This window comes from Oncorhynchus mykiss, chromosome 27 (genome assembly GCF_013265735.2).
Source record: "Oncorhynchus mykiss isolate Arlee chromosome 27, USDA_OmykA_1.1, whole genome shotgun sequence".
Classification (NCBI taxonomy): Eukaryota; Metazoa; Chordata; class Actinopteri; order Salmoniformes; family Salmonidae; genus Oncorhynchus; species Oncorhynchus mykiss.
Window position 1 is genome coordinate 8,247,951 of NC_048591.1, and position 72,089 is coordinate 8,320,039.

General features: G+C 42.7%; 4 protein-coding genes across 6 annotated transcripts; 1 reads left to right on the forward strand and 3 right to left on the reverse strand.

Moving 5' to 3' along the window:
* Window positions 1-12,549: 12,549 nt before the first annotated feature.
* On the reverse strand, window positions 12,550-16,180 carry LOC110507453 (mRNA decay activator protein ZFP36). Of its 2 annotated transcripts, none has more exons than XM_021587457.2 (2): window positions 16,049-16,180; window positions 12,550-14,801 (listed from the first exon to the last, which is right to left on the reverse strand). In XM_021587457.2, the coding sequence occupies exon 2, from the start codon at window positions 14,655-14,657 to the stop codon at window positions 13,674-13,676; it is 984 nt and encodes a 327-aa protein (XP_021443132.1). In that variant the 5' UTR covers window positions 14,658-14,801; window positions 16,049-16,180; the 3' UTR covers window positions 12,550-13,673. The 2 variants fall into 2 exon arrangements, with proteins under 2 accessions (XP_021443132.1, XP_021443131.1); XM_021587456.2 differs by lacking the exon at window positions 16,049-16,180 and adding an exon at window positions 15,902-16,040.
* A 13,114-nt stretch (window positions 16,181-29,294) lies between these two features.
* trappc6bl (trafficking protein particle complex 6b-like) lies at window positions 29,295-34,436 on the reverse strand. The gene is made up of 7 exons (XM_021587458.2): window positions 34,279-34,436; window positions 33,946-34,037; window positions 33,743-33,810; window positions 33,484-33,601; window positions 33,290-33,373; window positions 32,883-32,976; window positions 29,295-31,976 (listed from the first exon to the last, which is right to left on the reverse strand). The coding sequence occupies exons 2-7, from the start codon at window positions 34,033-34,035 to the stop codon at window positions 31,945-31,947; spliced, it is 486 nt and encodes a 161-aa protein (XP_021443133.1). The 5' UTR covers window positions 34,036-34,037; window positions 34,279-34,436; the 3' UTR covers window positions 29,295-31,944.
* A 283-nt stretch (window positions 34,437-34,719) lies between these two features.
* On the reverse strand, window positions 34,720-39,375 carry LOC110507456. Of its 2 annotated transcripts, none has more exons than XM_036964864.1 (4): window positions 39,147-39,375; window positions 37,769-38,237; window positions 37,394-37,660; window positions 34,720-37,198 (listed from the first exon to the last, which is right to left on the reverse strand). In XM_036964864.1, exons 2-4 carry the CDS (start codon window positions 38,178-38,180, stop codon window positions 36,750-36,752), a joined length of 1,128 nt encoding a protein of 375 aa, XP_036820759.1. In that variant the 5' UTR covers window positions 38,181-38,237; window positions 39,147-39,375; the 3' UTR covers window positions 34,720-36,749. The 2 variants fall into 2 exon arrangements, with proteins under 2 accessions (XP_036820759.1, XP_021443134.1); XM_021587459.2 differs by having other exon boundaries at window positions 39,119-39,374.
* A 122-nt stretch (window positions 39,376-39,497) lies between these two features.
* On the forward strand, window positions 39,498-44,236 carry LOC110507457 (biogenesis of lysosome-related organelles complex 1 subunit 3-like). Its single transcript, XM_036965591.1, has 2 exons — window positions 39,498-39,674; window positions 40,041-44,236. The coding sequence occupies exon 2, from the start codon at window positions 40,053-40,055 to the stop codon at window positions 40,650-40,652; it is 600 nt and encodes a 199-aa protein (XP_036821486.1). The 5' UTR covers window positions 39,498-39,674; window positions 40,041-40,052; the 3' UTR covers window positions 40,653-44,236.
* The last annotated feature ends 27,853 nt before the right edge of the window (window positions 44,237-72,089 follow it).

A 72,089-nucleotide genomic window follows, 5' to 3' on the forward strand; every position in this document is an offset into this window, starting at 1 on the left:
GTTCTGTTGGATGGATCTGAGAGTTCTGGTTCACCTCATCTGCATCTTACAGTAAATACCCTCCTCTACCCCCTTAGGCGAAACACATAATTAAAAAAATAGAACACTACACTGAGTGTACAAAACATTAGGAACACCAACTCTTTCCTTGACATAGACTGACCAGGTGAATCAAGGTGAAAGCTATCATCCGTTATTGATGTTGCTTGTTAAATCCACTTCAATCAGTGTAGATGAAGTGGAGGAGACAAGTTATAGAAGGATTTTTATACCTTGACACAATTGAGACGTATGCCATTCAGAGGGTGAATGTACAAGACCAAACATGTAAGCACCTTTGAACGGGGTATGGTAGCAGGTGCCATGCGCACCGCTTTGTGTTTTCATGTTCAACAGTTTCCCGTGTGTATCAAGAACGGTCCACCACCCAAAGGACATCCAGCCAACTTGACACAACTGTGGGAAGCATTGGAGTCAACACGTATCCCCGTGGAACACTTGACACCTTGTACAGTCCATGCCCCGCCGAATTGAATCTGTTATGAGGACAAAAGTGGATGCAACTCAATATTAGGAAGGTTTTTCTAATGTTTTGTACACAGTGTATATCCTGTATGTAGGCTACTGTACGTGTACCTCTGACGTGAGGAAACCATGAATAGCTAAATATTTGTGGTTTCCAAAGTATAAAGTGGGTACACTGTACTATGAATGTGTGAATGAACTTCAGTTGGGTTGCAAAATAAGTCAATATTATCCACCCGCTGTGAGTTTGCTCCCATTTTCTACCATGCGCTTGCAAACACTGGCTAAAGTGGCTGTATAGAATAATTGGGGAGTGACATGAGTGACTAACACCACATGGACAAGTTAACTCAAACAAACATTCTATGGTTCATCTCAATTCACTATGACCCCCCCCCCCCCCCCCCCCTTCTTCCCATGAAGTTCTCAAACTGCAAATGTTTGCAAAAAAAGGTTTGAGTCATCCAGGAAACGTCACTCACTTATCTATTCAAGCGGAATATCGTAGAGTTCTGTGGAAAATAAGCTTTCCATTTTCTCTCAACAGGCCCTTTTCCCTAGCAATACCCACCAGATCATTTAGCTGATCTGAGGAATTTATAAGTTTGAGGAATTTATAAGTGAACAAACAGGCCAACCGGATAACTGTGAATACTGACAAGATTTTTCTTGGAAATTATATTCACATGGAAATGAAGTAGTTGTTTTCTTTCTACTTGGTTAAAGTGAAAGCACTCGTTGTAATAATATTAGTCTTGGCAATCATTTAGCTGTATGGATTTGCTATGAAAGATTCAACATAACATTTTGTCAGGCCTCTGGACATTGCAAAACTTTTATGCACACCTTCATTGAGAAAATATTCACATTATTGTACTTTCACTGCATAGAACTGACACCTAAAGTGGTAGAGGGCTTTCACACGACTAGAAATGGTTGATGAACGAGTTACAAAACAATTGACCGAAAGCGTACTTATTAATCCTCTTTGTTCCTACATAGAACATAAGGCTTTCACGAGAAAGCGCCACTGTTGCCCATCTTTTGACTTTTTTAAAAATGATTTTCCATAACAGGCCACTTCATCTCCTTGTCCACGGTTCTTCACCAGGTTTCCTTTGGGTTGCCAAAAACAGTGAGAAACAAAAGTTCTGATGAAAGAAGAGAGTTAGTCACTCCAATTTAAACATAAACCGTAAATAATATAGTAATAACAATATAAATACACAACATGATGATGTAGCCATTGACACTTTGCTTCTTGAAAGTCCAATATCGTGAAAACTTGAACGCAAAACATTTTAGGACTGCATCAAGAGTGGGACTAATGAAATGATATATATATATATATATATATATATGGAGTGAAGTTTGTCTTTCACTTCTTATGGCTGGGGGCAGTATTGAGTAGCTTGGATGAATAAGTTTCCCAGAGTAAACTGCCTACTACTCAGGCCCAGTTGCTAATATATGTATATAATTGAGCAATTTAGAAAGAAGATAGAAAACACTCTGACGTTTCTAAAACTGTTTGAATGATGTCTGTGAGTATAACAGAACTCATATGGCAGGAAAAAACCTGAGAAAGAATTCAACCAGGAAGTGGGAAATCTGAGGTTTGTAGTTTTCCAACTCATCGCCGATCGAATATACAGTGGGATATTGGTCATATTGCACTTCCTAAGGCTTCCACTAGATGTCAACAGTCTTTAGAACCGTGTTTGATGTTTCTACTGTGAAGGTGGGGGAATGGGAGCTAAATGAGTAAGGGCAGAGTGGCGCAAGCTGGTCACGCGCGCTCATGTGAGAGTTAGACAAAGAAATTCTCCAGTTGGAACATTATTGAAGATTTATGTTAAAAACATCCTAAAGATTGATTCTATACTTCGTTTGACATGTTTCTACGAACTGTAATATGACTTTTTGTCGGAACTTTCGCATGGACTTGCCCGCGCGTCGTGAATTTGGATTGTGCACTAAACGCGTGAACAAAAAGGAGGTATTTGGATATAAATTATGGACTTTATGGAACAAAACAAACATGTATTGTGGAACTGGGTTCCTGGGAGTGCATTCTGATGAAGATCATCGAAGGTAAGTGAATATTTATAATGCTATTCTGACTTCTGTTGACTGCACAACATGGCGGATATCTATATGGTTGTTTTGGTCTCTGAGCACTGTACTCAGATTATAGCATGGTGTGCTTTTTCCATAAAGTTTTTTTGAAATTTGACACAGCGGTTGCATTAAGGCGAGGTTTATCTAAAGTTCCATGTATAATAGTTGTATCTTTTATCAATGTTTATTATGAGTATTTCTGTAAATTAATGTGGCTCTCTGCAAAATCACCGGATGTTTTGGAGGTAAAACATATCAACGAGCCTATGTAAACTGAGATTTTTGGATATAAATATGAACTTTATCGAACAAAACATACATGTATTGTGTAACATGATGTCCTATGAGTGTCATCTGATGAAGATCATCAAAGGTTAGTGATTAAGTTGATCTCTATTTCTGCTTTTTGTGACTCCTCTCTGGCTGGAAAAATGGCTGTGTTTTTCTGTGACTAGGTGCAGACCTAACATAATCGTTTGGTGTGCTTTCGTCAAAAAGCATTTTTGAAGTCAGACACTGTGGTGGGATTAACAACAAGTTTATCTTTAAAATGGTGTAAAACACTTCTATGTTTGAGGAATTTTAACTATGAGATTTCTGTTGCTTGAATTTGGCGCCCTGCACTTTCACTGGCTTGTTGTCAAATCGATCCCATTAAAGGGATCTTAGCCCGTCTCAGCCAAAATAGGTTTTTAAAGGCCCAGCATAGTCAAATCAAGGGATGGAGTTTTTGCATGCAGGGCTAAATCACCAGAGTAAATTAGTTAAATTAGTTATGTTTCACTATATTTGATCACTCCAATATTGGTATAACTCCGCGGCGAGGTGTAGATTTACAGATTTACTCCCGTGTACACCTGTGTCACGGCTGGGGTTCGCCCCTATATACAGACCCCATGGCCGCGACACACGTTCTCTTTAATTTCTCGCCGGACGTCCGTATGGTTTGAGGTACAAACTTCTAAAGTTAACTTGGTAAGTCACATGTAAGTGTAATATCTTGCGTGGAAATATACTCACTGGCTGTTTGCAGCCTGGAGCAGCTGGCCACATGGCCACTCAATGCGTGGTTGATCTGTATCTTCTGCCCGTGGTTTGTCGTACTTGTGTTTTGTTAACATTACCCTACGACTCTGTGTGCGTCCATTAGTATGGTGGCTCTTGCTGCCACAAACTGTAATTTACCTTACACAACTTGCCGTCTGGCTTGTTCTATCTGTGTGTTGTGTATTGTTTTAACATGCTGCTCCCCGTGCTATGGGTGTCGATTGATATGTGTCTTCTGCCCGTGGTTTGTAGTACCTGGTTTGTTAGCATTACACTACGACTCCATGGGCATCCATTAGTATGGTGGCTCTTGCTGCCACAAACTGTAATTTACACAAACCGTAAACTACCTTACACAACTTGCCAACTGGCTTGTTTTATAAGTGTGTTTTGAATTGCTGGTTCTCTGCAGGTTTTTTCTTACACTTTCCCCTGCAGAGTGGAAGAGTATCGTGGGGTTCTTCCACTACATTGAGACATAAAATTGGAGTTACTCCATCATATGGTGCTGTTCTTACTGCTAGGTAATATTGCAGTTGGTGAAAAAAAGAAATGCCTGTTGTTGCCACACGGTGCTTCCCTGTTTTTTTGCAGAGGTACTGGGTAATTTATCCCTTACCAGGTTCCTATTCTTCCAAGCAGGTCACGACATAAGCTCTCCCAGGGCATCGTCCAGGTCTTCGCAGAGGTACTGGGTGATTTATCCCTCACCGGGTTCCCACTCAAATCAAATCAAATTTTATTTGTCACATACACATGGTTAGCAGATGTTAATGCAAGCGTAGCGGAATGCTTCTAGTTCCGACAATGCAGTAATAACCAACGAGTGATCTAGCCTAACAATTTCACAACAGCTACCTTATACACACAAGTGTAAAGGGACGAAGAATATGCAGATGCAGTAGATGGTATCGAGTACAGTATATACAGTGGGGAGAACAAGTATTTGATACACTGCGGATTTTGCAGGTTTTCCTACTTACAAAGCATGTAGAAGTCTGTCATTTTTATCATAGGTACACTTCAACTGTGAGAGACGGAATCTAAAACAAAAATCCAGAAAATCACATTGTATGATTTTTAAGTAATTAATTTGCACTTTATTGCATGACATAAGTATTTGATACATCAGAAAAGCAGAACTTAATATTTGGTACAGAAACCTTTGCAATTACAGAGATCATACGTTTCCTGTAGTTCTTGACCAGGTTTGCACACACTGCAGCAGGGATTTTGGCCCACTCCTCCATACAGACCTTCTCCAGATCCTTCAGGTTTCGGGGCTGACGCTGGGCAATACGGACTTTCAGCTCCCTCCAAAGATTTTCTATTGGTTTCAGTTCTGGAGACAGGCTAGGCCACTCCAGGACCTTGAGATGCTTCTTACGGAGCCACTCCTTAGTTGCCCTGGCTGTGTGTTTCGGGTCGTTGTCATGCTGGAAGACCCAGCCACAACCCATCTTCAATGCTCTTACTGAGGGAAGGAGGTTGTTGGTCAAGATCTCACGATACATGACCCCATCCATCCTCCCCTCAATATGGTGCAGTCATCCTGTCCCCTTTGCAGAAAAGCATCCCCAAATAATTATGTTTCCACCTCCATGTTTCACGGTTGGGATGGTGTTCTTGGGGTTGTACTCATCCTTCTTCTTAAAGAAAAACTAACAGGTCTGTGAGAGCCGGACTTCTTATTGGTTGGTAGGTGATCAAATACTTATGTCATGCAATTTAATGCAAATGAATTACTTAAAAATCATACAATGTGATTTTCTGGTTTTTTGTTTTAGATTCCGTCTCTCACAATTGAAGTGTACCTATGATAAAAAATACAGACCTCTGCATGCTTTGTAAGTAGGAAAACCTGCAAAATCGGCAGAGTACCAAATACTTGTTCTCCCCACTGTACCTCTTGTGTCTGAGCCGTTGAATTGCGACTCTACTTTGTCTCAATACTGATGCTTAGCTTGTTTGATTGCCTTGTGGAGGGAATAGCTACACTGTTTGTATTCGTTCATGTTTCCGGTCACCTTGCCCTGGTTAAAGGCAGTGGTTCGCGCTTTCAGTTTCGCGCAAATTCTGCCATCAATCCATGGTGTCTGGTTGGGGAATGTGTGTGATTGAAGGCCATGCGTGAGTGGGTCGGCCAGGCTCGGGCTCAGGCTGAGGACGGCATGGAGTCCCCTTGGGTGTCGTCTACAATGCTTGAGGGGTACCAACCCCAATTCCGGTGCCAGCCCACGTCCTTCAGGGGCCTTCGTGTCACCACGGTGGCCGACCCCCTGAAGAAAACCCTGTGGCTGGATCAAGACATCAGAACAGCTAGGTGGGTTCTACTCCACTTATTTTGTGGTCCCAAAAAGAGACGGAGGGTTTCGACCGAATCCGGACCTCCGCAATGGGTTCTTGAAGGTACTGAGGTTCCACATGCTGTCCCCAGCCCGCGTGTTGCAGGCTGTGTCCAGGGACCAGGGGTTAGTGACGCTGGACCTGAACAATGCATACTTCCATGTTCCTGTTCACCCAGCTCATTGACATGACCTCCGATTCACTTTCGAAGGGACAGCTAACAAATTCATGGTTCATCCCGTCGGCCTCTCCTTGGCACCCTGCACTTTCACAAAGTGCATGGACACTGTCCTGGCACCTCTCACGTCCAGAGAATTGTTGATCCTCAAATACCTGGCTGATTTGTGCCCCGACCAGGACCCAGGACCTGTCAGACAGAGATATGCTCCTGACCCATATTGGTGGGCTGGGCATTACTGTAATCGACAAGAAGAGTGTGGCCTTCATTGGCATGGAACTGGACTCAGTCCTCATGAGAGCACGCCTGCCCACCAGAAGGGTTCAGGCGATCTTATCTTGCCTCAACCATTTTCGGCAGGGTCAGGTGGTATCGGCCCTGACCTGCCAACGCCTGTTGCTGATTCACTTACCAAAAAGCTCCATGCTTTTTGGTAAATTCTGAGTACTACCGGATGGACCCCGGTGGGAGGATATCTTTCTGCCCGAACCCTTTATTCCTCCCCAAGGTTCTGTCAGATAGGCATGTGAACATCCCTTTCATCCTGTCTGCTTACAACCCCCCGGCAGCAGTGGGGGAGTCTGGGCCTCCCTCCGGCATGCTGTGCCCTGTGCGGGCACTGGTTGCCTATGTGGAGCGGACACGGTCAGTGAGAACAACAGCTCTTTGTCTGCTATGGTGAGAGAGTCCTGGGGGCTGGGCTATCAAAGCAGAGGCTCTCTCACTAGATCGTGGACACGATTACGACAGCATACGACCTGGCAGGCCAGTGGTGGGGTCTGTGGTGGGACAGTCAACACAAGGTGTTGCTGCGTCTTGGGCTCTACTGAGAGGAGTGCCCCTCGCTGATATCTGTGCTGTGGCCAGATGAGCTTCCTCTTGCACTTTTGCTAGGTACTATCAGGTAAATGTGAAACCTCCCTCTGCGGTTGGTTCAGCGGTCCCGGGCGTCACCTCCTCCTCCGGGGACTGTGCCGAGACACACCTTCCACATTTACAGCACCTGCGTCGGTACCGCACTGGAACTTCGCAGCTGGCTGGCCAGGTCCCGCTAGCACCGACCTATCTGGTACAGGTATAACAATATATTGGAGTGATCCAATATAGCGAAACATAATGAAGGTTACGTATTTAACCACGGTTATGTGAGCTATATGGATCACTCCAATCCTCTACGGTGATAGAGGTGCCTCAAAAATTATGTAGAGAACATGTGTCGCAGCCATGGGGTCTATACAGTGGGGCAAAAAAGTATTTAGTCAGCCACCAATTGTGTAAGTTCTCCCACATAAAAAGATGAGAGAGGCCTGTAATTTTCATCATAGGTACACTTCAACTATGACAGACAAAATGAGGGAAAAAAAATCCAGAAAATCGCATTGTAGGATTTTTAATGAATTTATTTGCAAATTATGGTGGAAAATAAGGATTTGATCACCTACAAACAAGCAAGATTTCTGGCTCTCACAGACCTGTAACTTCTTCTTTAAGAGGCTCCTCTGTCCTCCACTCGTTACCTGTATTAATGGAACCTGTTTGAACTTGTTATCAGTATAAAAGACACCTGTCCACAACAGTCACACTCCAAACTCCACTATGGCCAAGACCAAAGAGCTGTCAAAGGACACCAGAAACAAAATTGTAGAACTGCACCAGGCTGGGAAGACTGAATCTGCAATAGGTAAGCAGCTTGGTTTGAAGAAATCAACTGTGGGAGCAATTATTAGGAAATGGGAGACATACAAGACCACTGATAATCTCCCTCGATCTGGGGCTCCACGCAAGATATCACCCCGTGGGGTCAAAATGATCACAAGAACAGTGAGCAAATATCCCAGAACCACACGGGGGGACCTAGTGAATGACCTGCAGAGAGCTGGGACCAAAGTAACAAAGCCTACCATCAGTAACACACTACGCCGCCAGGGACTCAAATCCTGCAGTGCCAGACGTGTCCCCCTGCTTAAGCCAGTACATGTCCAGGCCCGTCTGAAGTTTGCTAGAGAGCACTTGGATGATCCAGAAGAAGATTGGGAGAATGTCATATGGTCAGATGAAACCAAACTAGAACTTTTTGGTAAAAACTAAACTCGTCGTGTTTGGAGGACAAAGAATGCTGAGTTGCATCCAAAGAACACCATACCTACTGTGAAGCATGGGGGTGGAAACATCATGCTTTGGGGCTGTTTTTCTGCAGAGACCAGGATGACTGATCCGTGTAAAGGAAAGAATGAATGGGGCCATGTATCGTGAGATTTGGAGTGAAAACCTCCTTCCATCAGCAAGGGCATTAAAGATGAAACGTGGCTGGTTCTTTCAGCATGACAATGACCCCAAACACACCGCCCGGGCAACGAAGGAGTGGCTTCGTAAGAAGCATTTCAAGGACCTGGAGTGGCCTAGCCACTCTCCAGATCTCAACCCCATAGAACATCTTTGGAGGGAGTTGAAAGTCCGTGTTGCCCAGCAACAGCCCCAAAACATCACTGCTCTAGAGGAGATCTGCATGTAGGAATGGGCCAAAATACCAGCAACAGTGTGTGAAAAGGTTGTGAAGACTTACAGAAAACATTTGACCTCTGTCATTGCCAACAAAGGGTATATAACAAAGTATTGAGATAAACTTTTATTATTGACCAAATACTTATTTTCCACCATCATTTGCAAATAAATTCATTAAAATCCTACAATGTGATTTTATGGATTATTTTTTTTTTCATTTTGTCTGTCATAGTTCAAGTGTACCTATGATGAAAATTACAGGCCTCTCTCATCTTTTTAAGTGGGAGAACTTGCACAATTGGTGGCTGACTAAATACTTTTTTGCTCCACTGTATACAGGGGCGGACCCCAGCCGTGACATGTAAACGGGAGTAGATCTTTAAATCCTCACCTCGGATGTCGCAGAGTGATACCAATATATCAGTGATCCATATAGCTCACATAACCGTGGTTACATATGTAACCTTAATTATTAGACCAATAACAGAGAGAGTTCCAAGCCGCTATGTCAATAACAGCTAGTTTTCAGTTTTCCCTCTCCATGCAGACCTCTCCCAGACATTCCTATCAAAATTCTTGCTTGAGAAACTGCTCTTTGCTAAGAAGCTATTTTCTAACACTTTCATTGAAAACAATCACAGTAAGGTACTTAATTGATACCCAGAAATGATTTGATATTGAGTCTGAATTCAAAACCCTGCTGGGACCCCCATCTGACTCTCTCCAAAGACGTGTAATAAATTGCATTACTGCACTGGCATAGGTTTTTAAATGAACATCTGTGAATTTGTCAAACTTAAATAAACAAACACTGATTACCAAATTCAACGCATACTAAGAAGTAGTACAATTGACCAAAACCCAAACATTTCCTCTCTTAAATGGTCGCTCTCACACATATAGTGGACTTCAACAACACAACACTAAACTACACTAATCTACACTGGTCATTCAGGTCAAAGCTCTCACCTTCAGTGGTCTAAGATGTAGTTTGTTTACCGGTTCAGCACTAATTAGGGTCCCAGGAGAAACACTGACCAAACTTTGGTACCTACCATGTTATATTATTTTCAAGGTGCAGAAAAAGGGCCAAACTTATTGACATTCAGCACACAAATGAACCTGGAAGCTGCCTCTGGTATTTTGTTGGGCAGCACCATCCTCTGTCAAGGCATTAAGGAAATAAAGAAATAACACAAAAGTCGACTCAGAAAAAGATGACTCTAACCTCGAGCCATGACTACAGTGTGTTGACTGATGGTCAAAAACAGCATTTCGCTGCAAAGCCTGTTTATCCCAATGGTCTATAAAACCAGGCCATTGCGATTGGCTGAGCCAGAGACGGAAGCGAGACATCCCTCTCCCACATTTTTTCTGTTTCATTGGAAGTCAATGAACTAAGTAGACCAGACCCAGCTGCTATCATGTCTATGGAAAAGCCAATCCCTTTGGTAGACAGGAATGGACCATTTTTTGCAATGGTAAACAGCCTGAGTAAACAATCTTCATTTATCCACCATCTTTGGCTGAGCTATGGCGATGACCTAGGCCACTTCCTGTTTTGTGAGCCTGCAGTGGGAGCAGGAAGTGAAACCAAGGCGATGGGGTCCTGTGAACGCCAACTGGACAGGGCTCAGAGGACCGTCGACCACCGCCATACTGACCAATCAGGTGATGGGAAGTGACAGGACAGGAAGTAGCAAAAAGACATATATGGCTAAAGGTCAGAGGCCGGGTGTTGCTTTAATACCAGTCATGACAACGCTGTTTTACCCTTTCGTGAATTCCATTGGTGGAACGTATGTACAGTTATAAAGAGGAAGTGTGAGACTCGAGAGCACCTACAAAAGTGTTCTAAAAAAGTTTGTTGGGTTGTGAGTAATTTCAAAATGATATATTCTTTAAACATGCTTTACTAAAATAGTTCCCTTTTAGATATTTAAATAATTTTGTAATGTGCCATAAACAGATCAAGAGCAAGCAGTAATACTATCCATTATGCAAAATATCCCCCAGAAATCAGAAACATACTATTGTGGACATGTAAAGTTCACTGAACCATGACCGGCAGTATGCAAATTATCATATCTCAATTATATACACAACAGTAAGTGTATGCTTTGCATTGGTGACAGGTAAATGCTGACCCTTAGATGCAGTTGATTTTCTCCTGAAGGCCTAAGGCACAGCAGAATCTGTAGCAGTGCAGATTAGATTAAACATGCATTTACTGACCTCTGGTGGCGAACAACATTACTGCTATTTTATGTGCAAAAAAATAATTTAATTGAAAATAATTGGATCTGTCTCAAGTTTTAATGTCACTTGCACAAGTACAGTGAAATGCCTTTCTTTCAAGCTCCAGAACCAACAATGCAGTATTTCAATGTAGCTCAAAACATGAGTTTGAACAGAAACACGAGTTGGGTTACAACTGAGGGAACAGCTTTAGATAAACTTTTTGTGGAAATCGTTGTTCTGATCAAACATCAGTAAATAACAGCGTTTGTTTTTAGCGCCTCCGCGGCTTGTAAATATGCAGACCTTTCGGAGCATGTCAACATGCGCCGAGGACACTTTCTCAATGAAAACACAAAAAAAAGGTAGAAAGTAGGCATAAACTGAAAATAACTTTCCCCAACAAAATCACCAGCAGCATCCACAAGGAGTTCATGTTACACTAGGCCATTCAGGGTAAACCACTGGGAAACGTTCTGTAGTCGTTCATGTGTTTAGACCTCTTCCCCTCACCTCTATGGGATATAGTGCTGAGGCATGGACACACTCCCCTCCCTCCAAAATATATTCCTTTCTATCCAGGAGCATATGTTTGACCCGTGGTCCCCATGAATGCAGCCATCTGCTCCGTCCTCCAGATGATCCGTGGCTGTGTGAGAACGGCCCTGCCATTGTACGAACTCACTGGGCGCGATGTGGGAGAATCCCCCTCATCCCCACAACAGAGAACAGTCAGACATTTTTTTTTAAAACCCATTCCCGGCCACCCCTTCCCCAATGGCAGTCATCCCATTGTCGCACTGACAAGGAAATGAACTAGAAGTTTCTCATTACTGAACTGCTAACTGATGTGGGTTCCTTTTATTATGCGCCGATTATTTTGGTTGCGTTGACTCTTTGGAAATGGAGGGCAACACAAAAGGGGGAGAAAACATATTGGACATAATTGAAGTCTCTTCTTTGTGAAAATGGGAGCAGAAGCAAAACTGTTCCTACAGCAACTCAACTATAGAGATGGCGTCACTATTGGCTACTATTAGCTTTTTGTCATCTTTAAAATAGCAGCCACGCAAACGATACAGCAGTTGTTTGAGCCAGGCGTCAGCTGTCATCTGAAGGAATTCAGCCTCATTGCTTTTCAGGGAGTAAGCAGAGGGGTGTAAAGATCAGGGACGAAACAAAAGTCATCTTATCTCCATATGAAATCTGAGCCGCTTGACTATCCCCCACCCTATGCGCACACAAACACTTCTGAATAACAGAAGGTATTCAACCTAAAAGAGTAGTCCCCTGTTACAGTAGCCTACAGATTTAGCTGTGGGTAGTGTTTTGTGGAGCAGCTTTATATTGAAACAACCGTTCCAAAGAAAGTTTTTGGGCTATAACCAGGTTAACGCGACAGGACACACGACCAAACCAAGAGTTACTCAAATGTGCGACTTCACAATTTGAAGAGGCATGTTCATTTTGTGAATACAGTCGATAATATTCTCAAACCCCCGATGGCATGGCAAATTCAGCACTGCATTTCGGACGCAAACATTACGTACAGAGTTCCCCCAAACACCTTGAAGACAGTGACAATACAATCATTGTAAGGGACTAAACATGTTTAATTTAAAAAAGGTACAAAAAAAAAAAATTATACAAAACCCCAAAAGATCTATAAATACATAAAAATAAATTAAAACTTAATTTACTAAAAGACCCATTAACACTAAAACAAGCTTGAAACATTTGTCAAAAGGGCATTTAAATACAACGGAATGCAAAAAGAGCATCCACTCAGAACCAACTACCATTTGATCTCCAAAGCACTTTTAGAACACTACAATTGAATCTACTGAACCAGGTGCAGTTTAGGTCCAACTCAATAGAATCAGATTTCAACAGCAACCCAGTTTAATCATAGCACGTTTCCATTTATTTTTCTGCTAAAAGTCAGGGATTACATGCAGAGTCCACCACACAGGGGATACACACTGTACCCTTGGGTGAGTCTTCAGAACATCTACATACAACTTCAAAACATATTTACAGAGATCGCAGAAACAAGTGAGAAAACAATTATTCATTCTCACAAACCACCTTGCCAAGTAAAGTTAGGAAACCGATATAAGCTTTCATCTAAAAACAGAAAATAGGTCCCCCTGCAACAAGCAATGAAAATTGCAGTTTCCAAACTAAAGAAAAAGTTTATAGGCACTGAAGTCATTTAAAAAAACTAAACTGGGTTTTTTGGAAAAGGTACATTTAAGCCCAGTCAGAAGAACAGTGTATAATAAAGACCATTGCCAGTATACAAAATATCACAACATTAGTCACCCAACATTCATAGGGGGAAATCTTCTAGCCTGGCAGAAATGGATTTCTATCCTTGTCTTTGGCTTTAACCTTATAAGATGAATTCATTGCGCCTCAAACTGGCATTTACATGACTAGTAAGGTGGCAGGAAATTAGGACTTCCAGCACCAATCACACAATTTGATAAAATGGTCAGTGCAACGCAACTCCGGCACCTTGCCTTGTTGACTTCGAACTCAAATTGTACAGCTTAATTTTGCTTAAACTTAACTGAAGCACATTCGTTTGTCAAGCATCTGCCGTACAGTAACAGCATACTGCTGTAAGGTTCTATAAAAAAAATAAACAAGTCTTTCAATGGACAAGACAAGAGTCACACTGGTTGGGGAAGGTTTGAGGATATCATCATACCTAGAGGAAGAAGCTAGTGCCGCTGAAGCCCTCGTCAGGCACTGACAGCTGACTGAAGATAGGCAGCCGCCGACCAGACCCATCTGGACCAGAGGAGTCAGACCCACTGAGGCTGCTGGCTGAGCTGCCACACCCACCCTCGTGGTCTGACAGTGAGGTGTAGGAGAGGCTTCTGGCACCGAGAGCAGGGCCACAGGGGGGACTCTGGCTCTGCTGCAGGCCGCAGCCCTCTGATAAGGTACAGGGGGTCTGGGAGGGGGAAGGTACAGGGGACAGTCCACAGAGGGAACAGCCAGAGTCAGGAGAGGGGAGAAACTGAGACTGGAGATCACAGGCCGGCTCAAAGACACAGTCCACCTCGGAGAAGGCGTGGGAGAGTAGGTCGGTGATGTCAGCTGAGGTATGAGGGGAAACTGGAGGCACGAGGAGGAAGGGGTGGGAATGCTTCAGGGGCTGTGGAGGGGCAGAGGGGAAGCCTGAGAAGCTGAAGCTCTGCCTAAGCAGAGGGGGTCGTCTGGAGCGGGGGGCTTGGGGACCAGGGCCAGGTCTGGCAGGGCCCAGGTCGTCCTCGTTGTTATGAACAAAGTGGCAGCGGATGCCGTATGGACAGAAGCCGATGGTGTGGAAGGTGCGACAAGGCTCTGTCTTGTACTTGGGGTGTCTGTTGAGGTCACGCATCTCATCAAAGCCGTGGGCAAACTGGCACTTCCCCCCGTACTTACAGATGCCACTCTCAGCAAAGGTGCGGCACAGTTCAGTCTTATAGCGTGAAGAGGTGGGAGACCCAGAGACAGGGCCACCAGTAGGGGAGGCTGGGGGCTGTTTAGGTTCTGTAGAGGCCCAGCCTAGGGTGCACGTGCTGGAATCTAGGGTGCACGTGCTGGGATCCACCATGCTGACCGAGCGCTCAGCCCAGAATGACATCTTGTTCAATCTGGATGGAAGTGAGGCATCTGTGTTCTGCCCCCAGTGGCAGGAGGTCATGGTTGCACTTTCTGTGGAGTCTGTAGAGAGGGCAGAGCTAGATGCAGAGAGGGAACAGGGGGCCCGGGGCTTATTGTAACCAACAGGTCTCACTGGGAAAGTTGACTGCTTGGATGCATCCCGGAGGTCCAGGCTCAGAAGATGCTGGATAGAGACGGTAAAAAAAAAGAAGTTATACAGACATCTACATTTTCACAACATGTTCTGTTGCCTGAAGACTACAGTCATGTCAAGAACGCCATCTTATGTTACCTGGAGGACCCGCATCTACATAAAAAAATAATTTAACAGCTAAACTTAACACATCAATAAACAGACGTTCTATAGGCCCATGTGCAAAGGCCTAACATGAGTAAGCTAAAGTTAGCAAGAGCGATACTTGGTATTTTGAAAGCAACGTTAACGGCATAGTTCAAATCAGTCGACCATCTACAATTAGGTGCTGTAAGATTTACTTTGTAAATGGACAATCGTTAAAGTGAAAGAAAGGCTAGACTGTCCAAGCAGTTCGGATTTGTTGTGGGTGATTTTAGCTAATGCAATTTTCGTTTTCATATTACCTCTAGTTAGTTGCTTGGATTCAGTTACTTTAGCAGAACAATGTCAATGTACTGTAAGCTAGCCAATACCTGTCGTTGACTTTTGAAGCGCGCCCTAAAACTCATTTAAAATGCACATGGATAACCAGCACTCCACAGTTGGTTTGTGCATTGAAAGCACCAATCTTATTTTGGAAACGATTGTGTAGTTGAAAAGAGTAATCGACGTAACTCACGTTAACCACCAATGTGGAGTCATTTCCAGTGATACTCCGAACAGTACAACAAATTAAAAACGCACGTCAATGAATGAATGACAAGATGCTCCGCGTCACTGGCAGTTGCACGTATTTGTAAGTTAGTCGGGCGCACATTGTCAAATAAAAACATAGCTAGCTAACAAAACATGACACCACTAACAAAGGTGTTCTCATCGATCTGTGCCACTAACCTATCTGGGGACTGAACCTGCATTGCAAATTCACTCACTGCCGGTATTCATTCGAAATAGACTTGTTGGCAAGTTTAAATAATTAGGTAGCTAGCAAAACTACACATTATTTGCATATACGGTAGTCTGCTACATTGTGCTAATCATCCGTTGATTGGTGCAACGCTAGCAACATCAAGACTTGCTGCCAGACACGAGTCATTGTTAGCTGGCTAGTTAGTTCGTTTTTAATGGTTAAAAAATAACCAAATTACCTTGCACATAACCTCTTCCAAATCAAGAAATTGATTAAGCGCGTATGATGGCATTTTCATGAGATGGGATTCCCTCTTGCACAAACGAGAAAGCCTGCTAACTCCAGTTAAGCAAACTTTTCAAAGTTTTCAGTGCGAACTACAAACCTTCGCGCTGGTCCACGTGTGGTTTTAAGGCTTCACTGTATACCACAGCCACACCCCTGCACCAACTCTCATTCCCCTCTGTATGGCCCGCCTACCGCTCAACCTAGTAGTTCCGTGCATGTCAGTCAAGCAAAGCACGGAAGAGCGCTGATTTACCCGTCGCGGAGAGAAGCACGTCACATCACAACAACAAATCTTTTGACGCACACCGATTAATGGCCAATGTTGGACTGCATACCATTTCTCTCTTACAACCTAAAGCACAACTTGTTTTCATACATTTTAATTTTGAGTGATTATAATTTAGAAAGATGCTAAATATATGTTGTAGTTTAATGAAGACGGAAGCCACCAAGCACATATTGTTGGTCAAATTGGACAAGATGAGGAAGGTACTGCACGTTTCCATTCACACAAATATGAATGTGCAGATGATAGGATGCAATAACAATGTAGCAATTCAAACTAATGTCAGTGCACTGTAATGAGTAACAGTACCTCATGTAAAATATCAGCATTCTGCATACCATCCAAACACACATGCAACAAGAAGTTGTGTCCATAACATGCTCATTCAATGCATGGCCACATTGGCCAGTAAGCTAATGCTATGGTCACAAACCTTCTCACTTGTGGCGTCTAGCCCACATGATTAACTTATGGAAATCTCATAACACACATGAAGATATAGTTTCCTCCTCAAGGCTCACCAAATTGAAACGTCAAACCCATGTCCATAAGGAGGAGGATCTTGAAGTACCTTGATGTCACGATCGCGGGGGAGTTATGTCCTGGTCAGATAAAAGAGACCAGGGATCAGGGGATCTAGACCAGGCCGAGCCCACCAGCAGCAGCAGCCACTGGGTTGTGGCCCAACTCACAGTCACCCAGGAGCTCAAAAAGACAGAGACGACAGACCTCCTGGAGAAAGGCCTTTGATTTCAGAGGTGGAAGGTGTTGAATGTTTTCACCCCTAGGCTAGAGATCCAGACATTAAAGCCAATGCTGCCTGGAGGTGACGGAGGGCAGGCAGGGGTGACGTGGTCACACGTTGGGTGCAGCCAGCATTGGGAACTTTGGTTTAGAGATAGCACAGTCAGGGATGGCAGACTAAAATCCTACCAGAATTAGCGTGAGTGGAGATGGTGAAGGGGAAGTTTGTTAGACAGATCGTATGTGATCCTGTTCTCAGTAGGTCAAACATAATTTTAGAGAAACTGTTGCTGGATACTATCAATTGCAGTTTTATCCCATTCTCTCTATCTCACTTATTATTATCATTATTATATATTTTTTAACCTTTATTTAACTAGGCAAGTCAGTTAAGAACAAATTCTTATTTACAATGACGGCCTACCCCTGCCAAACCCGGGCAGTGCAAGGCCAATTATGCGCTGCCCTATGGGACTCCCAATCACGACCGGATGGGATACAGCCTGGATTCGAACCAGGGACTGTAATGACACCTCTTGCACTAAGATGCAGTGCCTTAGTCTGCTGCGTCAGTGACGACTTGTTGTTTCTCATTATAGTCCCCTTTTGCTATATTGAGCATTGCACTAACAAGGCTCTCTCCCTTGTTGGGGGAACGGAGTTAATACCGATAAGGAGGAAGGGGGGTGGACAGAGGGTTAAGTAAGGCCAAGGGGGCTTTTGGAGACACAAGGGCACTTGTGAACAAGCTGACTTAGGTCTTATGTCCATGCACTTAAGGTCTTTCAGTAACATAACTTGAACTCATGACAATGCAGAAAGAAAGGTTTTGTTTTGGTTATGGCCAGAGCTCAATGGTTTGTGCCCTCTAGAAACAGCAGCACATTTTAATCAATGATCCTCTATATGAGATGAGGGAAACTATAGCAGCTCCAAACAGGCTCTATCCATCCCCCAGTATCAATTCTAAAAGTAACTTGAAAGACACAACAAAAATAACATTTTCGCAACAATTAAGAAATTACAGGCCATTACTATAATTGAATGTAACGCATTCAAGTATAATGTCTTATTTCGTCCATTATCAATATCTACTGTGATGTGCCATGGCAAGACGAAGAAGAACGCCTGTTTTCAAATTCTGGAGCCACATGCAAAGAATAGGAAATTGAATACAATTGTGATTCTGCAATATTTTAACGGTTCAAATATCAAGTTGTTTGGTTTCCATTGAAAGAGGACAGAAAAAACAGTGTGCTAGCTGACCAGTGTGCTAGCTGTAGAATAGATTATGTGGACCACGACAAATGCAAACACCTCACAGCCCAGAACTCCAAACCTGTTGGTCTAAAGACCATTAGAGTATGTGTGTAGAGCATTAGGGGCTTCTACGTTTAACGCAATGTTGTCCAAAAGCAGGGGGAGTGGCTGAGTTTTGTGTGGCTAGGAAGAGAAGGGATGGAGGTGCGTTCTTGTCCCCTTTAGCTCAGCTTGGTTAATAGGGCTTTAGTGCATAATGTGTTTCTGGGCTAACAATGCCTTCCTCCCCCGTTGACGAGGTGAAGGGGAGTGGTTTGAATGGAAGGAACTGGGGGAGGGATATTGGGGGTGAGGGGTGATTGTTTAGGGAGGAGAGGGCTAAACAACAGTGTCAGGAGGCACTGAGGAGCCCTACCGCAAACGTATTCCCCACCACCTTCATCACTCATGCCAGCATTGCACCACAGATCAACACGTGTGTGTGTGTGTGTGTGTGTGTGTTGTGTGTGTTGTGTGCTTGCTTGCGTGCGTGTGGGATGTGAGATGCTAAAACTTTAGCTGTGGTTACTATTACACAACGTGCAGTCAGACAGCAACCGAAGAACCATGGGAAGGTAAAACCTCAACTGAAGGGCATTGAAAAAAACGACTCGGGTAGCAAGGGAAATTACTTAAAGGGGCTAAATGCCACAGGTGGTTTGAATAAATTGCCTCACTGAGTATGGGCATTTTGGCATAATGCTATTCACACTGTTGAGGGAGGTCCAATAATGGGACACCATTAGGGACTATGACAGAAAATCCCTGCCCCCAGCATCAGGACTAAAAACAAAGACTGACTTGACAGGATCACAATCCTTCGGTGTTACATGAAAAGGCTGCTTCACACACTTCTCAGTTAGACATTGTCATGCTAATGTAATTTGTGCAATAGCAAAGCGTGGGGAATGTAACGCCAAACCCAGTGTTTTTATTTTATTAAAGTATAGACTCATATTTCAAGTGTAATACCCACCAATATACAGTACATTATTAATCTACTTTAAAAACACTTTCCACAGTTGCGATACAAAATGGCCAGGTTTATTTGTCTTTATTAACCAGGTAGTTTGGGTCTGTCATGCCCTGACCTTAGAGATCCTTTTTATGTCTCTATTTGGTTTGGTCAGGGTGTGATTTGGGGTGGGCATTCTATGTTCTATTATTTGTATTTCTATGTTTTGGCCGGGTAGGGTTCTCAATCAGGGACAGCTGTCTATCGTTGTCTCTGATTGAGAACCATACTTAGGTAGCCCTTTTCCCCACCTGTCTTTGTGGGAAGTTGACTTTGTTTATGGCACATAGCCTTAGGCGGCACGGTTTGTGTTGTCGTGGTTATTGTTTTCGTCTGCCTCTTTTTCTAATAAAGAGAACATGTACACTCACCACGCTGCACCTTGGTCCTCTTCATTCAACGGCCGTGACAGGGTCATGGATGCTGATTGGCTGAATGCCCGTGGTATATCAGACATTATAAACTGGGTGGTTCGAGCCCTGGATGCTGATTGGCTGAAATCTGTGGTATTCCACAGGTATGATAATCTATTTTTACTGCTCTAATTACGTTGGTAACCAGTTTATAATAGTAATAAGGCACCTCGGGGGTTTGTGGTATATGGCCAATATACCATGGCTAAGGGCTGTATCCAGGCAGTCCGTGATGCGTCGTGCCTAAGAGCAGCCCTTAGCCGTGGTATATTGACTATATACCACACCCCTTCCGGCCTTATTGCTTAAGTATATTTCTGGAAATATTGAGTATTCTGTTCCAATTAGGTTGGACATGACAGTCCTTCAGTCAGTTCTATACTCTGGCAGCTCTATCTAGTGCGTCCCTAGGCCCTTCGGTGTGTTTCCTTCATATTGGTCTGTGAGGCCTAATTCAAGTCGTAGTCCTACTTCATTGCTAATGAGACAAACAACAACAGTCAGGGCCTGGAATCAGATGCGTACCACCTATAGCCTACTCTTTCAGGCTAGCTCCCATGATCTTCCGCTCAGGGCTGTTTGTATACAGCCTGCCCTGCCCTGTGACAGCGGGTTGTCCCGTTTGTTTGTCCTCGCCACAGTAAATCTGTTTTGATTTCATTTACAGGTGATGAAGTGCACACCCGTGTTATTACGTGTCGCACACTGAGGTCCACTGTTCTACATCATGCATCTGTACTCAGATAGCCAAAGCAGTAGTTGAAATACTGTATCACAATGCTGTGAGTGAACAGTGGTATGTGTTCCTATGTCGGATTAGGTGAAAATGCTGTAAGTGGCTATGCCAGAGGTTTGATGATAACCAACAGTAGTGTACTATTTTATGGATTCTAATGTTAGTGCTGTGTCTAAAGACCTCTATTTTTCTGTAAGAGAGTAGGGTTAGATCTGAGGATAGAGTTAACTGCCAGAGAGATCCTGAGGGGATGCCAGGACCAGGTGATACACCTCCACTTAAGACAAGCCAAAACAATTTCTCTTCCTGAGGGGAGAGGTATTCACTCTGTCAGGGCAGAATGACACGTAAGCCCTCCCCACCACAACCTCTCTTGCCAAGGTGTTGGTGTGTGCATGTTTATGTAAGTGTCTGTGTTTGTGAGCATGAGAGTGTGTGACACAGAACAGGCTGAGGGGATATGGGGGGGTAGTTTACTCAGCCACAGTCCTGGAGCAGAGAGGAGTCTGGTTACCCCTACACAAACAAATGGCTTGACCAACAGATCAGGTCTCCAGAGAACCACAACCATATACAAGCTAATGAACAATTGGCAATACTCCAAGGTTTGTCCAGGGGTTATGGATGAGTTATCTAGAATGACTCAGGTTTGTTGTTAGAGGATGTGCCATCTAGTGCACGCAGTGAGATAAAGCACATGGGAGGATGGAGAAAGATTGATTTCTGGTGGTCCTTCTCACTGGAATTCTGTGGCCAGATGTAATTGCAAAACCACATGAGGCATTTGTGGAGTTTTTGAAAGAGCATTAGGGTATGGCAGGTCATGAGTTTGAGGGCTCCAAATGGCTTCTATTTGACAACCCAATCCAAGTGGTCAGCTTGGTTGTTAAAGGCCTAGTAGAGCGACAGGACCAGAAACGATGCATTGGAACAAACACACAATCTGCAGTATTGTGGCAAAATGAATAAATGTCTAATAGAGTATAATTACATTTTAGTCAAGTGACGCTTTTTAGGTCACTGAAAATCATTTTGACACAATACTGACCTCTTCAGTTCTGTGGACATTTTCGGTTACTCGTGTGAGGAGGCAGTATATCATTTTAGCCTTGGCTTTATGTTGATATACACCATCTGTAACAACCTGTCTCCAAACCCCTTACTCATGGGAGAATGGAGTTAGAGAGGGGGAAAACCTTTTCTTTTTATCTTTGGATATGAGAGGGGAGAGGGTGCTTTTTTTTCATTTCTCAGAGGGCCTGTTTTCTATTTTTCGGAGCTGGCCCCACAGGAAGGCCCTTGTGTTCCACACGCGGTCCACTCTGTCCCGCTCCCCGCCGAGGGCCCTATCTTACATCACATCAGGCAGATACGCTTTCAAAGCCTGCCCCTGCTGGCCCCCTTTATGGCCATTCTTTAATGGCCATTCAAAAGCATGGAAATGTGGGTGCATAAAGGGAGATGGGAGGAAGGGGTGTAGGGAGGGAAAACAGGAAAAAACACGGCATGCTGTACAAAACCCCATAGAATGGAATGCAGCTCGAGAGTTCTGCACAGCTATGCCAGTGAGGGGTTTTCTGAAGGCCCGGGAGATATTTGGACGCTGCTGAACATCTGCTCGCAGTGACCAAGCCCCCTCCCCCTCCCCCTCTCTTTCAGTCTCCTGTTCCTTTCACCACGGCCATCCAATCATAATAAACTTTAGGGCTTGCTCTAATTAGGGCTGGCCTGCCGCCTGAGGAGCGACTGACTGTGCATGCCTGAGCACAGTGATTGTGATTATCCTTCATGTGAACAAAGAGCCCACCACCACTGCTCTGTAGAGGGGGCTCTTCTTTTAAAGGAAATAATCCAACTACAGCAGCATGCTGAGGGCCATGCTCAATGAGGGAAATAAATTATATAGAATTGTAAAGAAATGGTATTGACCAAAAGTTGTTAATGACTCAATGTACAGGTAACTGTCAAAATAAAGGAAACACTTAAGTAAACGAGGTCTACAAAGTACATTGAAAGCAGGTACTTCCACACAGGTGTGGTTCCTGAGTTAATTAGGGAAAGGGGGTACCTAGTACCTAGTCAGTTGCACAACTGAAATGCATTCAACTGAAATGTGTCTTCCGCATTTAACCCAACCCCTCTGAATTAGAGAGATTAAATTAACATCCCATCATGCTTAGAGTCATGCATAAAAATGCCACCAGGGCTAGAAGAAGAAATATCAGTGACTTTGAAAGAGGTCTCAAAGTAGCATAGTGAAATTAAAGGGTGCGGGTATGTGTCTCAGTCACCAGATCTCAACCCAATTGAACAGCATTTTCCCCCATCATCAACAAAACCTCAAATTATGTAATTTCTCCAATAGAGTTCCAGACACTTGTAGAATGTACAGTGCATTGCCAAAGTGGATTTATTTGGATTGCATATAATGGACATAAACAAAAAAGTTCAAATTGGTGAAGTGAAATTAACAAAATAACTTATTTAATAAATAAATACAAATGGAAAAGTGGTGCGTGCATACTGTATGTATTCACCCCCTTTGCTATGAAGCCCTTAAATAAGATCTGGTGCAACCAATTACCTTCATAAGTCACATAATTAGTTAGATTGCACACAGGTGGACATTATTTAAGTATCACATGATCTGTCACATGATCTCAGTATATATATACACTTGTTCTGAAAGGCCCCAGAGACTGCAACACCACTAAGCAAGCGGCACCATGATGAACAAGGAGCTCTTCAAACAGGTCAGGGACAAAGTTGTGGAGAAGTACAGATCAGGGTTGGGTTATAAAAAATATCTGAAACTTTGTACATCCCACGGAGCACCATTACATCCATTATTAAAAAATGTGAAGAATATGGCACCACAACAACCCCTGCCAAGAGAGGGACGCCCACCAAAACTCATGGACCAGCCAAGGAGGGCATTAATCAGAGACGCAACAAAGAGACCAAAGATACCCCAATCTCTGATGTGGAGCTTTGCAGCTTTTTCTGGGTTATCTGTCCATAGGACCACTTTAAGACGTACACTCCACAGAGCTGGCCTTTAAGGAAGAGAAATAAGAAGCAAACATGTTTGGTGTTTGCCAAAAGGCATGTGGGAGACTCCTCAAACATTTGGAAGAAGGTACACTGGTCAGATGAGCCTAAAATTGAGCTTTTTGACCATCAAGGAAAATGCTATGTCTGGGACAAACCCAACACCTCTCATCACCCCGAGAACATTATCCCCACAGTGAGGCATGGTGGTGGCAGCATCATGCTGTGGGGATGTTTTTCATCTGCAGGGACTGGGAAACTGGTCAGATTTGGAGGAATGATGGATGGCGCTAAATACAGGGAAATTCTTGAGGGGAAACCTGTTTCAGTCTTCCAGAGATTTGAGACTGGGGCTAAGGTTTACCTTCCAGCAGGACAATGACCCTAAGCATACTGCTAAAGCAACACTCGAGTGGTGTAAGGGGAAACATTTAAATGTCTTGGAATGGCCTTGTCAAAGCCCAGACCTCAATCCAATTGAGAATCTGTGGTATGACTTTTAAAGATTGCTGTACACCAGCGGAACCCATCCAACTTGATGGAGCTGGAACAGTTTTGCCCTGAAGAATGGGCAAAAAATCCCAGTGGCTAGATGTGCCAAGCTTATAGAGACATACCCCAAGATACTTGCAGCTGTAATAACTGCAAAACGTGGCTCTACAATGTATTGACTTTGGGGGGGGGGGGGGGGGCGGTGAATAGTTATGCACGCTTAAGTTCTGATTTTTTGTCTTATTTCTTGTTTGTCTCACACCAAAAAAACATTTTGCATCCTAAAAGCGGTAGGCATGTTGTCTAAATCAAATTATACAACCCCCCCCCAAAAAAATCTATTTGAATTCCAAGTTGGAAGGCACTAAAATAGGAAAAATGCCAAGGGGGGTGAGTGATTTCGCAAGCCACTGTATGCTTGTAAAACCTGTTCTGGAGGCCTATTAAGCTGCCAAAGCCCTATTAATACGCTTTATGTTGGTGTTTCCTTTATTTTGGCAGTTACCTGTATTCACTGCTGAAGGAAATGGGGTCGTATTGAATGAAATGCCTTTTTGCTTCCTGTATATTTCTCCCGCTGTGAAGGTAAAAGTAGCTTGTCAGGCGTCTTGGATTTTACCTCTCTTTTTTTGGGGTAACCGAATTAATACTGATAAGACGGGATACTCGGATTTCTTACGATTAACATTTTTTACACTTTCCATTGTGATAAGGTATTAGTTGAGGCCTGAAATAGAGTACTATTACCGTCAGTCAACCAGAAAGAATGCATGAGGTTATACCGATGGAATGTTTTTTATGAATTTTTTTATTTAACCTTTATTTAACTAGGCATGTATGAGGTGCAAATGCAAATGTATCATAAATGGCTGTGACACAACTTTTGTGCGTTTCCTATCCCCCATCGCTCCCAATTGTAAAGCTTTTCAAAACTTCCTCTTGGTGCTTGGTATTTTTTGCAATACAATGTCTGTCCACAGGGGAGCAAAATGGCTGGTTCGGAGTGGAAATGGATGGCAGAGAATATATGACATATGAGATGATCTTATCAGAGATCCCTGTTATCAGTACAATCACATGGGGGCTGGGGGAGGAATCAGATGTCATACTGCCATGAGAGAACACAGACTATTCTTTCATGAAGACGTTTGACCATTTATTAGAGTAATTAGTGAGAGAGGAAGAGAGAGACAGACAGAGAGCGAGAGAGTTATATTTCTTTATCTGCATCTAAGACTGATGGAAATTCCTTGTAGTAGTCTGCATGACTTTCACGCAATAGCAATAAAAAATAAAAAAAAGATAAACAAAATGTATAGCTGAGGGTATGCTTAGAAAAGGAGACAAACCCCATCCCCCACAATCCGGTGTTTTTCTGCCCCCAGCACTACCCAGGTCACCATTTGAACAACTCCAAAATCTTAAACAGGCCCACACCTCACCCTCTCTTTAGGCTCTGTTGTTTATTCCTCCTTAAGGCCACTTGACAAATCATCTGGTTACTGGGCTGATTTGTGGATCCTGAGGGTATAGAAAGAGAGGCGGATAGGGAGGGGGTGGTGGTAGAGGGGGGAGGTGTGCGCTCCACCCAAACCTCCAGCCGCCCCCCTGGCAGAGGTAAGGCAGATGGGCTCTGGGTCAGAAAATGTGGAGATGATTAGCCCTCAACAGGCCGCTAGCTGACTAACCATTCCCTAGCTTCCAGGTTTCTGCCAAGCCTTCATGTAAATCATGTGGTTATATGGTCTCTCAGCCATATGTCGGTTTGGTTGCTTTGTTGGCCTTCTGTTGTTCAGAGTGTTGTTTGGTTCTGTATTTCCTCACTGTTAAGGCCAAGCAAGGCCGACCCTATGGGAAAATTATTTTTCCATCAACCGCATGTTGGTGAGCATGGTGATATGTTTAATTTCCCAATGTGAAGTGTTGCTACTTAAGGGTCGGAATATTATTTTTGCAAAGGAAACTCAATAGTTATTCAAGCTTTTCAAACTTTCTATTAACACTAAAACAGGTGATGTTAAACCTCAATTACTCCTAATGACAAATACAGATCGTAATTGGGTCACATATTTTCTATGGAAAGCCACTGCCATTTTTTAATCAGTGTGGCCAGAAGACAAAAAGCCCACTCGGGTCATGGTAATAATCTTTCTCCTTGCTCACCCTACACTAGAAAAACAGCTAGCCTCTATCCATCTGTGTCCCATTAGAGCTATCAAAATACACACAGGCTTAATTTAGCCCAGTGCAGAGGCCTTGACACCCATCGGGCATGCCCAGCAGGTACCGCACAGGGGCCAGAGGTGACGACCTCACCTTTGCCCCCTGACATGGCCTCCCCCCCCCCCCCCCCCCCCCCCCCCCCCCCCCCTGCCATTCCGTTCCTCATAACAGCAATCCTGTTGATTCAATTAAACACGAAGAACGCTGTGGCGCTCCCGCACAAAGGGGGCAAAGGTACAAGGCCAGTCAGGGAGAGGGATGGAAGGCAACAGGCATCCATTAGAGCCAAAGACAGGCAAACAAATGCCTTGTAACCAGGGAGAGGCCACATGGGTAGAGGTGGGAGGGGTGGAGGAGGTACAGGGGATGGACAAAGAGGTCATTATTTTTGGGGTAGCCCATTGGATCTCAGCAGCGATGACATAGGGTCAGCTGTGAAGGACTCGGTGGGGTCGACTGGCCACGAATGCACGGATTACCACTGACACGACATTTCATTAGGTAAACATTGAAGGATAAGCAAGAGTAACTCTTCCATGGGTTTAGTGGATGTGGCTTTCTATTGAGGACTGTGTCAGTTCTGAGAAGAGAAAAGACAGGGACAGGGTGTCTGTTGTGCTGCTCTGCGAATAAAACACAAACTACAATATTGAAGCAAATGCAAATGCATACAGTATACATATGTGTGATCACTTTTTATTAGGCTGAGATATTAAAACAGGACATCTTTTGGTGTTTATACACAAATAGGTATTCTTTTGATTTAAATCAAACAGTTGCTTTTAAGGTAGAGCAAGCCCACACACCTGCATTTCTGTCATGATGACCTGGTTTGAAGGTGAGAAGGCAGAACCACCCAATCTCTCCTATTTAGCCCGACAGTATATTGTACATTCCGTTACACTAACAGTACTTCAAATAAAAAATGTTTTAAAAAAAAAATCACATGCGCAGAATAAAACAAGGTTAGACTTGACCATGAAATGCTTACTTACGAGCCCTTTCCCAACAATGCAGTTAAAAGGTAACAAAATGAACAAATTGATTCAAAGCAAATAGTAACACAGCAAAATAACACAGTGAAATAACAATAACGAGCCTATCTACAGGCTATATACAAGGAGTACCGGTACCGAGTCAGTGTACTGCGGTGCGAGGTAGTTGGGGTGATTTGATTGAGGTAATAAGCACATTGTAGGTTTGGTTTGGTGATTGACTGAAGTACTATGACCATGCAGGCTGGGGATGAGAAGCAGAAAGTCCGGTTAGATGTTTAATTACTTTCAACCACTAAGAGCTTGAACAAATGTTATATCAAGTAATGTAGGTATAGTACATGGATTTGGTTCCAGGATTTAGAACATTGGATGGGTGATGTAGACAGTGTTTAATGAATAGTTAAGGACATAGCCTCCCAGAGCCAGTCATTTCAAACTGCAAGTCGCCCTTGTAATGCTTTGAGACGTTCCTCTCCAACAGCACAGCATAAATGGGCATTTTAATGAAATACCAGTTGGACACAGCTTTCTTAGCCAGTGGCATTTGGGGCATTGTCTTCTTGATGGACAGAAATCATGGCGATAATGTCAGATTTGCCCAAACAATCCATTGAGTTAGCCCTGAGAAACCCAAAACCCACAATGTCTGCGTGCATTACCTTGGCACCGGAGTCATGTCAGGGAGGGTGTGTGTGTGACTGGGAGTTGAGAGAGTAGCACTTAAGGTTATTTGAAATAAAGGTGCTCTTTAATCCTGGGGGGATTCTAACATGACCCCACCCCAGTTCAGCCTAAACAAACCGTCCCATGTCTTTTGTCATGGCACATGCAAAGTGTGGCTCGGGACGACGATAACTTTGTTTCTAGTGCGAGAGCTAAGATTCAGGAAAACAATGTGATTCTAAACAACTCTGTCTGTCAATTCTTAGCAGTAGCACTGTTAGCGTTTCAGCTTGTGGAAAGCCAAAACAACATTTCAACATTTCAACAGCGTTCAACATTTTGAATTTACAAATAATATTAACTCATATAGATGAGTATTTGTTAAATATTTATTTGATTAATTGAATAAACCTGAAACTATTTTTAAAAATTGTCAGTACTGTGTGACTGGGAGAGAAGTACAAACAAATACAATTAGATAGACACAATGAATACGATGAGATGTGTGAAAACATAGGTATGAGCAAGAAAATAATCCTCTCTGCAGCTCTCTTTTGCCATGAGCAAAGAGTGGATTCATGAGAACTTGTGACAGCAACACAAATCAGTCAAGCCAGCAGCTATGGGGCAGTGGGTATAGGAAGGGGGGCTGCTTTTGTGTCAGAAGCACTGTGTTCACTCATTCACTCCCCAGCTGCAGACGGTTTTCAGGGCTCTGGTTCCCATACTTAGATTAAATCTTCCCAATTCAAGAGATAAATGAGTGTGTGTGAAGAGGTTACTGATGAAGGAGGGGGAGGAGAAGGGAAGGGGGCGGGGACAGATGCAGGAGGGGTGGTGGGACAAGGGGTTTTTCGTAATCAGTCCAAACAAAAATAGTAAATTTTTTTCCCCTCCTGTAACTTTATTGATCACATTGTGATGCAGGGAAGGCCTGGGAATGCCATGTAGCGCTATGCAGGGTAGCAGCTGGCTCCCTGCCCAATCTAATCCACACTCTTACTGCTCCAGCACAATCAAGCTCTGGAGACGGAGACCATTTTACTGGGGTTTGGGGAGGAGGATCCTGATGTTGTCAGCCAGATAGTCTCTGTCCCTTTGACTTTGTTGTGTAAATGTTATGACATGCACAATGTTTATGGGCAATTCATACACTCTTCCCTTCTTCATTTCAATTCTCCCAGGACTCCCTTTCGCGGTCAGAAAAGAAGAGCTTGGTGCTGCTGAACATGTCAGTGATGCAAACATGACAAAAGTAAATTCTGCAAACATTACCACGCAACGTGGACAACAAGAGGGTCACTGTGTGTTACATCTGACCCACTGCCAGCCTCCCAGTGGTTAAAAATCAGCTTTCTGTATGTTGAACTTCTATATCACAAGACACTGTGCCACTTCTTTCACAGAGGACACAATGAATATATTGAAGAGATCAAACAATTATCTTTATTTGGAAAAAAAAAAAAAAAAACATTTAAAGACCATACAGCTATTAAATCACAGGTACTTTTATAGCACAACAACCATGGTAGTAAAAATTGCATAGGTCTTTGAACCGGTTTCCTGGAATTACAGAAATACATTCACTACAACCAACTCTATATGGTAGAAATTTAAAAGAAATGGTACACGACACAGGGGAAAAAAATAACATTTGAGGGAAGAAATCTCTCCAGCACAGATGGTTATGTTTGCGAAAACCCCCAAAATAAAACAGAGAACTGCATCAGACCTAAAATAAAGAAATGGGGGGGAGGGGAGGAGAATTAAGAGGTGGAACTGTGGAGGATGTTTACGTGAACATACATTCAGACCAGACGGGGCGTTTGAAGTTGGCCATAGTTAATTCTCTGTTTTAGAGTGACGGAGCAGACACCACCTCACTCCAGCCTCTTTTTTTTTTTATGGCTTTAGAAAGGAGAAGTGAGACAGCTGGAGTTCTGGCTCAGAGCATTTATTTACTTCTCCCTGTGGCAAAGTAAAAGTTCTCCACAAAGAGAGCCTGTGAATGGCTCACCCCAGGTAGTCATGCCCTACGTTCTCCTTTGTGTACCTTAGTTTAAAGCTAAAGCATTCTGTTATTTGTTTCTTTTCAATGGAAAAAAGGCCTTTAACCGAAGGGATGGCGCCGGTGACTTTGTGCTTGGATATTACGATTTAAGACGTGTAAATGTGAAGGAATGATCGACCTTTTGGCTATGTTGAGGGGGGCAATACAAGGCTTGGTTTTGGAGGTACTGACATAAATCCTTTTATCCTAAGAATGCCTTTCCTTAAAAGGGCAAGGCAGGACTTTTCTAGGTAACCTGAACCAAAGCCAAACTCAAAATATTACAGTTAATTAAATAACAGGACGTGGCAGTCTAATAAAAGCTTGTTTTAGGGGAGCACTAATAAACCTGACTTGACTGATATGTCAAAATCAGGAAGAGGACACGGTCTTTGAAAAGGGTATAAAACCTATCATCAGAGGTAGGGAGAGGTTTCCAAGTTGAATACAAATAGATTTGTAACGTTAAAAAAAAAGTCTGCTTGATGTCGAAATGAATGAAGCAAATATCACAAGGGAATGAATATCTGGGACACAATCCAGTCACATAGCCTACATACATCCTCCTTCCTCTTAAATGTCCCGGGACAAGTAAAAACTAGGAAGAGCATTTATCTAACCTAGCCTAATTCTGCTGCTCTGTATTTATACTCATAATCTTCAAAACAATATGCAGTTGACCATTACAAAATGTTGTGCCAAATAGATCAATCCTGTCCAGTTGGTATTGAAGCACAATTTCATACAAAACACAGAGGTTTTGGCTTTCCCTTTGAAATGCTGAAAGCTGAACACATAGCCTTTCTAGAGCCTGAGCCACTGATGATCGTAAACAGAACAGAATGATGCATTTCAATCCATAAAACAGTAAGAGATGAGGTAACTTCCTGTTTCAGTAAGTATTACCAAACTTGATCAAATATGTTTCAAATAGTGTTTTAAAGCGGCAATCTGCAGTTGTAATAATAAACAGTGTCCTTCCAGCCCTGTTTCTGGGAAAAAGCTGAGGGATGGGTTGGAGAAATGTAACCACTCTGAAAGTCCTAGACAGAGCAATGACCATCCCAACTTATAGTGTTAACCATGTTGAGGCTATATAGTGTTTCTTTAAATGTACTTTATTTACAAACATTGGAGTAAAACAAACTTATATTTGGGTTCTGAAGGGGTAAGACAGATGAACTAAGCTCATGACGCATTTATAAGTTATTTTATAAAAATAATCAAAAAAAGGTGCATATCATGAATTTATAAGTCCAAAAATGGATGTAGTAACTGCAGATCGCCCCTTTAAAGTATTATTTTGTACAAACAACATTTTCAATCCAGGTCTTAAATGTATTTCTCTTGATGCAGGGTAAAGCAGAAAGATCATATCTCAAGATAATAACATGATTCACAAAGTTTGAAAGAGACAACTGGAGAGCTGGATATCACTACTATAATGTTCAACTGGGCTCTCTTTTCAAATGATAATGCACTCCAATTCCATTCACAGGCATGCTGTCGAGAAGAGTACATTGCAGAGACTACCCTCTAGTGGCATAAAAAAGTTATTTTAGCAAATGCAGTCAACAAAGAGCCAAGGAAATGACATGGGATAAGTATGAAAATCATTTGAGAATAAAAATGCAATTCGTATTTGATTTCCCTCAACAACATGATACCTACAACAGACTAACTGCAATACCTTCACAAGTGTCACACTGAAGACGAATTCTAGTTAATATACAAAGACATGAAACTGATGTTAGGATACAAAATAAATCTGTTAAAGACAATTAAATAGAGGAATCGATATCTGGTGACTACATTAAGCTTTTTTTAAGTATGTTTATAAAACTCAAATAAGTGTGTAATTCTTTACAATTTATTATTGCTTTCTAAAGAAAAAATAATGTAATACAAAAATAATATGTAGTAAACCACCTTCAATGTAATGACATTTAAGGACCTTAGGGTTGACATTCACATTATTTTATTGTCACAGATGAACATAACATTTTAAAGAGGTGGGTCCTATTCAAATCTTCTGAATCACGACCTGGAATTTACCTGTGTGGGAACACAAAAGGTGGTAATATTACTTAAAAAGACAAACGTCTGACAAAGTATGGACATATTATGTACCTTGTCATTAAAGAAGCTACATGTAATATTTTGGCATTGTAATTTCAGAAAATGTCTTTAAGATACAGTATCTACAGTAATAGTGTAATTATTGGGCCCACACAAAATTGCATTTGAATCGTGCAGCCTTCTTATTGGTCAACGAAAGACTGACCAGCTCTTGTTGTTAAATTAACTGGGCCTGAGCGGCACGCTAACCGATAACAATCCGTTAGCGCGTGGTACTTACACAAATCACTCAGCCTCAGTCAATTTGACAAGAGATTTGATGGCCACAAAAATATTACATGTAGCTCCTTTAATAATGGAAAAGGAATCACGGAAGTGCTTCAGGTTCTGCACCAAGCTGATAAATAGTCTGCTCAGAACTCACCAGTGTCGGCCCATATAGAAAGAGGTGCCTCTAACGGCGCTTTCTAAACGCTAGCTTAGCATGTCATGTCCGCCAAGCTAACTATGTAGAAACACCTGATCGTCTGAAGTTGCCGAGCTGTGCATGATCAGTACAGCACTCCTTTGAAATAAAGTTGTTTTTGACATATGGAATTGTGTAATTGTATTACTTTCACGGTTACGTAATAAAGACACATTGAGCTCTTTAAGAAGTCGTCTCGAAGCTAGATAATGTTTTTGAAGTGAGATAAAACCTACTAACAAGGGATGAGTTTGTCACTCAGCTAGCCAAAGTCCTGCCCTGGACTGCTTAACAACCTTTACAGGAAGTACCTGTCACTGAACACTCTCTGACTTGAAACATCTCTGTAGTATCGGTAATGTTTGGTGTAGTATGATGGTATATGATAAATGATGATGATGATAAAAGAGACTCACATGAGGGCATTAGGGAGACCTCAGCTGTCACCACGCAATCCATCCCCAAGTTAGACAAAGCTCCTCTCACCAATCCACAGGAGTATGCCAGATACTGTTGCAAAACATACCAGACAGTTACGGCTGAACATTTACATTCGAGTTAAATCACCCAAGGCCTATATTTCAATCTATTTGGCTGAATATTCTAGAATAATGTTAAAACTTGGGCCAAATAGGGTGTGGCAAGCTTTTTTTCCATCCAAGTACTAACATGCATACTTTAACTTATCAAGTTTAACCTGATGTTAGTGCCGGGCTGGAACAAGTGTGTTCCCAGCCTGGGTCCCCAGAACCAAGATTTAAGACCACTGTTGTAAAATGAGAAACGACTGGGTCTACTTTTTAAAAACGATTGGATGTCTTACTTTTGGAGCTTCCTCGAGGTACTGCTTCCCGTTAGAAAACTGTGTCAAGAGCGCAAACTTGTTGTCTTGCAAAACATAAGTACCCTGTGTAGAAACAAGACACACCATTAATATTTGGGAGGAAGGCCATAGGTAGTGTAGTATATCAGCAGCTGAATTCCTAATCTAAAGTGCTTTTATTTTTATGGGCACACCTGGTGGTTTGTCCTAAGGTTGTCAATTTGCTTTCTGAAGACATTTATCCAGAAGTCTTTACAGATGAATTTCATGACATCCAAGTCATCTTTGAAGCTGGGCGAATCTTTTGTGAACCTGGAGGGTCAGGAAACACACAAGGTTAGCCTACATATATTGCCATTTCAATCAGGTAAAGTGATACTAAAGTACTCAAAGGTGGAACTTAGGTCAAACTGAAATACAGGGCATATGCAATAGTGAAAACTGTTGTCCTACCTTTCTATAAGCCCCTGTCCTACTCTGAAGCCCATGCCTTCCAGAGTGGACACACAAGTTGCCCTATCCTGTGTAGAAAAAAACCCAAATAGCTAGATGTGACAACAATATACAAACACACCTTTTGATGATGACTAAGCTTTCAAACAATGTTGAGTGGGTATGTCAGGTGGCTGTCTAATGACGTTACGAGCTTAACCTACCTTGTCCATCTCCCCTCTCGAGGCTTGGTCTTTGTAAATATGGGACACCATCTCCATGTGGAGGAACTCAAAGAGTACGTCGTCGGCCATGTCTGAAATAAAATAAAAATCTTAATACGAAAAGCTAGGCAACGGTCTCTACCTGACTGACAAACGTTTAAAACATGCAAGCTAAATGATCCTGGTACACTGGTAGAGAACATCTAGCTAGCTAACGTTAGCTAGTGCTTGAAACTGCGGGCAATGCTTTCTTCTGAATTAAAATATAATTTGCTATCTACGTTCAATAAATATGATCACATATTACTAACGCATGTAAATCCAACAGATTACCTATTTTACAGCTTTGGTTTGAGTTACTTTCCGCTAAATTGCTCACGATGTAAACAAAGCGTTACTTCCTGACTACGGAACCTGCGAAGGAGGCACAACTTCGCTTAGTCGTGCCGAAGGACAAATAGCTGGATAACTGATTACAGGAGAAAATGCTAAACATTTTTCTTTAATGTTTTGTTTAGAAGAAAAAACAATCAGACACTATGAATTGGTTAATAGGGTCACCAGCTAGGACAACAATGCAAATAGTTTGTTTCTTCATGCAGCTCACACCCTTCCCAGTTCATGTGAAATTCCCTTATTCATATTTTAAGACCATCACATCATTTCAATACATGTCCTTTAAATTTGACAGGTTATATGAGGACAGAGATATGCTCGCAATAGGTGAGGTGATGCACATTTTCAGTCTGGGAACACAGAAAACGTAAAAAGAAACACAATTCATGTTTTATTGAATATTTTCTCATTTTAGGCTACTTTTTGTTACAGCTTCAATGTTATGATAAAGGTATATTGGTATTCCGGGATCTGGTATTGCTTCGGGTTATTAGAGTATACTATAAAACAGTTTGGAGATCTTGGAGTGTCTGATGCTGAAAAAGGGAGCTCAAATAATTGAGCCGCAAAAAAAGCTTGCATTTGAAATAAATGTACATCATATTTTCCTTTTGAAGTAGGCCTACAATGTACATTGCAACATTCATGTCTAATTCCACAATGGCTAAAGCTACTGATTAGATTTGCAATTCATAAATGAAACTAGTCCTTCCATTACAGTGAATATTTCATTATTCACTTTTACAAATACAATAGTATCAATGACATTTCCAGGCACGTTTCAGTCCATAAATAAGACTATCACCACAAGTATGCCTCTTTTTATTGTTCTCATTTGGATTAGGTTTAATGTCAAGGTGCATCAAATACATTACACTAAATAACTAAATATCAATGGACTTGATACAAGTTCTGATTGAAGCTGGAAGTCATGTATTAAAATAACTTTGAGAGAAAAGTCGCAGTGAGATCAAAAACGTGATTTTCCGGTGTCTTATATATATTTTCACACTATGAGGTTGGAATAATACTGTGAAATTGTGAAAATCATGATAATGCTTTTTAATGTAAGAGCTGTTTGAAAAGACTGCCTGAAATTGGCCATGTTGACAGCGTTCCCCAACCCCTCCCCGTTTTTGACTAGTCGTTCAGTACAGCATCATTTTCATTCAATTGAATGTTCCAGAAAGTAAAAATGTACTGAATGCAGCACAACTTCCAAACCTCTCTGCCAATAACAGCTAATTTTCAGTTTTCCCCTCCCCACTCCCAAACAGTCCTAGCAAAATTCTTGCTTAAGACAGGTAACAAATTACAAGCAAAACATGCCAAATTGCAGTACTGCCAAGATGTAGTAATACAATTCCAAGACACAAATTAAGTGATGGATGATGTGGGATGACTCTCTTGTGAGATTTCAAATGTAGACTTCATTACCATATTGCACTTACACACTACAGTACCTCTCAGCTTCAGCAAAGCTAAAGCGAAGTAAAACCCATTCACTGACCTAAATTAAAGCAGCCATGTGTATCCATGACTATGCAAACAGCTGTGCAAATGGAGTTCTACAAAGTCCCTGTTTAAAACAAGTCTTCAATATAGAAATGAAGTCACCAAAATATCCAATATATGTTTAGGAAAAGGAACATTTAGAAAAGAGGAGATATTTGGATAAAGCATTTGCTTGACCAGCTTCCACATGAATGTGTATGAGTTAAGAAAACATACATTTAAACATAATTTGGGGAAGCAAGTTTCAGTGGATGATTGCTGGCGAATTGGAATCTCTCTTCTTGACTAGAGTAAATAAACATCTGCGCTAAGGTTTGTCAAAATTCTCTAGATTGTAGACTTTAAAATATATCTGATTAAAACATCAGATTATTCACTTCTGTACATTAAAACATTTGGAGATGACAAAATTAAACTGAAGAAGAGAAGTTGGAATAAAAAACAAACACCTTTTTTTTTCTTTTTTTTTTTACAATACATTCTCAAAATGACAAGTCCCTCATAAATGTAAGCACCCATATATTTGTATTCAACACTCTTAGAAAAAAAGTTTATATCCAGAACCTGAAACAATTCTTCGGCTGTCCCCATAGAATAACCCTTTGAATAACCTTTTTTTGGTTTCAGGTAGAACCATTTCAGGTAGAACCACCCTCTGAAAAGGGTTCTACATGGAAAAAACGTGTTTTACCTGAAACCAAAAACGATTCTACCTGGATCCTAAAAGGGTTCTCCTATGGGGACAACTAAAGAACCCTTTTGAAACCATTTTTTCCTAAGAGTGTATGCTCTCCTCTGTCAGGATGAAGCTTCAAGAGCACTCAGTTGTGCTGGAACTTGTTTGAGAGTCCGTTAAGCAAAACCCCCTTCTGTGGGGAAGTGGGAAGCTGCTCCTAGGGGGATGGTCCTTGAGGTTCAGGACGCCCATGGTCTGAGGGCTGAGGGTTGGATGTGTCACTAGTTGAGTTCTCATCCCTGGAGGGCGATTCATTCTGGACCTCCAACAGAGAGACTGTCCAGGAGGGAGATGTAGGCTGTGAGGGGTAGGCCTTGCATGAGCATTGCTGGTGTCCTTGGGTTTGGACCTGTTCCATTCCTCTCAAGATGCGCACCAGGGAGTTGTGGACCTGCTGGCTGATAGGAGTGTTACTGTCATCGGGTTCGGCCTTGACCTGGCGGCCTGTGGAGAAGTTGGAGAGCTGCTCCAGGACCTCTATCTGTCGGTCCATCATACCCAGCATGCTGCAATGGAAGGCCCTTTGCTCAGCGAGTTGTTCCCCTAGCTGATGGTTCAGGATGGTGAGCTGCTGGAGGATCAGGGTGCTGGTGTCCTCACAAGTGCCTGCGGAGAAATGAACAGCAGGACAACTTGTATTTGTTTTAGGTTATCGCTGTAATATTTATTATCCAAAGCTTTAAACAATTGATAAGTACAAAGTAAAATTCCAACAGATGAATTACATATTAGTTAAAAAGAACACATTAATTACATAGAATATAGATGGTCATGTAGCCACTCAGTTATAAAAGCACTCACCAGTTTGTTCTTGTGGACTGCAGCCAGTGGGGTCCCTAGCTCCCTCACCATCATGTAAAGAGGGTACTGAATGTGGCTCTCTCTTCACTGGGTAAAGATACTCTCCAGACAGACCCAAAGTGATTATCTCGTCTGACTTCAAGGCCCAGCCCGGAGTGCTGGCGTTGTCCACTATTGGGATGGCATTGGTCTCGTCTGCTTCTCCCTCTAGAGCTGGAGCCAGGCTGTCCTGCCAAGGGGCCGCAGATTCGGGCTGAGCAACATCACCTGAGAAGAAGGGTGAGCAGAGCAGGCCAACACAAAGCATACACTTCTTTACAATTATTTAATGTAAAATAATAAATGTATAATAATCCTAAAGCCAGAAAGTAGTACCATCAGTATGATCCTCCAGGTCTGAAGGGGTCAACACCACCATATTGTGTCCATCTGCAATGCCTTGCACTGGGGCCCCCACCCGGGCCCTCCTGGCCAGCATGCGGTCCAGCATACGAAAGTAACGGAACGACTCGATGGTGGACAGGCGTGCAGCGGCGCTACGGTATCCTGCCGTCTTGATCTTGCGGTACTTGTGCTTGAGGCTCTTCCAGCGGTTGCGTATCTGGTTGACAGTGAAGTGGATGTCCCGCTTGGCCAGGCTGTAGCGCAGGCGGCGGAAGTGCGAGTCGTTTCGCTGGCGCTTCTTATCCAGCTCATGCACCAGGTCCAGCTGCTCGATGAGGGCCAGCATGGCGAAGGTGTCCGACTCTGTCCACCACTTGTTGGGCCTCCTCTCACTCAGGTCCATGGTCTCTCCTGACCCTCACTGGGTGTACATGCTCTGGTAGCAGCCCCTGGGCTCCTCCTGGATGGGAGTAAACAAGAACACATGGAAAAAGGTTGAAGTACCACATGATAATGTAGGCTAAGATAATTTCTCTACGTTAGAGGTAGACTGAGGGATAGCCCAAATGATTATAATAAAATGGCCTGAAATAAATGTTAGACTTTCGACTGAAATAAAATGCTGTAGCAATATGCATCAAAGAGCAGCATTCAAGTTGCATTATAATAAGCTAGTATTCAACACAGGAACAATGGTGGGTTAAAAAAAAAATCTATGGAATATGAAACCTCATTATGGGAGAATATGAGTCACAACAGCATCCAAAATAGATACTGGATATAAATGACAGGAATAGATTGTGAAATAAACCAATCCAGAGATGTTAATTACGACATTCACACAAGAGTACAGTGACAGTTTCTTCTCCAGTCCCTTTGAAGTTCACCCAACAGCAAATCACGACTTTCCCACGTAAATTCCACTCAGATGAGACATGATGAGCTGGGTAACGTTAGTTTGTGTGCGATACGAATTTATGCACACATACAAGAACATAACGCTTTCTACAGCGACAAAAAAAAATACATATGCAATAGCCGTTCCCTTTTGGTACAGGGAAGTACTTAAAATAAAACTGATAATGGAAATTACAGACAACTAACGTTACATCACACACCATACAGTCAGACACTCATAACTAGTCATCAACAGTCTGACCACTGACAACCTAACTTAACTAGCTTGTACTGGCTGCTGGGTGACCGTAGCTGTGTTGCAGTGGCCGTGACGGCGAATGCTGACGATGAAGAATGTAATTTCTTACAGAACACTGCGGCGATGTATTTTTTTTTCATGCACAAACTATTATTATAATTTAATAACCATAAAATAGCGCTTACTGTAAATACTACAGATGGCACTTCATATCTTCATCACAAAATATTTTACGCTGCGTCTAGGAAGCTTGCTTGCGTCGCACGATCATATGGGGTTTGTTGACATCAATAGTCTTGTTCGACATTGCAGCCGACAGTGGAGGAGACTGCCGACTGATTGATCTACAAATCACCGTCCGTCATAAATAACGACTCATTGTAATTTGTAGATCAATCAGTCATTCACCATTTACCCATGATACATTACGATTTTGATGTTCTCGAACACGGCCAATGACTGCATATGGTTGACGTTCCAAATGTCACATGTCGTTCGGTGTCTACTCTGATTGGTCAAGAATCGTACTGCATATTCACGAGGGTTAGACTTTGTGAGGATCTGCGCAGATACTCAGATCTACACATCATCTCAATGTTCAATTTAGTCGGATTTAACAGACATCTAGGTGTACTGATTAGCGAATATGTGCGGTACTTAGTTTGGATCAACCCTAGTGAGAGAGTGTTTTGACCGACTTCCGGGTGCTCATGTGATTCTTTTTTTTTGCAGGACCAGAGGTATGATCATTTGTTTTACATACATTTTTCGAATAATAGCAGGCTAGCTATCTATATTGGCATTTGTGAATTGATTTAACGTAGATTGATTAACATAACAAGCCAAATACTTACATTTCATAACATGATTAAACGGGGGGCGCCTTTCGATGGTTATCATCTCGCACAAAAAAAATATTTGGGCTAGTGACCAAATTTGGGAAGGAGGCACATTCCGATGGGCACCCAGGCATCATCTGATTCTGCAACAGTTCCATTAAACAATGCATACCACCAGAACATGCTTCACTGTTCCATTAAACTGTGCCTCTCCATAAAATATTATATTTTCTACTGTAGGCCTTCACAATTATCTTGTGTATTTATATGGTGTGGTGTAATGGCAAGTGACAAATACCAGATAGTGGTGCAAGGCGAGGCGTCAGAGACCGACTCAGATGATGAGGTATACATCACCTCCCTCTCTCCACATTCAACAGCCGGAGGGCAAAAGGTACCAGGGGAAGCATCTGAGACTGACAGCGAGGGGGAGGTTGAGAGAGTACGTAAATGTGTCATTCCTGCAAGCTCTGAAAACCCACAAATATTACGCAAGGACTTAACTCCCCTGCTTGTGATCAGAGATAACCCTGACATTCCGTCTGCGGTAGAGGAGTTGGTTGTGTCTAGGCCTGAACACAGTGGGCTCTACTACAACACTTTACTCCAGCTGAAATTACAGGAGAGCAATGCACGTCTGTGCACGGATGTGCCCCAGACCATCAAACAGGTGTATGGTAATGCCACAAAGGAGATACGCATGGCCACAACCCACCTAAACAGCTCCCAGAACGGCATCATCAACGCCTCCCACAGCATCCGACTCATTCTGGACGACCTCAAGTCCGTCTCAGAGGAAATAGACATTATCACCAGCTGTTATCTACTCCCCGATATTACCATCCCCTCCTCTCCCACTACCCCTATTCTCGGACAGTGATGTGCCACATTCATTGTTTCATATGTATTATGTAGGCTAAACAATGGACTTGGGAGTATCGTTATTTGTAAAAGGCACTTGTATTAGGTGAATAAATTATACATGCCATTATACTATTACTGCTCCATGTTATTCAGATAGCTTATTCAGTGTAGTTGGCCATAAAGGATTGCTAATTGCTCTCGATCATACGTTCAAGTATTTAGCTGTTCACAAGCACATGAGATGTCTAGTCAATCTCTGTATTTTCCAATGCACCAAACCTTGTGTAGGCCTAGTGCATAGCCCACTCTTGTGGTGTCAGCAAGGCACTGCAAGGGATGCGACCGCTGTGGTCATTTTTTGCGTAGGCCTAGAGTTGAAGAAACTACAGAATCCCCATTTGCTAACGAAACAATGACAACATTGAATTCTAGGTTGTTATCATTGTGCGTTGCTGTATTCACATTTCAGTCATTGAACCGCAACTAGGCCTCTACTTTAGAGAACATTTGAAGAAATGGTTAATACAATTTAAGATACAGTGCAATCCTTCCAAAGATAAAAAAGTGTTACAAAATTGAAGATAATTTTTTTTATCCAATGGGATTCCGGGGGGTTTGATTAGCCATTATTTTTGCAGTCACTGACATTTCGGGTGAGACTGAGCATTTGGCATGGCACCCAGGAAGTGCGAACTGAAAGTGATCCATTCTCCCAAGGTCATCTGAAGGGCATGTCTGATCTCACTAGGGCTGGGCGGTATACCGTATTTTACTATATACCGGTTTGGGTTTTTACTTTACCTTCTATAACGGTATTTTTAATGTTTGGTTTGTTAAATGTGATATGCTGTGTGTAACGTCCATTTTTATAGTTTACTCCGCTACTTGAGTCATCCCTCCGCTCTCTCTCTTTCCACGCCGCTTTCCACACAGACCTAGTCCCACCTCCTGTCACCTAAGGAGAGCATTTATTTTTGCTTGACCACGCGACACTTTCGTTCAGTCTGTATGGTCAATGCAGCACATGAACAATGTTGATGACAATGATGTTGTTTCCACTTTGATCTTAATATAAATCCACATGCATTCTATAATTACAATATTAGTTTGTGTTTCTTACATCTGCAAACAGCTAGTTAGTGTTTTCTTAGCAAGTTAAGCTAAATCGTGTTTTTTCACTAATGGTAATCGCTAGTTAGCTGGGTAGTCAGAGCAAACGTAGCTAGCTAGATCTCACTGCTGCTCCAATTAACTAGAGATGCTCCATCAAGTTGACTCCCTGTCAGCAGCTGTTGGTATTTCATTGGCAAGATTAACTTTTCCATCCAGAGAACAATGCAGACATGACATTGTGTGACATATACACTCACTGGCCAGTTTATTAGGTACACCAATCTAGTACCCGGGTCGGACCCCGCTTTGCCTCAAGAACAGACAGATGTTTTCGGACAATGGAAATGTTGCTCAGTTGGTATCAAGGGACCAAATTTGTGCCATAAAAACATTTCCCACACCATTACGCCACCAGCCTGTAGCGTTGACACCAGGCAGGATGGGGTCAGGGACTCATGCTGCTAATGCCAAAACCTTGACTGCCATCAGCATGACGTAACAGAACCTGGGATTTGTTGGTCCAGGCAATGTTTTTCCATTCCTCAATTGTCCAGTGTTGGTGATCGCGTCCCCACTGGAGTTACTTCTTGTTTTTAGCTGAAATGTTCCACCGGGATGTTGGTCCATGCGGACGTGATGGCATCACGCAGTTGCTGCAGATTGGATGGCGGTACATTCATTCTGCAAACAGCCCATCCAGCTCTATTGGGTTGAAGTCTGCCCACTGCGCAGGCCACTCAAGTATTCTGAACTCGCTGTCATGTTCCAGTGTTTTTCCACTCCTCAATTGCCCAGTGTTGGTGATCACGTGCCCACTGGAGCCGCTTCTTGTTTTCAGCTGATAGGAGTGGAAACCGGTGTGGTCATCTGCTGCAATAGCCCCTCCGTGACAAGGAACGGCGAGTTGTGCGTTCCGAGATTTCGTTCTGCAACCCACTGTTATACTTTGCCGTTATTTGTCTGTTTGTGGCCCGCCAGTTAGCTTGCACGATTCTTGCCATTCTCCTTCGACCTCTCTCTTCAACGAGCTGTTTCGCCCACAGGACTGCCACAGTCGCTCCATTATCGGTAACCCCTAGACATTGTCGTGTGTAAAAAGCCCAGTAGGGTGTCCGTTTCTGAGATACTGGGTCCGGGGCGCATGGCATCGACGATCATACCACGCTTAAAGCTGTTTAGGCCTTTCTAACAGTATCTGAATGCCTGTCAGCCTGCTTTATATAGCAAGCCACGGCCACATGACTCACTGTCTGTAGGAACGATGTACCTAATAAACTGGCAGGTGAGTGTATTTTGAATGGTGCCATTGGACATGGTTGGTCGTCATTCTAATGGGCACCGGGGGTTAATGGAAAAGGTTATGGCGTGTGGGAAGTTACACCATTTGTGATTGCTCGCAAGGGACTGTACCGTATGCAGTCTGCTGCTATGAATGCCACGCTTGTGAGCTGAGCGCTATTAGCACACATCGCTCCTGAAACAGAACATTTCAAGGTCACTGACTTGCCATTTTTGCATGTTAACAAGTACACAATAGCAGCAGACTGAGGGAAACTGTCAAACAATTATTTTACGGGTGCATTGGGTTCTGTTGTGACTGATCTGTCTGATTTCAAAATTCATTTGATACACTGATGGACTTGGCTAAATGAGTTACGTAAATGCCATAATAATGATCTATGCATGAAACTGTATACTGACCTCCATGATACACTAGCTTAATAATTCTAACAGCATAAAGATTCTTATTTTTAACGTACCTCTTTGCAGATGTCCTCTGTGCATACTGATTACTGTTCCAATCCGCAGATGGCTTTGACTTGGCCCTGTCTCTCAGGCTGGTTCCTGCTCTAACCCAAGCCAGTTTTACTTTAATGGATTGGATCAGTTCAGACTGTGTACAGTCAACCTGGACAACACTGGAAGTCTACCTTAAGGAACCTTTCAGTCTCCAGATGATCTCTGAGCATAATTCATTGCATCCATGACGATGACTGTCACCCCTCCAGAGTTTATTATCCTTTTCATATGCACATGGTTCGCCATAAGATAAACATGAAGAGGGTTGCATTTGGTATACATGGCGTGTCATGCCTCATTTGTTAGCACCTTGACTTTCTTGGCACAGGTCTCCCAACGGACGCCTTTTTCTAGTGTCTCTGTCTCGCTTTGACCCTTTCCAGTGAACGGCACAAGGTTGTCATCAAGCCTACCCTTTTCAAATGCAGAGAACTTCCCAGCCCTGTGTTTTCCTCTCTTAATAACTTTCCACCAGTCAGACTCTAGATGGCTGTCAGTGAAGGTTTTAAAAGCTCTGCATTTGGAGTCAGGGAACATCTCAGGCTCTGAGAAAGGCATGGTGACCATCCTGTTTAGAAAGTCGTATGCGGCCTCTCGAGTGGCACAGCGTTCTATGGCACTGCATCTCAGTACTACAGACCCGGGTTCGATCCCAGGCTGTGTCACAACCGGCCGTGACTGGGAGTCCCATAGGGTGACGCACTATTGGCCCAGCGTCGTCCGGGTTAGCGGAGGGTTTGGCCGGTGGGGCTTTACTTGGCTCATCGCGCTCTAGCAACTCCTGCAGGCTGACTTCAGTCGTCAGTTGAACGGTGTTTCCTCCGACACATTGACGCAGCTGGCTTCTGGGTTAAGTGGGCAGGTGTTAAGGAGTGCGGTTTGGCGTGTCATGCTTTGGAGGATGCATGACTCGATCTTCGCCTTTCCCAAGCCCGTTGGGGAGTTGCAGCGATGAGAAAAGATTGTAATTGAAAAAGGGAGTAAAATACAATAACATTTTATAATAATTGTACCGACTGGATATCACCAGTCCACAGCTAGGATGGACACGAACAGGACATTCTCCCCTGCCAGCAGAACGTTCATGGCCTCCAGGGTGCGGATCACCCCGTCTGGGCCGCAGCAGTCCAGGTGGGTGATCTCCAGCACTACACGGATCCTCCTCCCCTCGAACACCTCCATGAAGTGGATGAAGTCCACCATGACGCCCATCTCCTTCCTCACCTTGTTCATGAAGCCCATCTGGTCGCTGACGGCCAAGCTGTTCATCTGGTGCTGGATACTGCTGTCCATGGTGTAGAGCAGGTGCTTGGATGTCCGCAGAATAGCGGAGACTGCGGGAAGCCCCCAGTGTTGCTATGGCCATCGATTCCAGCATGATGCATTCTCCAATGCAAAACAATACAGTGGCAAGGACTACAACCCAGACGGGGAGGCAGAGCAGCTTTATGGCTTTCCAATTGACCTTATCACCTTCTCTCGTGCCTTTCTTTGGGTAGGGATGCTGGGTGGCTGTATAGAGGCCCAGGGGACGTTTCCAAAAGTCATCCTGGATGGCCTTGAAGAGGCGGATCACCAACCCAGTCCAGAGTTTATCACCGCCTGCAAATGCCAGGCCCTGAAGCGCACGAAAATCCGCCTCACCCTCTCTCCACACGGGACGGAATAAGATGATGGCGAGGAGGGCCAAGTAGCTAATCCACGCTGGAGGAGGGAGCTTCAACTCGTGCTTCTGTTCCCTCCACTCTGCTTCTGTGTTCATGTAAACTGTGAATGTAGAAAGAGTAACATAATTAGATTGTCAGAACAAAACACGCAAAAAAAACAAGGTCACGTGAAGTCAACCTAAGTGTTGAAACCTACTCTTGCTCTTCTTCAGTAGAGTTTCAGTGCGGCTGGGGCGCTGGGAGAACAGACTTACAGTGGCCGGAGGTGGCACCTTGATACATGCTCTGGACAGGCCATATGCCTAGACATCATCCAACAAGGTAACCTTCTTGTTTATTAACCAGTGTAGAGGTAGACATGGCAATCCAATAAAATATGATATTATCTGTGTCACTAAACACGTCAGATACATGTACTAACTTTCCACTTATCTTCTCTGTCCATTTGTCTATCGTTCCAATACATTGTCCATACCGAGGGAAGAAAACCGGTTATAACGTTCATATGGTATAAGAAGGAACACTTTCGATTCGCGATCACTGCAACCGATATAATCTCCAATTACCAGGAAGTAAGGAGTATTTGTTATTCTACAATGTCAATCAAATGCTGGCAGAATTGTTTTCTCCAAGAATTGAGTCGTTTCAATAAAAATCTATTGTAGATGCTTATGTATCGATGTTGCTTGAAAGATGTTTCAAATCAAATGTATTTTTCAAATCAAATTGATTTATATAGCCCTTCTTACATCAGCTGATATCTCAAAGTGCTGTACAGAAACCCAGCCTAAAACCCCAAACAGCAAGCAATGCAGGTGTAGAAGCACGGTGGCTAGGAAAATCTCCCTAGAAAGGCCAAAACCTAGGAAGAAACCTAGAGAGGAACCAGGCTATGAGGGGTGGCCAGTCCTCTTCTGGCTGTGCCGGGTGGAGATGATAACAATTCATGGCCATCATTAGTTATTCAACGATAATGTGTAAGGGCTAAAATGCAGCACTTTCCGACACTGGCCAAAGTCATACAGAGTAAATTACCAAAATTATAATGAGCGGAATTAACATAATCATAAAAAAATTAAGGCAGCTTTTCAATAAATGTTTTATGTTGTACTGCAGTTCAATGAAGGGTAAGCCCAAAGTTCTATTCAATCATGTCAGGAAGCTGCAGAACTTGGCTGCTCCATAAATTGCGACCTGGTTGTATCGATAACTTCGAGCTTGTGTTTGCACAAAAGTAGTTGCCTCAAATATGTGTTGCCGGTTCACCATGGATTTCAGCTACCAGTTCTATCACGACAGATTTCTACTGCAAAGAAAATGAAAACACAACCTCACACACACATTCACCTGCTTGTTCTTTTTTTCCCCTTAGAGACCCGAACAAAAGTACAAATGAAGTATCAACATTTGGTTAATGAATAATACCAGACAGCCCTTTCTAATGACTTTTTTCTTTGGAGTGTAACGTATCAGCTAGTTTTAACAGAACATTACCTCCATATCTAATTATTAACATTGGATTCGACATTTCCCCCTCAAAAGAAAGTAAAACCCAGTCTTACCCGTGTCTGTGTGGGTTTCACCACATTGAAGTCAACATACAGACTGGCCCTCTGTAGAAACCAATAACACTAGTGTTGTTTACCCTACCTCACGTATATACCTGACACATTATCAGATCATATGTGAATTAAAGTCAGAATTGTGTGTATTTTGCCAGATGACTTTGAGTCCTACTACATACCTAATGGCCATGGCCCAGAAAGCAATAGTTTCTGTGTTTAATTCTAACAATGGAAATTGTAATATGTGTAAGTTTATAACAGATAAATTAATGACTCCATCCCCATTCATTAATGTTCACAACATTAACCATATATCTATACGATTCTTGGCCTTGGGACATGGGACAGGAGTGCTTCACGAACGCTTGATTTTCGACTGGTCTTTGCTCGCCTCTCGCTGATTCTCATATCCTTCCTTATAATATCCACTCTCTGGCAAAGCTTCAAATAGCTTTGACATTTGCACACTGTCCTTGTCAACCATGTATGGAAATGTTGTGATTGATAGCCCCGCCAGAGACCAATTGTCACGCTCGGCCCACGGGGGTTCCCTCTTGGTCTAATGGACGTTGGCTTCCCGAGTGAGAGTTAACCCGTACCAATCCCACCCATTACAGAAAATATGATCTCCTTCTGTGTGTTTTCCCAATGACAGCTAGAACACGATCCATGTAGCCCAATCCAGGCTCGCAACTCCATCATGATACAGAATTCAGTATGTCTGTCGTCTGTAGACCACTATGGAGGCCCACTGGACACTGTGAGTCAAATATAGAATGTGCAGTGTGATCCATGTAACACCGTCACATTCTATGTGAGGAGAGACACACACAGGTCCGTATGTCCTATGTACTGTACACTCAGTGGCCAGTTTATTAGTTGCACCACCTCATTCACGAAAATGGTTAGCTCCTACAGACAGTGAGTCATGTGGTCATGGCTTGCTATATAAAGCAGGTGGACGGGCATCGAGGCATTCAGTGACAGTTTGACGGAACGTTAGAATGGGCAAAACGAGTGACCTAAGCGGCTTTGAGCGTTGAATGACCGTCGGTGCCATGGCACTGGATCCAATATCTCGGACACGGTTGGCCTCCTAGGCTTTTCATGCATGACCGTGTCAAGGGTTTACCGGGAATGGCGTGACAAACAAAAAACATCCAGTCAGCGGCAGACCTGTGGGAGCGAAAATGTTGACGAGAGCTCGAACGAGAATGGCAAGAATCGTGCAAGCTAACAGGCGGGCCACAAACATGAATTGTGGTTTCTGTTGTGTCATGCTGATGGCAGAGTCAGGATTTGGAGTAAGCAGCGTGAGTCCATGGCCCACTCCTGCCGGGTACCAACGGTACAGGTTGCTGGCTGAATGTTTTCTTGGCACATGTTAGGTCCCTTGATACCAATTGAGCTACGTTTCCATGCCCTAAAGAAATCAGGCTGTTCTGGAGCCAAAGAGGGGTCCGACCTTGTCCTGGATGGGTATACCTAATGAACTGGTCACTGAGTGTATATTTAGCATACACACATACATATGCTCACACTTATCATGCATTGCATAAAACGTTATCTAAAACTTTAACATATGACAGTAGGCATAGGTAATTTATGCAGCATGCCACTGCCTGTGACAAATTTGATAAGCTGGTTTCTGGTGACATCTGTGAGATTAAAAACTTGACATCGCTCCTTGAGCTGCCCAATATAATTGCCCTCCTCCGCATGCACTTGTTCACATGTTGTGTCATGTCTTCAGTAATTTTGATAATTAACAGAAAATCTATGACAATCTATTGTAACTTTGGTAATTTATACTTGAAAAACTTTTAGAACATGCATTCATATATATATATATATATATATATATATATATATATATGTATATAGTATTAATGTTGTGTATCTGTGTCCCTATTGTCCATGAGTTCCTAGTAGTTAGTTTCTAGTTACCTCTGCAACTCGTCCAACTATTTACTTTTTTCACAAGTGCAACCAGTTTGGGGGCAAACATGGACAACAAATACATATTGACATCAGTAAAATAAGTGTATAGATTTATAGGATTTTTCATACTGAAATCCTCATATTAAACACCAATGGTATTCAGTAGGTTGATGGTTTATATTTAGGATAATGTTTGTCGTTCTATTTTATGTACAGTGCCTTGCGAAAGTATTCGGCCTCCTTGAACTTTGCGACCTTTTGCCACATTTCAGGCTTCAAACATAAAGATATAAAACTGTATTTTTTTTGTGAAGAATCAACAACAAGTGGGACACAATCATGAAGTGGAACGACATTTATTGGATATTTCAAACTTTTTTAACAAATCAAAAACTGAAATTGGGCGTGCAAAATTATTCAGCCCCCTTAAGTTAATACTTTGTAGCGCCACCTTTTGCTGCGATTACAGCTGTAAGTCGCTTGGGGTATGTCTCTATCAGTTTTGCACATCGAGAGACTGACATTTTTTCCCATTCCTCCTTGCAAAACAGCTCGAGCTCTGAGGTTGGATGGAGAGCATTTGTGAACAGCAGTTTTCAGTTCTTTCCACAGATTCTCGATTGGATTCAGGTCTGGACTTTGACTTGGCCATTCTAACACCTGGATATGTTTATTTTTGAACCATTCCATTGTAGATTTTGCTTTATGTTTTGGATCATTGTCTTGTTGGAAGACAAATCTCTGTCCCAGTCTCAGGTCTTTTGCAGACTCCATCAGGTTTTCTTCCAGAATGGTCCTGTATTTGGCTCCATCCATCTTCCCATCAATTTTAACCATCTTCCCTGTCCCTGCTGAAGAAAAGCAGGCCCAAACCATGATGCTGCCACCACCATGTTTGACAGTGGGGATGGTGTGTTCAGCTGTGTTGCTTTTACGCCAAACATAACGTTTTGCATTGTTGCCAAAAAGTTCAATTTTGGATTCATCTGACCAGAGCACCTTCTTCCACATGTTTGGTGTGTCTCCCAGGTGGCTTGTGGCAAACTTTTAATGACACTTTTTATGGATATCTTTAAGAAATGGCTTTCTTCTTGCCACTCTTCCATAAAGGCCAGATTTGTGCAATATACGACTGATTGTTGTCCTATGGACAGAGTCTCCCACCTCAGCTGTAGATCTCTGCAGTTCATCCAGAGTGATCATGGGCCTCTTGGCTGCATCTCTGATCAGTCTTCTCCTTGTATGAGCTGAAAGTTTAGAGGGACGGCCAGGTCTTGGTAGATTTGCAGTGGTCTGATACTCCTTCCATTTCAATATTATCGCTTGCACAGTGCTCCTTGGGATGTTTAAAGCTTGGGAAATCTTTTTGTATCCAAATCCGGCTTTAAACTTCTTCACAACAGTATCTCGGACCTGCCTGGTGTGTTCCTTGTTCTTCATGATGCTCTCTGCGCTTTTAACGGACCTCTGAGACTATCACAGTGCAGGTGCATTTATACGGAGACTTGATTACACACAGGTGGATTGTATTTATCATCATTAGTCATTTAGGTCAACATTGGATCATTCAGAGATCCTCACTGAACTTCTGGAGAGAGTTTGCTGCACTGAAAGTAAAGGGGCTGAATAATTTTGCACGCCCAATTTTTCAGTTTTTGATTTGTTAAAAAAGTTTGAAATATCCAATAAATGTCGTTCCACTTCATGATTGTGTCCCACTTGTTGTTGATTCTTCACAAAAAAGTACAGTTTTATATCTTTATGTTTGAAGCCTGAAATGTGGCAAAAGGTCGCAAAGTTCAAGGGGGCCGAATACTTTCGCAAGGCACTGTACACATCATCTTATTTCATTATTTAATACGACATATGATAAGGTCAGTTAGAGGGCACAGACCAGACGCCTGTGATAATCTGAAGTACCTAAAAGTGCCACTAGATATAGTTTGATAGATTACATAAAATCCTTGAAAGATACCAACATTCTGGAAGTTCTGGTAAACTTCTAAACCAGTAAAATACACTCCCTTGGCAACCCTAGTTCCCAACCTCCGGCTGCAAAGGCTGCCTTCAGAAGTGTGCATTCATCGCTGGTAAATTAATTCAGCTGGGAAACTCATTTAAATTCCATTACTGGCACTTTGCAGGGCAAAGAAAAGTGCATGGGAATCAGATAGGAGGATTTCTAATGAGCAGTGTGGCCCCTAGCACAATTCCTCTGAGATATGCCGTCTCACCAATGCCATCACACTGGTAAATAGATTTTTTTTTAAACAATGAATGAGAAAATAAATATGCAAAGAAAATGAATTAGGTTTCTAATGCATGATGTGTATAAATTCATCCATCTTTAAAGGTGTGTTAGTGGCTCTTTTGACTTCTCGCCATGTTTAGCATTTTCATTTATTTATTGTGTGCGTTATGAATTCCATTGCAAACGAGTCACCCATAGCTTACAGTATAGGTGGACATTTTTCCACATACCAACCAGATCTCAGACTCAATGTGATTCAGCAAATGGTTGTGGAGTTGTTGTGTATTGTGACAATGTCAATACTGTTTATAATGTGTGATTCTACATCTGCACGGGTCTATTTAAACTTCAATTGGAAATGTCTCTGGAGGGACCATTGAAGCAACAAATACATTTATTCTAGCATATATTTGCCAATCGATTAACTTGCTCCATAAGCCCACACTGTTTTCTCTAAATATTTGGAAGAAAGTATTTTCATGGATTATAAATGGAGTATACATGTTATTACTTATATCACCTCCTAAACACACTTTTTGTTCATTTGAATTAAATATACATATTCTACGTGTATTGAAGAGACAATCTTTATAATGTCCAAATAGCTCAATTAACTTATGTACAATCATACGATCAAATACATACCTAGCCTCTCATAAGCAAAGATATGGCTTTCCCATATCAACCATTTCAGTTTGACAATGCATGTCTCTACAGTGTTAGCCTATCAAGAGTTGAGATTCCGGGTCTGTTCATAAAGGCTGGAGCTCTTTCAGATTCTGATTTGACTCAGAAATGTGTGCTTATTCTCCTTTTTGCCTGTAGAGGGCTCTCTTGACCTGTCACTGCCCTCTTTGGACTGTTGCTATGGGTGCCCACATTGTAGAGGGGAGGGAACCATGACTAGGTGAAATGGTGGATTTTGTAACCCTCTCAACATGACAATTAGCATGCAGGAACCCCTGGGAAGCTAGAAACACAATCAATCCAAATGTGGAGGTTACGTAAACAGGCACTAGTTTTTAATAGGAAAAGCGTGGTGATAGCTCCACTGCTTTCACACAGCCTTTGTGTCAGTGCATTGAAACAGTAACTGCTATTTTACAGTCTCTATTTTAACAGGATAAAATGACAAATGCAAGTGGGTAATTTAGGACAAAGATATGGTGAAATAAGTCATGATTACAGCAAGCAATCCATTTTTGAACATTTATAGTCACTCCTCTTATCCACTGTATATAATTTTAAACGACACGTTATGCAGCAAAATGGTTAGCTCAAGGGTGGTATGGATGAGCTCGATTTTGAGATTAAAGGGCCGATCCGCATTCCAAACAATAACCAAGCTGTCACTGCTACTTATTTTGGTAAACCGATGAGGGACGGGGCTTGAGAAATATAAGGACGGAACATCCATGAGCTCAAAATGACGGCTTTAACCATTTTTCGAAGACATACAGAGTTTGCATACATTTACTTTACTTTGACCATGTTTAAAAAAACATCGGAGTATTCTGATGGGCTCTTCTTCGAGAATCAACAGCTATAAATGATTACTTTTAACAGTCCAGAAATGCATGCAGCAACTCCAGATTGGCCCTTTTTAGGTGCGCTGCTGGAGAAAGTCATCATATGATGCATATCTTCCATCGAAGTCGGTGTTATGTCATGCATTATCCAGAGAGACAACCACGGCCAGCACCGCCGTTGTCTTGGTTGGCCATTTCAACGGCGTGTTTGGTGAGGCATGATCTACCATGAAGTATTGATGTAAAAAGTGTATGATGCAATCCTTTGACACAGAGTCCTGGCCACATGCACAGAGTCCTCCAGCATACCCATCTGCTTGCTGCAGTGGCAAACATCTAATAAGATGACAATGTGCAGTATGTGGCATTGGTCGACAAGTCAAAATGGCTGCTTTTGAAATTCATCATGTTGCGAGAGCGTGGAATTGAATAAACATTCATCAGAATATCATGGAACTCCTGCCTTATATGTAATAGCGCATGAATAGGGTTGCAATTTTGCAAAGGGAGGGTATGTTACTGGAAACATTCAAAGATTATCAGTAAACTACCAGAATTTTGGTATCTTTCAAGTATTTTATGTAATCCATCACAAGACATCTAGTGGCCCTTTTTGGGTACTTCAGATTATCACAGGTGTCTAATTATCTCTCACCTCTCTTTGGCCTTATCACATGTAAAATACACTGAACAAAAATATAAGTGCAACATGCAACAATTTCAAAGATTTTACTGATTTACAGTTCATATAAGGAATTCCCTAATCTCTGGATTTCACATGACTTGGTCACACATTTTCTTCATGCTGCGCGACACATCTACCACACAGAATTGATCAGGCTGTTGATTGTGGCCTTTGGAATGTTGTCCCACTCCTCTTCAATTGTTATGTGAAGTTAATAGATATTGGCGTGAACTGGAACACGCTGACTTACATATTGATCAAGAGCATCCCAAACATATTCAATGGGTGACATGTCTGAGTACATTTAAAGCTTCCAGGAATTGTGTACAGATCCTTGTGACATGGTGCCCGTGCATTATCATGCTGAAACATGAGGTGATGGCGGTGGATGAATGGTACGACAATGGGCCTCAGCTTCTCATCACGGTATCTCTGTACATACAAATTACCATTGATACAATGCAATTGTATTTGTTGTCTGTAGCTTATTCCTGCCCATGCCATAACCCCACCATGGGGTACTCTGTTCACAATGTTGACATCAGCAAACCGCCCGCCCACACAACGCCATACACGCTGTCTGCCATTTGCCCTTGGACAGTTGAAACGGGGATTCATCTGTGAAGAGCACACTTCTCCAGCTTGCCAGTGGACATCGAAGGTGAGCATTTGCCGACTGAAGCTGGTTACGACGCCAACCTGCAGTCAGGTCAAGACCCTAGTGGGAATGACGAGCATGCAGATGAGCTTATTCGCAGAAATTCTTCAGTTGTGCAAACACGTAGTTTCATCAGCTGTCCGATTGGCTGGTCTCAGACGATCCTGCAGGTGAAGAAGCCGAATGTGGAGATCCAGGGCTGGTGTGGTTACACGTGGTCTGCGGTTGTGAGGCAGGTTGGACATACTGCCAAATTCTCTAAAATGACCTAGGAGGCGGCTTATGGAAGAGAAATGAGCATTCAATTTTCTGGCAACAGCTCTGGTGGACATTCCTGAAGTCAGAATGCCAATTGCTCCCTCAACTTGAGACATCTGTGGCATTGTGTTATGTGCAGTTTTGTCACACTTTAGAGTGGCCTTTTATATTCCCCAGCACAAGGTGCACCTGTGTAATGATCATGCAGTTTAAGCAGCTTGTTGATATGCCACACCTGTCAGGTGGATGGATTATCTTGGCAATGGAGAAATGCTCACGAACAGGGATCTAAACAAATTTGCACACACAATTTGAAAGAAATAAGCTTTTTCTGCGCATGGAACATTTCTGGGATCTTTTATTTCAGCTCATGGAACTAACACTCTACATGTTGTGTTTATATTTTTTTTCAGTGTCTATGCAATTTAGATAAGATGATTTTAAAATTACAAATACAATGACTAAACTGTAAAACATTACACTAAATATCAACTTAGTGAATACCACAAGTTGTAGAGGTAATTGATAATAATGTCATTGTTGATTGGATGCATTTTTTTTCTCATTAATTAGGTTATTTCGTCTTGAACCATATAGTCTATCTAGAAACCCATGGGAACAATTTATTATTACTACACTGCTCAAAAAAATAAAGGGAACACTAAAATAACACATTCTAGATCTGAATGAATGAAATATTCTTATTAAATACTTTTTTCTTTACATAGTTGAATGTGCTGACAACAAAATCACACAAATTATCATGGGAAATCAAATGTATCAACCCATGGAGGTCTGGATTTGGAGTCACACTCAAAATTAAAGTGGAAAACCACACTACAGGCTGATCCAACTTTGATGTAATGTCCTTAAAACAAGTCAAAATGAGGCTCAGTAGTGTGTGTGGCCTCCACGTGCCTGTATGACCTCCCTACAACGCCTAGGCATGCTCCTGATGATGTGGCGGATGGTCTCCTGAGGGATCTCCTCCCAGACCTGGACTAAAGCATCCGCCAACTCCTGGACAGTCTGTGGTGCAACGTGGCGTTGGTGGATGGAGCGAGACATGATGTCCCAGATGTGCTCATTTGGATTCAGGTCTGGGGAACGGGCGGGCCAGTCCATAGCATCAATGCCTTTCTCTTGCAGGAACTGCTGACACACTCCAGCCACATGGTCTAGCATTAGGAGGAACCCAGGGCCAATCGCACCAGCATATGGTCTCACAAGGGGTCTGAGGATCTCACCTCGGTACCTAATGGCAGTCAGGCTACCTCTGGCGAGCACATGGAGGGCTGTGCGGCACCCCATAGAAATGCCACCCCACACCATGACTGACGAATGGCGAGTGGCGAATTGACTTGGAATTACATTGTGTTGTTTAAGTGTTCCCTTTATTCTTTTGAGCAGTGTATATATGATTACACATTTTAAAAGTTATAAAAGTTAAAATGATCAAAGGTATGATAGATTGCCATAGATTTCTGTTCATTACCAAAATTAGCTTTGCAACCCTACTCATGTGCTTAGTGAGTGTTTGAACATAAATGAGATTGGCGAAACATTTTCCTGACTGACTTTTATCTTTCGACACTGGGTAATGAGGTGTAAACTGTTAGTTTATGATGCTTCAAACGCATTTTTTTGTTTTCCAGTTAAGTATTTTTCAAGGGTTTGAATTTAGAGAACCTATTAATTTGAGACATCAGAGAATTTGACATGACCCTGCATCATAGTAACTGTCAAAATTATTCACACCACACACAAAAAAAAACTAAGTTGAACTATCCAGCTATTGACTCGATTAAACAGAGGTCAGTTTACACGGCCAGTGTGATGGTGTTTGGAAAGCTCATGACAGAGAGCTGCCAATCTATCACCTAGATAAGTGTAGACTTGTAAGACTGCCAGGATCGATCACATCCACATTATCTCTATACCTGGGGACACATTGCTATCTGAGACATTGAGCTAATCCCTTATTCCAATTTAGACACTTCATCTGGTTTGGGCTCAAGCCAGAATATCCCCGTAAGAGAGAAAGCCATACAAATTAAGTGTGTCTCTTGCTGGGAACATCTGTCTGGAGATGCTGCGTTTCACTCCTTCTCAGGCTGGGTGACTTGTTCAAGCCTAGTAATCACAGTGGGTCAGTTGTTATGGCAACAGTAGTTTAAAAGAGGAGTCTGAGAGGTCAAATGAAAGGAAACTCTGTGCCAGGGGAAATGAGTGCAGTGAAAACATACCTGACCAAGCTGGACTCACCACAGCTAGGGAGAAAAATATGGTTTCCCTGCAGCATACTGACACACAAGAAATAGAGATGAGTATCATATATCACCCATTTTATTATAGCTTTTTTAGGTTAGAGAGAAAAGGACAACCTCACAGAGGCTTACTGTGTCCTTTTGGGTAGCCCACGAAAGACACCCAAGGTCAACGTACTGTCATGCCATTGCACACAACAGTGTTTGCATTGAAAATATGACCTCTACATTTTTCCACTGATACGTTACATAAAGGAGTTCAATTCACTTTATTGGCCTTTGCAGGACTTTGTCAAGCATTAGAGAGCTATATGCAAAGCGAACACTCTTCAAGTCATTGTCCAATTGGGGACCTACTCATCTTCCAAGCAGCACAGGTGTGTCAGACTGATGCAGGATGCTTGTTGAAACACCACAGGCACCATTGACCTGTCTTCTTCACCCAGCCGTGAGTTCATGGGGCAGCTCTATCACCATGGAAACGACTCGGTGCTTTGAGAACGAGGAGCACCTCTTGAGATTTCTATCTATGGTAAGAGGAAAATGATGTGTTTGAGACTTCTACTGTATATAGCATTAGATAATCAGACATCTTTGTATACATATTGATAAGAATCAGATTAGAATAGTACAATCTGCCTCTTTGTAAAATATGAAGAAATGGATCCACCATATCAAATCAAATGTTATTTGTCACATGCGCTGAATACAACAGGTGTTGTAGTGAAATGCTTACTTACAAGCCTTTAACCAGCAATGCAGTTTTAAGGAAAAAAAATGTTAAAGTATTTACTAAAATCAACTGAAGTAAAAAATCTATTAAAATACCGCCTGATATAGAGGTCCTGGATGGCAGGAAGCTTGGCCCCAGTGATGTATTGGGCCGTACGCACTACCCTCTGTAGTACCTTGCGGTCGGAGCCCAAGCAGTTGCCATACCAGGCAGTGAAGCAACCAGTCAGGATGCTCTCGATGGTGCAGCTGTAGAACTTTTTGAGGATACCAAATCTTTTCAGTCTCCTGAGGGAGAATAGGCATTGTCACACTGTCTAGGTGTGTTTGGTCCATGATAGTTTGTTGGTGATATGGACACCAAGGAACTTGAAGCTCTCAACCTGCTCCACTACTGCCCCAATGATAAGAATGGGGGCGTGCTTGGTCCTCCTTTTTCTGTAGTCCACAATCATCTCCTTTGTCTTCATCAGGTTGAGGGAGAGGTTGTTATCCTGGCATCACACTGCCAGGTCTCTGACCTCCTCCCTATAGGCTGTCTCATCATTGTCGGTGATCACTGTTGTGTCGTTGGAAAACTTAATGATGGAGATGGAGTTGTGCTTGGCCTTGCAGTCATGGGTGAACAGGGAGTACCGAAGTGGACTAAGCACACACCCCTGAGGGGCCCCTGTGTTGAGAATCAGCGTGGCAGATGTGTTGTTACCTACCCTTTCCACCTGGGGGTGGCCCGTCAGGAAGTCCAGGATCCAGTTGCAGAGGGAGGTGTTTAATCCCAGTGTCCTTAGCTTAGTGATGAGCTTTGAGCGCACTATTGGTATTACAGACTCAGACAGGGAGAGGTTGAAAATGTCAGTGAAGACACTTTCCAGTTGGTCAGCGAATGCTCGGGGTACACGTCCTGGTAATCCATCTGGCCCTGCGGCCTTGTGAATGTTGACCTGTTTAAAGGTCTTACTCACAATGGCTACGGAGAGCGTGATCACACAGTCGTCTCGAACAGCTGATGCTCTCATGCTATGTTTCAGTGTTATTTGCCTTGAAGCGAGCATATAAGTTATTTAGCTCATCTGGTGAGCTTGTGTCACTGGGCAGCTCGCGGATGTGCTTCCCATTGTAGTCCATAATAGTTTGCAAGCCCTGCCACATCCAACGAGCGTACGATTCCATCTTAGTTCTCTATTGACGCTTTGCCTGTTTGATGGTTCGTCGGAGGGCATAGTGGGATTTCTTATAAGCGTCTGGGTTAGAACCCTGCTCCTTGAAAACGGCAGCTCTACCCATTAGCCCAGTGCGATGTTGCCTGTAAATCCATGGCTTCTGATTGGGGTATGTACGTACGGTCTCTGTGGGGATGATGACATTGATGCACTTATTGATGAAGTCAGTGACAATTTGTTGTACTCCTCAATGCCATCGAAAGAATCCCGCAACATATTCCAGTCTGTGCTAGCAAAACAGTCCTGTAGCTTAGCATCTGCGTCATCTGACCACTTCTTTATTGAGCGAGTCACGGGTACTTCCTGCTTTAGTTTTTGCATGTAAGTAGGGATGCACGATATATCGTTGAACATATCGGAATCAGCCGATATTAGCTAAAATGTCTAGTTTAATGCCGATATGCAAAACGGATGTCAAAGCTGACGTGCATACCTAATATAATATAGGTACATGAAGTAATGACACCACGTAAAATTGTGTGCTACACATGCAACACAGCATTCCTAACCTAGCCCACAATATCTGCTGTGTGGATTGAGCAGTCATCAAGTTGAGCAGTCATTTGAAAGAGTAAGAACATTTCAGCAAGACAACTCAAAGGCAAAATACATTAACACCAAGATAATGGTATTCATTGCCTTTGAGTTGTGTGTGCCGTCGAGGATTTTGTACTGAGGAAAGTTGTATTTTATGCTCATGAATGTGCTGGTTGTCATACCGCTGTGGCATTTGAGAACATGTTTGAAACTTGGAAACATGAACACAATAGCTTGCTCTGTCCGAACACCTGACTTGAGAAAAAAGCTCATCAATTGCACCTGCAACAGACAGTGAACAGTGATACGCTCTGTCACATGGCATTGAAACGCCTACTCAACAAAACTACCGACGCAGGCTGTGAACAAGCGATTTGGTGTCATTCTCTTTTTACTGTGTTGCTACCATGCTCGATGCTATGTACAAGGACCACTACTTCAATGCAGACAAGATACCGGGTTTACGTGAAATGTTACAGCTGGACAAGATGGAAATGAACAAAGTGACAGTGCGCACTGAGGAAGAGAGGCCAAGGACAGACAGAGCTGAAACTGGATTCGAACCCTGGACTCTAGTGACGCCTCTTGCACTGAGATGCAGTGCCTTAGACCGCTGCGTCCATGTGTGTGTATTAACTATTTAACTGTACTAGAATGCTTAAAAGGCCACAACATTTTTTAATATTGGTTATCGGTATCGTTTTTTTGGCAAGGAAAATATTGGATATAGGTATTGGTCAAAAATGTAATATTGATGTATCACTTCTTTTAAGCAGGAATCAAGATAGAGTTATGGTTTGATTTGCCAAATGCAGGGTGAGGGAGAGTTTTGTACAGTTATCTATGTGTGGAGTAAAGGTGGTCTAGAAATTATTTTTTTTCCCTCTGGTTGCACATTTAATATAAGTGAGTGGCCCGTAGCACTCACTTCTGTCATCATGAAGTGCTTTGAGAGACTAGTCAAGGATCATATCACCTCCACCTTACCTGTCACCCTAGACTCACCTCAATTTGCTTACCGCCCCAATAGGTCCACAGACGATGCAATTGCCATCACACTGCACACCGCACTATCCCATCTGGACAATAGGAATACAGTACCTATGTAAGAATGTTGTTCATTGACCATAGCTCAGCATTCAACACCATCGTACCCTCCATGCTCTTCATTAAGCTTGAGGCCCTGAGTCTCAACCCCACCCTGTGCAACTGGGTCCTGGACTTCCTGACAGGCCTTCCCCAGGTGGTGAATGTAAGAAACATCACCTCCACTTCGCTGATCCTCAACACGGGCCCCACAAGGGTGCGCGCCTAGCCCCCTCCTGTACTCCCTGTTCAGCCATGACTGCGTGACCATGCACACCTCCAACTCAACCATCAAGTTTGCAGACTACACAACAGTAGTAGGCCTGATTACCAACAACGATAAGACAGCCTACAGGGAGGAGGTGAGGGCCCTCGGAGTGTGGTGTCAGGAAAATAACCTCACACTCAACGTCAACAAAACTAAGGAGATGATTGTGGACTTCAGGAAACAGCAGAGGAAGCAGCCCCTATCCCCATCAACGGGACAGCAGTGGAGAAGGTGGAAAGTTTTAAGTTCCTCGGCATACATGTCACTGACAAACTGAAATGCTCCACCCACACAGACAGTGTGGTGAAGAAGGCGCAGCAGCACCTCTTCAACCCCAGGAGGCTGAAGAAATTTGGCTTGTCACCTAAAACCCTCAAACTTTTACAGATGCACAATTGAGTGCATCCTGTCGGGCTGTATCACCTCCTGGTATGGCAACTGCACCGCTCACAACCGCAGAGCTCTCCAGAGGGTGGTGCGGTCTGCACAACACATCACCGAGGGCAAACTACCTGCCATCCAGGACACCTACAGCACCCGATGTCACAGGAAGGCCAAAAAGATAATCAAGGACAACAACCACCTGAGCCACTGCCTGTTCACCCCGCTATCATCCAGAAGGTGAGGTCTGTACAGGTGCATCAAAGCTGGGACCGAGAGACTGAAAAACAGCTTCTATCTCAAGGCCATTAGACTGTTAAATAGCCATCACTAGCACAGTGAGGCTGCTGCCTACATACAGATTTGTAATCACTGGCCACTTTAATAAATGGGAACACTAGTCACTTTAATAATACCTCTTTAATAATGTTTACATACCTTGCATTACTCATCTCATATGTATATACTATATTCTACACTATTTATTGCATCTTAGCCTCTGCCGCTCTGACATTGCTCATTTATATATTCTTATTCCATTCCTTACTTCGATTTGTGTGTATTAGGTATTTATTGTGGAATTGTTAGATATTACTTGTTAGATATTACTGCACTGTCGGAACTAGAAGCACAAGCATTTTGCTACACTCGCAATAACATCTGCTAACTATGTGTATGTGACCAATACAATTTGATTTGATAGAATTGAGTTAAAACAGATTTTAGTTTCCTTGCATTAAAGTCCCCGGCCACTAGTAGTGCCACCTCTGGATGATCATTCTGTTGTTTGCTTATGGCCTTATACAGCTCGTTGAGTGCCGTCTTAGTACTAGTATTGGTTTGAATTGGTAAATAGGCCGCTACAAAAAAAATATAAAACTATCTTGGTAAATAGTGTGGTCTACAGCTTATCATGAGATATTCTACCTCAGGCAAGCAAATCCTTGAAACTTCCTTAATATTAGATTTTGTGCACCAGCTGTTATTTACAAATAGACACAGACAGCTGTATGTTATCCATAACGTTGTTCAGACAGTTTTAATGTCCCGTTGGTAGGATAGTCTTGATCGGAGCTTACCCATTTTGTTATCCAATGATTGCACGTTGGCTAGTAGGACTGATGGTAGAGGGGGATTACTCATATTCCGTCGGGTCCTTACAAGGCACCCCGACCTACGTCCCCGATATCTCTGTCTCTTCAACATGCATATGACGGGGATTTGGGCCTTGTCCGGTGTCGGAAGTAAATCCTTCTCATCCGACTCAATAAAGAAAAAAACTTAGTCCAATAGGAGGGGAGTAATCGCTGTCCTGATATCCAGAAGCTCTTTTCGGTCATAAGAGACGGTGGCAGAAACATTTATGTACAAAAAATGCACACAATAGTACAATTGGTTAGGAGCCCTTAAAATGGCAGCCATCTCCTCCTGCACCATCACATGTCCTCATAGTGATCCTTGCAATCTAAGACGAGGCAGATATAAAAGTTAGATAACAACATGTAGTTGTAGTTAGCTCTATTACCCTTGAGGGAAGGATTTCAGAAACCAAACCTTATAGGAATTCACTGTTGCTGTAAAAGAGGGTGTTTGAGCTCAACATGATAGCAGTCAGAAAGAAGAGTCCTGAATGTTGTCAGAAACCATTACACAATAACTGATATTAAACCATAACCAACCTGGATAGAAACCTGCTATTTGTGTCAAAGCTAATCAATCCTTAGTTTTTATGACACAAAAGGCAGGTTATTCTTACCTTTCTGATTTGGTTTTTGAAAGAAATGTAGATGTTTGTCGGCTCCATATGAACTCGCCCGCTGTCATGAACAATTGGTGCCAAGGTTTCACTTGGTCTTGGCATTGAAAGCTTTGTCTTTCCTTACACCCACACAGGTACTCAATACTTCTCACACTGGTGTGTGGCACTGCATAGAGAAACCATCTATCAGGCCTGAGGCGGGGAACCTGCTATTTATTTCTAGACTATTTACTGTAAAATGGCCATAATAGTTTTGACATTTACAGCACATTATAACTCATGGAAATTGCTCATTTTTCTCTTAACTGTAAACAAAATGTGGTGTTTGGTTCATTTTTATTATGCTCTGTAGAGAATGTCAGGTAATTTCAAAATGAAAATGTTTTTACTTGGTCTTGGTTGCTTGGGTGGCAGGTAGCCTAGAGTTTAAGAGCGTTGGGCAAGTAACCAAAAGGTTGCTGGTTTGAATCCCCAAGCCGACTAGGTGAAAAATCTGCCTGTGCCCTTGAGCAAGGCCCTTAACCCTAATTGCTCCTGTATGTCGCTCTGGATGAGAGTGTCTGCTAAATGACAAATGTAAATGTTTAAAATAAATGTAACAAGCTCCCAAGTGGCGCAGTGGTTTAAGGCACTGCACCTCAGTGCTAGAGGTGTCAATCCCGGGTTCAATCCCGGGCTGTATGACAACCAGCTGTGATCGGAAGTCCAATAGGGAGGCGCACAATTGGCCCAACGTTGTAAGGGCTAGGGGAGGGTTTGGCCGGGGTAGGCTGTCATTGTAAAATAAGAATTTGTTCTTAACCGATTTGCCTAGTTAACCTTTATTTAAGTAAAATACAATTTAAAACACCTTTTCGGGTGTCTGTCTAATTATTTACATTTTAGAGACACTTATTGTTAACCATTCATTGGACTATGTTTCAGCACTTTCCTCAAAGGTTCAAAAGCATATTCACATGTTCAATTGTACATCATCTATGCCAGGAAATGTGTCAAGAGTTTAAATCACGGGCACAGTGTACCCACTGAAAAGAAGAAAAAACATATAATTTAAAATGCAAACCCATACATTCTGTTCATGTTCGATGGTCCATATCTCCATTCAAATCAGTCTAGTCATTCATCACCCTGAGATTGCTAGACTTTAAAGCAGTGACACAGTAAGCCTCAGCATAATCACTCTTTTGAAAAAAGACTAAGATAAAAAACAAATGTAGACCTGTTTGGTGACAACCCTCTCTTAACATCTCCCCACAATGGGCCCGAGAAGTCCCCTTTAGATTCAATTAGGGTCCGGGTGACATAGACACGGAGAATAACAGCAACGCTTTAATGACGCTAATTTGTGCCATTCATCTCAGTCTGGCAAACAGCCCAAATTAATGATGCAGGACATGGGCTAATGAGGAGTCCATTTGCCCTGTCCATTTCCCTCGTTATAGGACACAGTGATGGCTTATGGCACTGTGCTCCACTGTACAGACGGCATCGACTCTGGCGCCAGACTTCCACACGGTATGCTGCTACTGAGGCAAAATGTCAGTACTCTGCAGGCTTCAGGCACAACCTCGAAGGCACACTTACTTGGATAGCAGATGGCTGATGCTCTTACATTCCCTTGCTACATTGAAAAGTGTTGCCATTTGGAAAGCAAGCGAGATGCCATTCTATCACACAGTTTTATTTGAATTCAGTGGATGCACTCAGAAATTAGCAATTTTCCCTCTTCATAACATCACAAAACAGTGTATTACAAAGAAAATATCTGACGTTTTTAACCTCTTTGGCCTAATATTCCTTTCCCAGATTAAAGTGTTAGAATTCAACATCTTGGACAAAAACAGCAATTGCACTGGCCATTTTCACTGACCAATCCCACTTAACCCGGTGTCAGACTCACTTATAACCCATCTAAAGGGGTCACCTTCAATCGAAGCCTTCCCATATTTGGTACTGTAAAGGATTCCCCTGAAAGGAAGGCAAGGGATTTTCAGTACCTTTTCGCCTGTGCTGCCTTACCTCCGGCACAAACAGGTCACATCATGGAGATATACTGTCAGGATCCATCTGGTGTAGATCTGGATCCACTCCCTTGCCGTTCCTCGCCTCACCTTGTCGGACTGATCCTCATGTGTCACCTCCTCTCCCCCTATAAGAGGGCCACACTAAAAGATTAGAATAAACAGCACATCAGGAAATGGCAGGCTGAGGCCAGACAAGGTGTTCATTGAGCTGGCAATATGCATGAGAGGAGGTGACATACAGTCGAGAGGCCCCATGTGTCAGTCAGTCATATATTCATGTCAAAGTAGGATTACACATTTATACCTTTTATTCTTCAACGTGAGCCTATAGAGATGGTATTCTGACATTTGAGTAATTTAGCAGACACTCTTATCCAGAGCAACATATAGGAGCAATTAGGTTTATGTGTCTTGCTCAGGGGCATGGACATATTTTTCACCTAGTATGCTCAGGGATTAAAACCAGCGACCTTTCAGTTACTGGCCCAACGCCATTAACCGCTAGGCTACCTGCCGCCATGAGGGGAGTATGGTACGTTTACATAAATCCGTCACTTATTGGATGCCTCGTCATATCTGACGCTGTCACATTGAATGCAGTCTGCTTTTGTTGTGCTGCAAAACATTTAGTCCCCTCAAGGTGCAGAGACGGTAATGAGTTTACCCATAACTAAAGCATGTTGATCTCTATACAATCCTGTGCTGTGTTGTTTTCCTTTCTACTTCAACCTGCTGAGACTGCTTCTGAACTAAAGCATTCTAATGAACTTGCCTGCAATGGAGGTAATATGCCTGCACGTGTGTTCACTTGTACAATGTGGGAAAGCAGCAGGCATGTTTACAGGCATGTGTATCAAGCTCCTGCTGAATAACACCACAATGAGGTTTATTGAAGACCAAAACATTCCATGGACCAGAAGATAGTAATAGTTAGTCGTGCAAACGGTCTTCAAAGAAAATGTGTTTGTGAGCAGAGAAAGGTCAATCGCGAAAGCATTATTCATAAATCAACATAAACAAAGAACTGAGCGGTTACCATGGGACAGATGTCAAATCAAACATATTTATAAAGCCCGTTTTACATCAGTCACAAAGTGCTTATACAGAAACCCATCCTAAAACCCCAAACACATTGGACTTACACGACTTACTGATGTCAAGTCTGTGCCCCGCGGCAAGATACAGAGGTTTTGAAATGTAACTCCTAACTACATGATTCAATATAGAATCGGCCACGGTACCGATTCCTGCAAACAGATGGAAAAAGGGACGAAAGACAGAAAAGCGAGCGAGAGAAGACATATATAGACTCTTGTCACAATGCGGAGCCAAATCTATTGGGAGCTTCCAGTCTACTACCTACAGCTGTGGATCAATTTCCATGTTGAGAAGTTGCCAGTGCCTCATGAACATTCTCTAGTCCCCCAGACCCTGAGAAACACACTGTTCCTGAAATTGTACATAACAATATTATCCCAGGGGCAGACTCGGAACCGCAGCACCTGTACATAAATACTTCAGCGTAGTCTACTGAGGCTCAGGCTTTGTCACTCACAGACTCCCTATGCGGACTCATACATAGTCTGTTAATGTCTAGAAAAGTATTGAGGAACTTTCTACAGGTCTATTAAAGTGAAGGGAAAATGAAAGAAAGCCCCCATATATCCAACACTCTGTGAGTCCCATGTCATTGCTGCATGTTAGTGTTGAGTCACCTGCTAATTATCACCACAGCTATGGGGCAGGCCAGATGCACGGCGGGGTGGTGTCACATATGTCACCGCCACCACTTCCTAAACTTGTTATTTTCTTTTTATTACAATTGAAAACATTTATTTTATACAAAAGTGAAGCCGCTCCGAGTACCCCAAACCCCTTTGATTGTCCCCTGAGCCCTCCCCATCCTTCCCACATGCCCGTTGGCGCAATTATTAGAAAATGGAAGAAGTTCAAGATGACGGTCAATCACCCTCGGTCTGGGGCTCCATGCAAGATCTCACCTCGTGGGGCACCAATGATCATGAGGAAGGTGAGGGATCAGCCCAGAACAACACGGCAGGACCTGGTCAATGACCTGAAGAGAGCTGGGACCACAATCTCAAAGAAAACCATTAGTAACACACTACGGCGTCATGGATTAAAATCCTCCAGTCCCCCTGCTCAAACCAGCGCATGTCCAGGACCGTCTGAAGTTTGCCAATGACCATCTGGATAATCCAGAGGAGGAATGGGAGAAGGTCATGTGGTCTGATGAGACAAAAATAGAGCTTTTTGGTCTAAACTCCACTCGCTGTGTTTGGAGGAAGAAGAAGGATGAGTACAACCCCAAGAACACCATCCCAACCGTGAAGCAAGGAGGTGGAAACATCATTCTTTGGGGATAATTTTCTGCAAAGGGGACAGGACGACTGGACCGTATTGAGGGGAGGATGGATGGGGCCATGTATCGCGAGATCTTGGCAAACAACCTTCCCTCAGTAAGAGCATTGAAGATGGGTCGTGGCTGGGTCTTCCAGCATGACAACGACCCGAAACACACAGCCAGGCAACTAAGGAGTTGCTCCGTAAGAAGCATCTCAAGGTCCTGGAGTGGCCTAGCCAGTCTCCAGACCTGAACCCAACAGAAAATGTTTGGAGGGAGCTGAAAGTCCGTATTGCCCAGCGACAGCCCCGAAACCTGAAGGATCTGGAGAAGGTCTGTATGTAGGAGTGGGCCAAAATCCCTGCTGCAGTGTGTGTAAACCTGGTCAAGAACTACAGGAAACATATGATGTCTGTAATTGCAAACAAAGGTTTCTGTACCAAATATTAGTTTCTGCTTTTCTGATGTATCAAATACTTATGTCATGCAATAAAATGCAAATTAATTACTTAAAAATCATACAATGTGATTTTCTGGATTTTTGTTTTAGATTCCGTCTCTCACAGTTGAAGTGTACCTATGATAACAATTACAGACCTCTACATGCTTTGTAAGTAGGAAACCCTGCTAAATCGGCAGTGTATCAAATACTTGTTCTCCCCGCTGTACGTATGAAATTACAGGCCAATAGAAAGCCTGGCGGTGATTAGAGTTTTTTCATAGCATCTTTTTTAGGACAGCTTCCTGTCAGCTACAGGGGGTTAGGGGAGAGAAGAAGAGAGTGGGGGATGAGACACTGAGCGGTTGGGATGAGACAAGCACAGGGGCTACCCTTATCAAAAGCCTATGTGCCGCTGAACCCTTTGAAGCACTCTCCTGCTAATGGCAATGCCAGGCAACAGAGCAGAGGCAGCCTCCAACAATAATATCATTTTAAAATCCTTATAATGATCACTAATCAGCACTCCACCAGGGGTACCACACTCCCCAGTCTTGCCTCCTCGCCCTCCGCCTGCAGAACCCCCCCCCCCCCACACACTCCCAGTGACAGGTTCAGTTTTCTGGTTTTAATCACATTCTGCTCCCTGTGGGTGGGGAGACTGTTCTCAGAGCAGCTGAGTGACATACGGAGCCCTCCAGATAATGCAAACACTTACAGCCCCGATGCTCTGGAGTCTAATCCCAGATCTGAGCCCCCCTGGCTGTGTTGAAGAGAGATGGCCAAAGGGGAGTCGGTGTTAGTCTCTGATGAAGACATTCTGTTGACATCCATCACATTATGAAGAACCCCCGAAATCGAGTGCGTGTCTGTTACTCAGGTTGCAGAGTGCTCCGTTGGCAGACATTATGTCTTGGAATTGATGACTTAAGGTTTCAGATTTCTACTCATGTTGACACATACGTTAAATTATCCATGCATTTTGATGTATACTACACCACTGCAGGCAGCACTGGGTTCTGCGCGTGAGCACAAACGCAACAATATTTCTAGGTGGCATAGCAGCATCGTGTCTCAAATCTGCTACTATGCAGTAATTTTAGCTTTATTGGTTGTCAAACTTTAAAGAGTGAACACTGATTGTGTCTGAGAGAACAATGCGGTGTTGAACTAAAAAACAAAAATGAGTACATTGCACTTGCTCGCCTGTTTGATGTTCATTTGTTGTTTTGTTTTTAAGTAGGACTGAGGCAACCACACGCAGGCCTAAATCATCTGTTCACGACATACCTATTAAAAGCCTGAAAATGATGGCAACAATAAAAACAATATACATTGTATCCCCACAAAACAGATCGTCCAAATGGTTTCGCTTTTTAATACTAGATAGAGTCATGAATAACCATAAAAAACGCACACTTGAATTCCAATCTTTTTTTGAACAACTAATTACAATTCTATATACATTATAATTCATTGTTTTGCATTGGTTTGCAGACTTTGAGATTTTGATTCTCAACTGTATTATGGATAAGACAAAGAAAGAAACTACAGTAGCATTCTGTCTTAGCCTGGCCTTATACTTAAAATAAGACTAAATGGGGCACCCAACCAGACTGCCAGTGTCTGCTTTTGACACCTCTGAAACCCCAAGGTAATAGGAAGTCTTATAGAGAAGGAGCGAAAAGGCATGTGTCAGGTTCTCTAAGCCCACAGGGGAATAGCTGCTCTCACAGAGAACAAAGGCACAATCAGACATTATAATTCACAGCTAAAGATGTCACAGGCTTCACAGAACAACTACCACCATGCCTTATCAAAACACCACCCAATATGCATGTACCCGTTCTTGTGTGTATTTCCAATGCTTTTCCTGGATGCTTCTCTTAGGCCCTTGTGCTAACGGAGGGACTTGTTATCTTATATTTACAGTATAAGCCTCCCAACACAGATGGTCTTTACATATGTGCATTGATTTCTAGAAGAAGCCATAAACACGATTAACTGTCGGTGCTGGGCTTTTTTTTTCTTCAGACACTTCTGCACATGCTATTTCATGCAAGCTACATCTAGGGACTTGTACAAGAGGAAGGCCACATTTGGAATGTTTTACACATATTTGTAAATGCTATGCCAAAACCTGAGACCATGTTGTATATTGACAAATAGTTATATTAGGTTGTTGCCAGAGGTGTGTGATGAGGGGAGGCAGGCCTGCAGATGTTATAGACGGTCCAAGTAGCAGGCAAATGATCTTTGCTATGGAATTCATGTGCTTATGCTTTGATCTATGCTTTAGGTGTCATCTGGTATTCGTGATCCACCAAATTCCCTGAGGGTCTGTAGACCAGAGTAATCAATATCCACTGAGTAAACCAACAGATGATCGCCATTCGAGTCTTGTCTGTTGCACCGCTTCATGTGGACTCAATATCTTACTCATCTGAAAACTGTACACTTTTTAAGATTAATGGTGTGGAAAAAAATAGCTTTTTAGTATGTTGTATAACACAATAATTAGGGTGTTGTTGCAACTCGAGAAATGGTGTTGGCTTTAATGAATGTTTGCTATAAAAGATGCAAAGTACACTTGTAGCGCAGCATTACATACATTTCAGATTTGCCCATTTATCTGCTCATATGGCTGGACGTATACTTAAGTAGATATCTGACTCAGCAGAAAAACACTCCTCAACTTAACTTTCAGAACAACATTCAATGGAACTCCTACTAATCATATTATCTCAAGAATGGTGCTACCTCATTGTAAAGTGGCACTCTGAGGCGGTGGAGGAGGCCACTGAAGGCAGACCAGAGGATTCAGTGCAATACCCAGGGTGAGGATGAGGGCAAAGTGGTGTTCATGCACCACAAGTATGTAGCCTACACTATGTACATCTATTAACAACTAAATGAACTAACAGGACAAACTCCTGACAGGAAACATAGTCTAAACTCAAGGTCAACTGAAAGTAATCAACTCTATGAGCGGTAAGTGACAAGTCTTTAAAGGCCCCCACCAGAGGGCAATAACAGCCCTATTTCGACATAATTTCTGACCTATAGCGCAAAATTCTCATTTAGGTTCCACCTCAAATCAAAATCAAATCAAATGTATTTGTCACGCGCTTTGTAAACAACAGGTGTGGACTAAAAGTGAAATTCTTACTTACCTTGCCTTATAGAGAAATAATAGACAATTAAAACATAATAATACATACACAATGAGTAACAATATCATGGCTGTCTTGCTTCAGAAAGTATACACACCCCGTGCCACATTTTGTTGTGTTATAGTCCGAATTTAAAATTAATAAAACATTCATTTTGTGTCACTGGACACACAATACCCCATGATGTCAAAGTGGAATTATGTTTTTTAGAAATGTTTACAAATGAATTCAAATGAAATGTCTTGTGTCAATAAGTATTCAACCCCTTTGTTAGGGTAAACCTAAATAAGTTCACTGTGTACAATAAAAGTCTTTAACATGATTTTTGAACGACTACCTCTTTCTGTACCCCACACAAACAATATCTGTAAGGTCCCTCAGTCGAGCAGTGAATTTCAAATACAGATTTAACCACAAAGACCAGGGAGGTTTTTACAATGCCTCGCAAAGAAGGGTACCTATTGGTAGATGGGTACAAATGAAAAAAAGCAGGTACTGAATATCCCATGGTGAACTTATTAATTACACTTTGGATGGTGTATCAATACATCCAGTCACTACAAAGATACAGGCGTCCTTCCTAACTAATTTGTTGGAGAGAAAAGAATCCACTCAGGGAATTTACCATGAGGCCAATGGTGACTTTAAAACAATTACAGAGTTTAATGGCTGAGAAAACTGAGGATGGATCAACAACATTGTATTTACTCCACAATACTAATCTTAATGTCAGTGTGAAAAGAAGGAAGCCTGTACAGAATATCAATATCCCAAAACATGCATCCTGTTTGCAATAAGGCACTAAAGTAAAACTGCAAAAAATGTGGCGAAGAAATTAACTTTATGTCCTGAATACAACGTGTTATGTTTTGGGCAAACACAACACATCACTGGGTGCCACTTTTCATATTTTCAAGCATAGTGGTGGTTACATCATGTTATAGGTATGCTTGTCATCGGCAAGGACTAGGGAGCTTTTTTAGGATCAAAATAAACGGAATCAGTGGTGTAAATCACTTAATTAAAATGACTTTAAAGTACTACTTTCAGTGCCTTGCGAAAGTATTTGGCCCCCTTGAACTTTGAACTTTTGCCACATTTCAGGCTTCAAACATAAAGATATAAAACTGTATTTTTTTGTGAAGAATCAACAACAAGTGGGACACAATCATGAAGTGGAACAACATTTATTGGATATTTCAAACTTTTTTAACAAATCAAAAACTGAAAAATTGGGCGTGCAAAATTATTCAGCCCCCTTAAGTTAATACTTTGTAGCGCCACCTTTTGCTGCGATTACAGCTGTAAGTCGCTTGGGGTATGTCTCTATCAGTTTTGCACATTGAGACTGAAATTTTTTCCCATTCCTCCTTGCAAAACAGCTCGAGCTCAGTGAGGTTGGATGGAGAGCATTTGTGAACAGCAGTTTTCAGTTCTTTCCACAGATTCTCGATTGGATTCAGGTCTGGACTTTGACTTGGCCATTCTAACACCTGGATATGTTTATTTTTGAACCATTCCATTGTAGATTTTGCTTTATGTTTTGGATCATTGTCTTGTTGGAAGACAAATCTCCGTCCCAGTCTCAGGTCTTTTGCAGACTCCATCAGGTTTTCTTCCAGAATGGTCCTGTATTTGGCTCCATCCATCTTCCCATCAATTTTAACCATCTTCCCTGTCCCTGCTGAAGAAAAGCATGCCCAAACCATGATGCTGCCACCACCATGTTTGACAGTGG

Bases quoted from the DNA above. Each gene is read 5' to 3' on its own strand.
- LOC110507453 (XM_021587456.2), bottom strand. From the start codon at position 15,961: ATGAAAATGCCATCATACGCGCTTAATCAATTTCTTGATTTGGAAGAG. The intron at 14,802-15,901 runs GTAATTTGGTTA...GTCTCTATCCAG, and splicing joins TGGAAGAGGTTATGTGCAAG to CATCTTCTGAGCCTGGACCT.
- trappc6bl (XM_021587458.2), bottom strand. From the start codon at position 34,035: ATGGCCGACGACGTACTCTTTGAGTTCCTCCACATGGAGATGGTGTCC. The intron at 33,374-33,483 runs GTGTGCCCATAA...GTTTCTACACAG, and splicing joins ACCTTAGGACAAACCACCAG to GGTACTTATGTTTTGCAAGA. The intron at 31,977-32,882 runs GTGAGTCTCTTT...GTTCCCACACAG, and splicing joins GGTCTCCCTAATGCCCTCAT to GTAAATTCCAGGTCGTGATT.
- LOC110507456 (XM_036964864.1), bottom strand. From the start codon at position 38,180: ATGGACCTGAGTGAGAGGAGGCCCAACAAGTGGTGGACAGAGTCGGAC. The intron at 37,661-37,768 runs GTACTACTTTCT...CCTTCTTCTCAG, and splicing joins CCTGGAGGATCATACTGATG to GTGATGTTGCTCAGCCCGAA. The intron at 37,199-37,393 runs GTGAGTGCTTTT...ATTTCTCCGCAG, and splicing joins CAGTCCACAAGAACAAACTG to GCACTTGTGAGGACACCAGC.
- LOC110507457 (XM_036965591.1), top strand. From the start codon at position 40,053: ATGGCAAGTGACAAATACCAGATAGTGGTGCAAGGCGAGGCGTCAGAG.